Raw genomic sequence first — 72,089 nt, 5'->3', positions numbered from 1 at the left:
TAGACTGAAGTGTAACACAGGGTATGTTTGTACCAGGTTACATGCAGAGTCCAGCTGTTGTTGTGTCCAGTTGTTGCTCTGCTGTAAGGAGGTCCGCTCTTTGACTGTACCTCTGATCGAAACGGTGATTTAAAAAACAACCAAAGTCCAGAGACTAAATGAAGCAGAAAACTAGATTTTCAAACTCCTCTCACCAGCCATCTAATCAGTCAACATTTCTAGAGAAGTCGAATTTTATAAGTCTTGTCTCCGACTGGCAGTGAAAGTGCAAAATAAGTGGGTTAGCAATATTTTTGAAATTATAGGATATTATTTAGAACGAAAATATACTTTACTCTTATTGAAAGATTATGCAAAAAAGAGACATTATTCAGCTTATCCAAAATAATTCTGGGGTCTCTAGAGCCACCTAGGCTCATTTCGGCTGTAGCTGAATACCCTTCCTGACACCACTCGCTTCTTGAGATGAAAATCTCAATCCAGGATTAACCGGGATTCGAACCTCAGCATTCTGCTCCCCTGTTGAAAATGTATGTCTTATTATAAAATATAGGAATGAAAGTTTTAAAATGAAATAAACTTTCACCTTATTAGGTCGCTTTTTATACGTTTAGTGAACCCCGAAGAGATGTTAAGTACAGAAAAAATGGTTAAACGACCACCAGTAGGATCCGAACCCAGAACCCTCTCCAGTTTTGTGTAGGATGCCCTTCCGATTGAGCTATGGTTGCCTAGGTCAGACTCGTTCTTACCTTACCGTACCGGCATTTAAAAGAACTCTTGTGCGACTATATTTCGGTACCTCGCCGTCTCCGAAACCCGTAATCAAGTAATTAGTCTGATGCAATATTATTATTATTATTATTATTATTATTATTATTATTATTATTATTATTATTATTATTATTATTGTTACGGAGTTATCCGTGGAAGGCAGAGGTGAAAGAAGGTGCGGGCTGGAATGGCTCAAACTACAAGTCTTAAAGAAGAAATTAAAATTTAAATAAAGGTTATATTTTCAACAGATAAAAACATTTAACAATTTTCACTAGGTGAAATAATAAAGAAAATCAGGTACAATGCAACTTTACAACAGAAAGCACCAGATAAGGGGTCTTTACAAATTCTGGGCTACGAGCCCAAATCCGTCCATCCTTGAACTCTCAGCTCACAACCACAAAATACCAAAGGGCAGAACGCCCCTAATTACATGGAGCACTAGCTCCCAGCAATCAAAATGTCACACCTCCCTGAGGCAGCTTTCAAAATACCAAAAAGAGCTGACCCGCTCTCGATCTTTCAAGCCTGTTAAGAGGCCATAAACGGACTTTACACTAAACTGCCCTTAAGGCATACTTATAAATAAACAGGGGTAACCTGTACCCATTCTACCTGGGCCTGAGTGGACAAATACTAGGTTAAATAAAACGGCCCAAAACGCAAAAGGAATGGAGGCGTGAATTAGCACTCCTAAATACACATTTTAAAACCTAAGTGGCGCTAGGCCGATTACACAGGGGCTAATCCCAAGCTAGGGAGGTGACTCGTATGAGAAAACATTAACACATTAAGGAAGAGAAGAAACGGTTATGAAAACGTAGTCGCCTCAACTTCAAAATGAAGGGGAGCTCGAGAGGGTAAAGCACTCTCTATCCCCGAATTACAGTTCAAGTTATGTGAAGTTTTTACAAGGATTGAAAAGGCTTACATATTTAAAGATATAGGTTACATATTAAAGGTTTCGAACCTTCCCCGCGAGTTAAACTGCTGAGCTAGCAAGAAATAAAGATGTTAAAAGGCCATTACCTTGTTGAAGAGCTGCTGCCTGAAGAACGAGGCGCTTCCCGCCCCCTGCTACATATTCACACACTGAGAAAGATGTTATACGAGTGGCCCGGAGACAAGTAAATCAGCAGTTTTTATACCATCGTGGAAAGTTCGAGACCTTTCATGAATGATAACAACCCGCCCTCAAACTTTTATTGGCTACAGTACACAGTTACATACAAAATTGAAGAAGAAGGCCCCGATTGGCCGAAAATTAATTACAGAAGTTCCTGATTGGCTACCTTCAAAACAGGCGGAAAGAAAGGATTAATATTGCCAACCCACAAATGACAGAACAAAATTTAGTAAAGAGAAAACTTATGACTACAAAATTTCTCCAAGAAAGTTCATTCCTTCACACCAGAGCGCATATCATAGTTTTCGGTAGAGACATCTGTTAGAGAATGTCCACACTTCTTGATCAATAAAAAAAAAGCAAATCATAAACCCACAGTGACATCTTCTGATAAACAGTAGAGTTAGTTCAGTTGTTAAAGTTCAGGGTTTCTCCAGTAGAGAGGTAAGTTAAGGCGGAACATTCAAATATGCGGCGTATAGGTGTACCAACCGGTACAATAATAATAATAATAATAATAATAATAATAATAATAATAATAATAATAATAATAATAATAATAATAATAATAATAATAATTTTTATTATTATTATTATTATTATTATTATTATTATTATTATTATTCATTCGTTCGTCCGTTTGTAATCTGTTTACCCTCCAGGTTCGTTTTTTCCATCGTACTCAGCGAGGGATCCAACCTCTACCGCCTCAAGGGCAGTATCCTGGAGCTTCTGATTCTCTGTCGGGGGATACAACTTGGAAGGATGAACAGTACCTCGCCCAGGCGGCCTCACCTGCTATGCTGAACAGGGGCCTTGTGGGGGGGATGGGAAGATCGGAAGGGATAGAGAAGGAAGTGGGAAGGAAGCGGCCGTGGCCTTAAGTTAGGTACCATCCCGGCATTTGCCTGGAGAAGTGGGAAACCACGGAAAAACCACTTCCAGGATGGCTGAGGTGGGAATCGAACCCACCTCTACTCAGTTGACCTCCCGAGGCTGAGTGGACCCCGTTCCAGCCCTCGTACCACTTTTCAAATTTCGTGGCAGAGCCGGGAATCGAACCCGGGCCTCCGGGGGGGGGGGGCAGCTAATCACACTAACCACTACACCACAGAGGCGAACATTATTATTATTATTATTATTATTATTATTATTATTATTATTATTATTATTATTATTATTAATGTTAAGGAGCCTCCGTGGCTCAGACGGCAGCGCGTCGGCCTCTCACCGCCGGATACCGTGGTTTAAATCCCGGTCACCATGTGAGATTTGTGCTGGAAGCGGAGGAGGGACAGGTTTTTCTCCGGGTACTCCGGTTTTCCCTGTCATCTTTCATTCCAGAAACACTCTCCAATACCATTTCGTTGCATCTATCAGTCATTAATAATGACCTTGGGAGTGGCGACCCCATTGTAATACTAGCCTGTATATGTTTCATTCATTACATCCCAGACCCGGTCTAAGACTGGAAAACAGGTTGTAGGTTTTCATTTTCATTGAATGTTAACTGAAACCTAATGGAAAGCTTAATGAATTTTCAGGAAAGGTAGCAACTGTGGCGTTAATTAAGGCACGGCCCCGGCATTTGTCTGAAGTGAAAATAAGAAACCACGTAAAACGTTTTTCAGATCTGACGATGGTAACTCATAAAAGCAACTCGTGACTGTATGTCACCTCCCTGGTACACGAACCGTGCTGTTAGCTGGTTTAGTACTATTGGTGCATAACGACCGATGCAGTTTATTCTGGTGAATAATTTATATCTCCGCCTCTTGGGTATAGTGGTTAGTGTGATTAGCTTCCGTCCCCGAAGGCCCAAGCTCGATTTCCGGCTCTTTCACGACATTTGAAATGTGATACGAGGGCTGGAACGGGGTCCGTTCGGCCTCGGGTGGTCAACTGAGTAGAGGGGAGTTCGATTCCCCCTCAGTCATCCTTGAATGGATTTCCGTGGTTTCCCAGTTCTCCTCCAGCCAAATAGCGGTATGACACCTAACTTAAGGCCACGGTTGATTCCTTCTCTCTTCCTTATCTATTCCTTCCAATCTTCCCTACCCCCACAATGTCCCTGTTAAGCATACCAGATTTGGCCGCCTTGGTCAGGTACTGGTACTCTTTCCCAATTGTATCCTCCAGACCCAAAGTCTTACACTCCAGGACGCTGTCCTTGAGGTGATAGAGGTGGGATCCCTCGCTCAGTCCGAGGAAGATTCCAACCCTGGACGCTTAAGTGATTAAGAAAAGAAATAAGAAGGAGAAGTTATATGTTAGGAGAAAAGCACGGGATTTGAGTAAACCGCAGATTACCCGGGTGAACCTAGCACTATCCAAAACCGCTAAGAAACAACTTTACCCGGGCAACGTGTACAGTAGTTTAAAATAATTCAAGTACTTTACGCATATAAAATTCAAACTTTGTTTATGCGAATTCACTCCACATTTGGCGTTTATATCTTACACCATTCGGATTGGAGACAAATGCCGGAAAAATATTTGGTCTGTCTGCCGGTCTGTCTACCTGTTTGTACACTTATAAATGAGAAATTACTCAGCAGCTATAGTTAGCTCTGTCCGCAGAGTTTCCGACGCGCAATTGGGAGATTGCAGGTTCAGATTGTGCTAGTGTCAGGTTGGCTTTGACTTTTATTTTTTTCTATTAGTTTAACGTCGCACTAACACACTGAAGATTTTCGACGACTCAAGGATGGCGTAAATGATCGTACACTCCCAGTATTTGTCTGGTGTGAAAATGGGAAACGACGGGAAACCGTATTCAGGGCTGCAGAGGGAGGGATTCGAACCTACTATATAGCGAATGCAAGCTCATAACTGCGCGTAACTAACCGCTTGGCCGACTCGCTCGGCACTTAATATCTCTTCAGCATGTAGACTACTACATGTACTGAAAGTAACCTAATAAAATGAAAGTTTATTTTAAGTACAATGCGATAGTGAAAACTAAATATTTACTACTATTGCTATTTCAATCAACGAATTAAAGGATACTTTTGCAAGTGTATTTCGGGTGAAATACCTGCGCATATTTTTCTTTGAACATATGCAACCTGCTATGCCTTTGTTGGCGAGACCTACTGATTATAGTACACTATGTCTCCTGGTATAGCCGGCCCCGTGGTGTAGGGGTGGCGTGCCTGCCTCTTACCCGGAGGCCCCGGGTTCGATTCCCGGCCAGGTCAGGGACTTTTACCTGGACCTGAGGGCTGGTTCGAGGTCCACTCAGCCTACGTGATTAGAATTGAGGAGCTATTTGACGGTGAGATGGCGGCCCCGGTCTAGAAAGCCAAGAATAACGGCCGAGAGGATTTGTCGTGCTGACCACACGACACCTCGTAATCTGCAGGCCTTCGGGCTGAGCAGCGGTCGCTTGGTAGGCCAAGGCCCTTCAAGGGCTGTAGTGCCATGGGGTTTGGTTGGTTGGGTTTGGTATGTCTTCTGGCATGGGCTAGAACAACTTTGTTATTTTTATTTTTCTGTCTTACTCTCATCCTTGGCTTTGACTATATAAAAGTGAGGTATGAGTGATGCTAGTAATGCCATTCCTTATGCAGCCAGCCCTTGTCATAAATTATGTGAAAGTGTTGTTCATAGATGCGGTTGGTGCATGCATTTCAGTGGACTTGACAGACTGATATGTAATAGCAACTTCTGTCTCTACGAGGAAAGCAACGGGAACTATCTCACTCCTCTAGCGATACTCAGGCTATCTATGACTGCTGAAGGTGGAACTGTTGAGGATCAAAACAGACTTCGGGCTGACTACTCAACATGCATGCAACCCACTATGAATTAAATCATATTAGGCGACGTCTTGTAGCGATTTTATGTACATGTATATGTACAGGGTTCCTCGCAAAATGCAAAAAGCGTGCAAGAAGCAGTAAGTGAGGTCCATTTTAAAAACAATGTACCCTTTTACGTTCTCTAATCAGTATTATTATTTAATTCGTTTAGCCACCAGGGTTGGATTTTTCTCCGGATTCAGCGAGGGATCTCTCCTCTACCAACTCAAGGACAGTGTCCTGAAGCGTGAGACACTTGGTCGGGGATACAACTGGGGAGGAGCAACAGTACCTCGACCAGGCGGCCTCCCCTTCTACACTGCACACGGGCCTTGTGGGGGATGGGAAGATTGGAAAAATACAACCCTGGATGATAAACGGGTAAAGAAAAAAGAGATATACCGGGGTTCGCAGAGCAGCGAGGGCCCTAACCCTCTTGTAGTCGATAGTTTTTTCTTTTCATTTTGTACTACCGGGCGAGTTGGCCGTGCGGTTAGGGGGCGCGCAGCTGTGAGCTTGCATCCGGGAGATAGTGGGTTCGAACCCCACTGTCGGCAGCCTTGAAGATGGTTTTCCGTGGTTTCCCATTTTCACACCAGGCTGTACCTTAATTAAGGCTGCGGCCGCTTCCTTCCCACTCCTAGCCCATTCCTATCCCATCGTCGCCATAAGACCTACCTGTGTCGGTGCGACGTAAAGCAACTAGCAAAAAAAAAAAAAAAAAAAAATCATTTTGTACTCAGACACGCATCGTTTATGAACATTTGGCATTCCTGAAGTCTCAGATATCATTATAACAAAGTTATAATAAATAAAAGTGGCATAATAAATATTGCAATCTAACACCGACTATGAACATTATGCTGGACCCAGTCAATCAAGGGATAGTACAGTATATACTGCACTCGCTGGGAATGATGTGTAGCTTCTGATACGTTTCGAAAGGATTTAAAATTAGCTGCATGAAACGATGTCTTTTGAAAGGGACCTATTCGGGATGCCTCAGTGACGTTTGATGATGACGAAGAAGCTGTACATAATGCGAATGAGAACAATCGGCACACCAGGTAATGAGCCATAGCATATCTGAACATCAGCCAGCCGTCCGTACTGCGTGCATTGCGTCACAGTAAACTGTGTACGTCGAACGTCATATGCGATCATGATTACTATTTGTCTTAATTATTACGGCTCTGTAGGATTGAAAGAAAAAATCTGTTACTACCGAGTTTGAGCCTCCGAACACACGACAGAATATTGGCCCGTTCACGCCCTCGGCCACGGAGAAGTTAGCTGCAGTTGTTTATATACAATTCTCATTACGGTCTTATGCCTTCATTCATTATTGCTAGTTTGAAACAACAAATATAGCCTAAGTATTACAAGTCATGTACCTACAGGATAACTTATGTTTTCAGGTAAGATGATAAACTGCGCTTTGCATACATCAAAAAAAATAGGAGCGAGTAATTTCACGTGGTAACTTATATGATAGTAGTGTCCGCCTCTGGGGTGTAGTGTATAGTGTGATTAGCTGCCACCCTCGGAGGCCCGAATTCGATTCCCGGCTCTGCCACGAAATTCGAAAAGTGGTACAAGGGCTAGAACGGGGTCCACTCAGCTTCGGGAGGTCAACTGAGTAGATAGGGATTCGATTCCCTCCGCAGCCATTCTCGAAGTGGTTTTCCGTGGTGGGTCCCACTTCGCCTCCCGGCAAATACCGGGTTGGTACCTAACTTAAGACCACACACAGAAGCGAGAGGCTCTGAGAAGCTTACGTGGACGTCACCTCACGGTCGCTTCCTTCCCCGTTCCAATCTTTCCCATCCCCTAGACGGCCCCTGTTCAGCATAGCAGCTAAGGCCGCTTGATCCTCCTTCCCATTTGTATCACCGACCAAACGTCTCACACTCCAGGACACTGCCCTTGAGGGGGTAGAGGTGGGATCCCTGAGTCCGAGGGAAAAACCAATCCTGGATGGTGAACTGATTAAATAATAAGATGCTATTGGTTTCACGTTGCACAGCCTCGTACAGGTGTTATGGCGACGATAGGATAGGTCAGGCATAGCATTGGAAAATAAGTGATGGTGATCTTAATTAAAGTGCATCCCCAACCCCAGCGTGGTGTGGAAATGGGAAGCCGCGGAAAACCAAATTCAGGGCTGCCGACGGTGAGATTCACACACACCGTATCCTGAATCCAAGCTCACACCTACGTGACCAGAACCGTGTAACCTACTCGCACAGTAAATTTAAAAAAATGGAAGTTTATTTTGTTTAAATGTAAGAAATATCTTGCTAAATACAGTCATCAAAAACGTTTAGCCACTGATGTGAAATATTTAGGTTTCATTTATGGTTAGATAGTAAGTACGTTGTTTAAATCATGGCAACCCTGCCTTTTTCAGAGCTAGGAACATTCGATTCATGACTGGTAAACAAATCCCGTAAACTAGAGCTGAGGTGACGTCCATGCATGCTTGTCAATGTGTCTCGCTTCTATGCAAAAGGGGTGTGTGCGCCCGAAGCCCGGAATCGAGGGTGTCGACTCCATCGACTCCATCGACTCCGAACACCGGGGTCGCTTCGCATGAAGCCTCGTGACTCCAAGCTCATCGCGGAGCCGTGCACATAGCGAAGCGCGGAAATATATGACAACATAAATAATACGATGCATGTTTATGAAAATTTCCCCTGTGGAATGCAGTATCGTTAACGAAGATGGCGAGCGTAATGGTATAACTTAAATAAGACGAGTTAAGTCACAAAGTGTCGGCATAATAGATCGCGGGCATTTAATATAGGAGATCAGGAAAATGGTAAACAGATATCGATGGTAAATCATTATGAATTAAAGATGGCTTAAACCATGAAAGATATATATATATATTTGCTAGTTGCATTACGTCGCACCGACACAGATAGGTCTTATGGCGACGATGGTATAGGGAAGGGCTAGGAGTGGGAAGGTGTGAAAATGGAAAACCCCGGAAAACCATCTTCAGGGCTGCCGACAGTGGGGTTCGAACCCGGATGCAAGCTCACAGCTGCGCGTCCCTAAGCTCACGGCCAACTCGCCCGGCCATGAAAGATAAAACAAATCTAACATGGGTACGTGTATGTTTAGTCATCAGCCCGAAGGCTGGTTGGATCTTCAACAGCTCCACCATCAGCTGTCATGGATGGCCTAGGCATCACTGAAAAGGAGTACTAGGGAAATGAGGAGTGAGGTAGTTTCGCGTTGCTCTCCTCACCGAGCCAGAAGTTGCTATTACATATCAATCTGCCAAGGCCACTGAAATGCATGCACCAACCGACCTTATGAGCAACAGTTTCACACCATTCATACCAGGGACTGGCTGCATAAGGAATGGCATTACTAGCATTACTCATACCTCAGTCACTTTCATATTGTCAAAGCCAAGTATAAGACAGAGACAGATCAATGGAAGCCATGAAAAATAAGCAAACTTCGATAAAATAATTAAAATAAACACGGCGAATAAAGCCTTAATGAAATCCGCCAGTTGATGACTCACGTGTTGGTGGCTATACACTATTAAACTGCAACAATGAACACCATGAATTTCGTTCCATAAATGAAGTTACGTGAATGAGCCATACGAATGATACCCAAATTATCATTCGCGCATGATTCACATGGGATAGTACAGCACTTTCGGGCTATGAATGATACTGAATCTTCTTCTTCTTCTTCTTTTGCTTCTGCTTCCGCCGTTCCCCCCTCCCCCCCCCCCCCCGGGCGAGTTGGCCGTGCGCGTAGAGGCGCGCGGCTGTGAGCTTGCATCCGGGAGATAGTAGGTTCGAATCCCACTATCGGCAGCCCTGAAAATGGTTTTCCGTGGTTTCCCATTTTCACACCAGGCAAATGCCGGGGCTGTACCTTAATTAAGGCCACGGCCGCTTCCTTCCAACTCCTAGGCCTTTCCTATCCCATCGTCGCCATAAGACCTATCTGTGTCGGCGTGACGTAAAGCAAATAGCAAAAAAAAAAAAAAAAAAAGTACCCCCCCTCCTGGTGGGGTCACGAGTGCAGACCTGTGTCGCACACGAGGACTTGGCCGTGTTTTACGGCCGGATATTCTTCCTGACACCAACCTTATATTATGAACAATAATTGTGGACGTCAGAGGTAAACTATCATAAGAGCAAAAAAACGACGAATTGAGATTTGTACCATACGTGACTTGTTTTGGTCGTGTTTTCTTATAGGTACACTACTGTATTTGTATGTTTCGCAGGAATGAAGATAAGCTATGTGATACTATCGTGTGTGCAAGGAGAACAGCGATAAACAATGGATAAGTGATCATACAACAGTTCAGCCTTATCCCGTCCGCCACACTCCTTATCGTGTTGACGCTTAAGATAGTTTACCATGGTCAGAACTGTCGACTCGATCTGCCTTAAAGGTAGCAAAATATATGCCTCAGAAGCTTCTTTCTGCTCTTCTGTAAAATGAGTGAAATGTCACTTATGATTGGTCAAAATAATTGTCGTACTCACCGGTTGTTTTATGTAGTTCAAGTACACGTTGGCAATTATTTAAAATTATTCTGTCAAAATATGTATTATTATTATTATTATTATTATTATGCACAAAAATAAACACATGATGCCACAGCCCTGATGGGCCTTGGCTTATCAAGCTACCACTGCACAGCCCGAAGACCTGCAGATTACGAGGTGACGCGTGGTAGGCACGATGAATCATCTTGGCCGTTATCTTTGGTTTTCTAGACCGGGAACACTACCTCACAGTCAGATAGCTCCTCACTTGTAATCACATATGCTGAGTGAACCTCGAACCAGCCCTTAGATCCAGGTAAAAAGCCCTAACCTGGTTTGGAACCGAACCCGTGGCCTCCGGGTAAGAAGCAGGCTCGTTATCCCTAGAACGCAGGGCCGGCTATTATGACGCACATTAAATGGTAAAACATTTCTCGTAAAATTTTACTCTACGCACTCGCTGGTTTATGCCATTGAAGTTCATACTGGCGATTATTTAAAAGTATACTGTTGGATTATTATTATTATTATTATTATTATTATTATTATTATTATTATTATTATTATTATTATTATTATTATTATTATTATTACTGCCGGCTCCGCGGTGTAGGGGTAGCGTACCCGCTTCTTACCCGGAAATACCGGGTTCGATTTTCTGCCATGTCGGGGATTTTTATCTGGATCTGATAGCTGGTTCGAGGTCCACTCAGCCTACGTGATTACAATTGAGGAGCTATCTGACGGTGCGATAGCGGCCCCGGTCTAGGAAGCCAAGAATAACGGATTCGTCATGCTGACCACATGGCACCTCGTAATCCTTAGGCATTCGAGCTGAGCAGCGGGGGATGTTGCGCCGTGGGGTTTGGTTATTATTATTATTATTATTATTATTATTATTATTATTATTATTATTATTATTATTATTATTATTATTATTATTAGGAGCTTCCGTGGCTCAGATGGCAGCGCGTCGGCCTCTAACCGCTGGATACCGTGGTTCAAATCTCGGTCACTCCATGTGAGATTTGTGCTGGACAAAGCGGAGGTGGAACAGGTTTTTCTCCGGGTACTCCGGTTTTCCCTGTCATCTTTCATTCCAGCAACACTCTCCATACTCATTTCATAGCATCTATCACTCATTAATAAATCACTTTGGGAGTGGCGACCCCATCGTACTAATAGCCTATATCTGTTTCATTCGTTCCATTCCTGACCCGGTCAATGACTAGAGAGCACGTTGTAGGTTTTTTCATTATTATTATTATTATTATTATTATTATTATTATTATTATTATTATTATTATTATTATTATTATTATTATTATAGCCAAAGAGCTAAATTACAATAACGATGAAAATCCGAAAGAGCTTTTAATGCTTTCTGGCTAATAATGTTCTTCTACTTATCGCACCACAAGTTATCACAGGAGGAACGTAAAACCATAAATCCAAGAAGTTCCGAAAAGAGTTGATGGATGGCGTTAGTGCATCAAAGGAGTCGATCCTGGAGTCAAGTGTGCCGGTTCTAAAGACAGCAGTTTCGACTCTTCGCTAGTCCGTTTGCAACCCTTCTCTATTGTACACTGAAATGCCTCTTCATGCGCTGTCTATGTCAGATCGCACCAAAGCCATCACTTTGATACAACAGAACATGAAACAAGAAGTTGCCAACATTGTTCATGTGAATCGAAGTGTTGTCTCTAGGTTGGGGAAGAAGTTCTCATTCATCCAGTACGCGCGCAGCTACTACTCCACGCTATGAGCTTCAAGACGCCACAGAAGTTATTCAAGAAGACTCCTCTGATAACTCCCAGCAACGTGGAAAAAACTATGCCACTATCCAATCAGATACTCCAAACGCACTTTTGCACCATAAGCGTCCCTACTCGCGCCAAATCATCAGAGCAATCGCAAGAATGAAATTTCATCATGGTTATTTTCCTCAACACCTGCATAAAATCCAAGTTGCAGATCTTAACTACATATTCTTTGGATGAGCACACCACTTCGTTCGCACTAATTGTTTACTACAAATATTATTGTCTTTGGGATACCAGTTACCACCTATTATTTCGTCAATTCTCCACAAAGATGACCAATCTACCTTCTCTGAGTTGTATGCATTTCTTTCTGATATTGGATTGCGAATCTAAAACCTTCACCTAGCATCGACCTTACCCTACTAGAACTACACTGACTTAACAAATGTCATGGGATAGTCACCTAATAGCGTGTGGAGCCTCCTCTGGTCCTGCGAACTGCAGTGAGACGCCGTGGAAGTGAGTCGACAAATCCCTGGTAGTCCTCTGGACGCAGCTGACACCAAGTCGTTTGCAGAGCGACCGCCAATGCTGGTCTGTTCGTGGGTGCAGGATCCATGGCACGGAGCCTGCGTTCCAGGACATCCCAGATATGCTCGAAAGGGTTCATATCTGGGCTCCTGTGTGGCCATGGCAGTCGTTGGACCTCCGCTGCATGTTCCTGGAACCATTCCCGGGCGACGTTGGAGCAATGTGGCGGCGCGTTATCATCTTGAAACACCACAGAACCGTCTGGGCGCTGGAAGGCCAAAAATGGGTAGAGATGGACTCCGAGCAGCTCAACATACCGCGTACCATTCAAAGTCTCTTCCAGAACAACTGGGGGGCCCATTCCATACGTGGAAAATGCACCCCAGACCATAAACAGAGACACCAGCGCCCTGGACCACACCTTCGAGGCAGGCGGGATCCATCGCTTCAAGTGGTCTGCGCCATACACGGTGCCTCCCATCGGCATGGTGCAGTTGAAATCGCGATTCGTCCTACCATATCACGTTACGCCATTTTTCCTGTGTCCATCCCTGGTGACTGGCGACAAATGCGCGTTGTTGTGCCCGATGACGTTGGGTTAACAGTGGCACCCGTGTGCAGCGCCGGCTCCCATACCCCATAGAACCCATGTTCCTACTGATTGTCCACTTGAAGACGTGTCTAGCACGGCTTGTGTTGAATTGAGCCGTGTTTGTTGCACGGTTGCCCGTCTGTCACTACTGACAATTCGTCTCAGATGTCGCCGGTCATGGTCATCGAGGGTGGCTGGACGGCCGGTCGTTCGTCTGTTGTGGACGGTGACACCCGCATTCAACCATTCACGATACACCCTGGACACAGTTGATCGTGTGAAGCCGAATTCCCACACCACTTCCGAAATCGCACTTTCCATCCGTCGGGCAACGACCACCATACCCCGTTCGAACGGTATCAGCTCACGATGTCGTTCCATATTACACCTTTCACATGCACAGCCACTGCTCACAAGGTCCCCTATACAACTGCTGCTGGCACAGGGGGCGTGTGGTGCGCAGACAACACACCTGCTCATCAGTGCTCCGCTATCCCATGACATTGCTCAGTCAGTGTATACCACTCCTAACTCCTGTTCCATGGCCTACTCACGTGTACCACTGCAAGACATAAAGAGCCTTATGACGAGAAGACGAGTCCATCTCTCATGTATCCCAACAACAAATAAAAATAAATAGATTCCGATAAATCCCTTCCTTACATAATTCACTGGCGAAGTGGGCTTTGTCCCGAATGCCGAAAAAATCCTTCAAGACTCCTCCACTTCGACATCACAGGCTGACTCGCGTTCGATGGTCTATAACACATCAGTTTTGGACACGAGATGAACGGTACAGAATGTTGACTAATGAAGTGTGAATTGGTTTAGGCTGCACCCAGATGAGAACTTTCTGAGCATATGGAGGGCAGGAGAGCTATGTTACAAGGAATTATTCTCAGTAGAATGTCACCAACAACTTGGAGGTTCAGCACTATTCTGGGCAGGTATCATGTTCGGCCGGCGCACACCACTGGTTCACATTCAAGAGAACATGACGGCCGCAATGTACGAACACAAGATTCTCCGACCAATAGTAAGTGGTTTTACAGAGACTGTAGGAGATAGGTTTACTCGACAGAACGATAACGCTTGTCCACATCGTGCAGTAGCTGTGAATGAATATCTGCAGGGGCGTGAAATACGCAGAATGGACTGGCCAGGGTCTTCCCAGGATATAAACTGCATAAAGCATGCGTGGATCTTTCTTAAAAGAGAAATTTCCAATCACCACCGATTCAGGCCTAAAAGATGCTGCCATAGAGGGGTGGGGCCGTTTGCCTCAAGAAATGTTCGATGATTCGGTACTGTGCATGCCCCGCCGCATTTGAGTGCCTCAGAGTTCGTGGAGAACCAACACGTTGTTGACCCTTGTTACTGCATTGAAAAGTATATTTAATTTGTGATGTTCGAAATAACGGCGTTCATTTATTTGTTTGGTTTAGTCACATACTGAGTGCTTTTCTTTTAATAGTGTGTCCAAAATTACCGATAAGAGTGCGTTTAATATTCTGAGTTTCACGTTAAATAATATGATATCGGTTACACCTCAACACAACAGAATCTGATATATGCTTAACATTTTTTGATGAGTTATTGATATCTTATGGTCTCAGCTACGGCGTGTCGGCATTTCAATTTTACACCATTTAATCTGCCCGCGCGTTAATTTCAACGCTCCAGTTTACCGAATGGCAGAGTAATCTACATCTCTGTTTGACGTTGTATCACAGATTTAATTAATTTTGTCGGGTAAACAATGAATATGTCACCAGAGATCTTTTACATGGCGTGTTGACTGGACTTTATTCCACCCTCCAAAAATGCCACTAACTCTGCCAGGTTTGTACCTTGATCTTGGGATCCGGAGGCCGACAGTTTACGACAGTTCTACAGAGGGAGCTTGTTAAACAGAAACAATTGGTTTACGTGAAAGCTGTACTGTTATGACTTCTTCTTCTTTTTCTTCTTCCTGGCCTTTCCAAGGGTACCTGGGGTCGACACTTAATATGGATTCAGCCTATTTTTATAACCGGATACCTTTCCTGACGCCAATCCTATGTGGAGCGATGCATTCACTTGTGCGTGTTTCTGTGATACGCTGTGTGTAGATGACGATGTGTAGTGAGACAAACACTAACACCCATTCCCTCTATCAAATATATTCACTTTACGTAGTTAAAATCCCGGACTCGGCCGGGAATCGAACCGGAGGACCTCCGAACTGAAGCTGACCACTAACCAAGGAACCGGTCCTCTATTTTTATAACCGATATGTACAAAATTTAACAGAAGGAACTGAAAATAAGAATCTCCTTCACGTGACTCTGTGTCTTTTCACTTAATACAAACTTTTAAGGGTTGGTAATCCCGTTGTTCACTCCTTTAAAGAAATTACCACAAAGGTGAACATTGTTGATAACATCAGATCCTTTGTCACATCGTTAGTTGTGTTTATGCTGGCAATTCTCTTCTTCTGACCTTGTACAATGGAGCTTGGCGCAGAATGTCAGCTGAAAGTCCGGAGGAGATGATGTAACATGAACTTGTTATAAATTTAAACTATTCGTGGCATTTTAAGGGGAGACGTACACCTTTATGTGCCAAACATTGCAGTTTAGAATTGATTTATTTTTTCTTTATAGAATTGCCATAACGTCAATTACCTTCCTCTTTAACCTGGTGAAAGAGACATAGCAGTCTGTACTAGATTCAGCCGCTAGTTATTTACGTCAAACAAAGCGTGTTGGACGTGCGCGAGCGCGCAGCTGTGAGCTTGCATTCGGGAGATAGTGGGTTCGAACCACGCTGTCGGCAGCCGTGAAGATGGTTTTCCGTGGTTTCCTATTTTCACACCAGGCAAATGCTGTGACTGTACCTTAATTAAGGCCACGGCCGCTTCCTTCCTACTCCTAACCCTTTCTTATCCCATCGTCGCCATATATTTACGTCAAATATCTATGGTAATATCTGTAACTGGATATAATAAATAAGTTGAAATTTTTACATTGTTTCATTCATTTTCATTTCCAAAATTGTTATCAAATATCGACATTTTATTGTGTAGAACTCAGTGATGGGAGGAGTAAGAGATGTTTGGTTTACAATGTCGTTTTTTATTAGAGGTCAGCATTGCAGGCTTAAATTTGCGAAGCACCCGTAGCTGTCTCATTTGTTCTGATGATGTAGTTTTGGCCTTATCCGATCCTTTATTGAGTCTACTTTCTTCTTGTATAGGTTTTGTGTAGCATTTTACCCGCTTATTAGTCATATATATGGAAACAAGTCCTAACATGAACTCAGATATTTTCTGATGGAATATTTTACACATTCTAAAATAAAAGAGATTCCTTAAGTCATTTGAGCAAAATAATTAAATCAATTATTGTAGTAGTTATAGCGAAAAAATTGGATACAATATTTAATGTGTATATGTGATAAAAAGGATATACCGATAATTGTTAGACTTGTTTAAATTCGGGAATTCATGATGGTAATGAATGTAGGTATGTTAAGTGTAAAGTATATCCAATTTCGTTTAAGAAGCATTCGTGATTGCTGAGCTAAAAAAGAATAAGAATTTTAACAAAATTAAAGCTAACGAAAAGTATACCCTCCTATTAAGCGATAAAATATATTATCATCAAGCAGCAGTTACCAGTTTTAATATGAGGTGATACTTTTTTTTTTTTTGCTACGGGCTTTACGTCGCACCGAGACAGATAGGTCTTATGGCGACGATAGGACAGGAAAGGCCTAGAAGTTGGAAGGAAGCGGCCGTGACCTTAATTAAGGCGTAGCCCCAGCATTTGCCTGGTGTGAAAATGGGAAACCACGGAAAACCATATTCAGGGCTGCCGACAGTGGGATTCGAACCCACGATCTCCCGGATGCAAGCTCACAGCCGCGCGCCTCTACGCGCACGGCCAACTCGCCCGGTTGAGGTGATACTGATCCCAGTTGTGGACAGAGAGTAATCACCAGGAAACACTTAATGTTCTTTCATATAAAATTAACGAGGAATCCATCTCACTTCGAGGTAAGGAAAGGACAATAATTATTATGATATCACTGAATGAGTCTATCTATCTATCTATCTATCTATCTATCTATCTATCTATCTATCTATCTATCTATCTATCTATCTATCTATCTATCTATCTATCTATCTATCTATCTATCTATCTATCTAAATGTTAACTAGGAAGGGAATGCGAATGACAGAAAGTATGACCAACAAATGGTGAATAGGTTATTATGCCAAGGACAGCTAAATCAGAAAGTGATAGAACCAACTAGAGGGGAAAATATTCTAGACGTGGTGCTGATAAAACCAGATGATCTCTATAGGGAAAGTGAAGTGACAGATGGTTTACTGTAAGTGATCATGAGATTGCCTTTGTCAGAGTTAAAAATAAATGTGTTGGAAAGGAATGTTTTAAAAGTAGGACTATTAGACAATACCGTATGGCTGAGAAGAGGGGAATGGGGAAATTTTTAAAAAGCAATTATGGTCGATGAAAAATGATAAATAATAATATAAACAGTGTATGGGATGGGTTTAAAGCAATATTGTTGAGGAGTGTAACAACAGATATGTACCTTTAAAAGTGGTAAGAAATAGTAAGGGCCACTTATATTATAACATGGAAATAAAGAGATTAAGAAGGAAGTTCAGATTAGAAACAAATAGAGTTAGGAATGGTTGCGGGAGTAAGGAGAGAATGAAGGAGCTCACTAGGAAACTGAATTCAGCGAAGAAAGTCACCTAAGGATAACATGATGGCAAACATAATTGGGAACTACATGAATGTTAGCGAGCAATGGAAGAACATGTATAGATACTTTAAGGCTGAAACACGTTCCAGGAAGGACATTCCTGGGATCATTAATGAACAAGGGGAGTGTATATGCGAGGACTTATAGAAGGAAGAAGTATTCGGTCAGCAATATGTAAAGGTAGTTATATATAAAGATAATATCCTCATAGAGGAGACGACTAATAATGGCGAAATACTGAAATTTTCCTATGATAACAAAGACATTTATAAAAAGATACAGAAGTTGAAGGCTAGGAATTCAGCTGGGATTGATAAAAGGTCTGGGGATATATCTTAAAGGCTATAGGTTGGGATATAGTGCCATATCTGAAATACTTATTTTATTACTTTTTGCATGAAGTAGCCATACCAAATGAATGGAGAGTTGCAATAGTAGCCCTAGTGTACAAGGGAAAGAGTGAAAAACATAAAGCGGATAATTACAGGCCAGTCAGCTTGACGTGTGTAGTTTGTAAACTTTGGTAAAGTATCCTTTCTGATTATATTAGACATGTTTGCGAAATGACTAACTGGTATGATAGAAGCCAGTTCGGGTTTAGGACAGGTTATTCCAGTGAAGCTCAACTTGTAGTATTTCAGCAAGGTAAAGCAGATATTTTAGACTCAGGAGGTCAAATGAACTGTATCGCTATTGATCTATCCAAGGCTTTTGATAGGGTAGATCATGGGAGATTACTGACGAAAATGAGGGCAATTGGACTAGACAAAAGAGTGGTTGAATTTGCGGCTACATTTCTAGAAAATAGAACTCAACAGAATTAGATCAGGTGAAGCGTTATCTGATCCTGTGATGATTAAGAGGGGGGATCCCGCAGGGCAATTTTATTGGATTTTTATGTTTCCTTGAGGAAAGTAATGGGAAATTACCTCACTCCTCATTTCCCTAGTATGCCTTTTCAGCGATGCCTAGGTCATCTATGATAGCTGATGGCGGAGCTGTTGAGGATACAACCAGCCTTAGGGCTGAATACCCAACATAACATATGCTATCTTATATACAGGGTTATTCTAAAATACTTTTACAAACTTTGGAGACGGATCACTTAAATCAAAACAAGAAAAAGGTCGTGTAATCATATGTCCCAAAATTCTACGTTTTCGATGTATTCAAGTTAAAAATGTTTTTAATGAAAGAACGTTCTAAAGTGACACATTAATCTATTTTTAATTGCATGTATGATCGACCATCATTCCTTAAGACACGAAAGAGGCAAGATGAATGCGATATTTATCGACTTTCGAAAGCTTTTGATTCAATGAAGAGGAAGATGATGCTGGAGAAACTGGATTCTTTCTTAGGACAGCAGCACTACTTAACAAGGCTAATAAGGAATATCTTGACTAAGAACTTTGTACGAATAGACGACAACAGAATGGAATCTAATACTACTGAGCAAACAATTGGGGTACTACAAGGGGATCCATTAATCCCCCTGCTGTTTAATATAGCGACCATTGATGTGACCCAAATTATTGAGGATTAAGACGTTTCTATTTTTATGTACGCTGACGACATGGTACTGCTATCCAAATCACTTGAGAGGTTACAGGAAACTTTTAATAGACTGGCAAACTGGGCCGACGAAAATGAAATTAGACTGAATGAAAACAAAACAGTGTTCATGACCTTCAGAAGAGGGGGCAGATTACCGGCCAATCATTATGTAGAATACAAAGGAATAAGAATACAATCAGTAAATAGCTTTAAGTATTTAGGAGTAATATTCCAAACACAGGGAACTGTGTTTAAGAAGCATATACAAGATAAAATTGACACAGCAACGGTGGCAATGAATGACATAAGGCAAATTGGAAAACTGTCGCTTGATGCAGGAATGGCATTATTCAAGCTAAAAATGACACCAATATTGACATATGCATTAGAAAATATATGGGATCACCTGACCAAGAAGGATCTAATGAAAATGGAAAAAGTGAAGGCAGTGTTTTTAAAGAAGTTACTCAACCTCTCAAAATATACATCCTCCCATCTGGTACATGTGTTAGGCAATCAACCATTTTCTACAGAACTAGCAAATGTACCCGTGCTTCGCTACGGTATTCTACATTGTATACGGATATCGACGTAAAGAGTGTGCGTGCAGTAAATGAGATTGTTTTAAAATTGCATGTCTCTTAGCCTTATCCGAGAAATAGCATGGGGAGGTCCCCATACGTTGTTTCCAATGTAAAGTGAGGGTTGCGGAGTTGTGATGATAACGGCAGGCTCACGTGCCTACAGCCATTCACAATCGAGTTGGCAAGTTTACATTATAATTGCAGGCCCCATTGCCTACTGTGCGGTCACAATCGATTTGGGAAGTTTTAGTTACAATGGCAGACCCATTTCCTACTTTCAGACAGATTACAGTTGAGGAGTTTTTATTATAATAACAGGCAACTTCCCTACCACCAGTCAAAATTGAGTTGTGCAGTTATCATTAGAATGACAGGTCCTTTTTACTGCTGCCAGCCATCTTACTGCCAGTCACACAGAATTAGTGAGCTTTCATGAAAATAGCAGGCCAATATGCCTAATGCTAGTCAAATTTTAGATTGGAACATTTGTTTATAATGGCGGACACCCTGGCCTAGAGCCAAACACGATAGGGCAGGGGACTTTCGAACAAAACTGCATGATCCCTTGCCTTCTGCAAGACAAATCGAGAATTGAATTATTCATTAAAATGGTAGGCCCTCCTTACTAATGTCGGTTACACAGGAGTTGGAGAAGGACCCCATTCCTACTGCCAGCAGTCAAAGTCGGTGTAGGGAGTACTGATTACAATAGCAGACACACCCTTTCACGATCGCTACAAATCGACATCAATGAATATATATAGATGGACATACGAAAGTATATGCATGTTTATAATATTGCAGACCTTCATTTACAGATTAACTGCTGCTAAACGGTACGTCATATTGACAAAGGATTGTACCGTAAGGCGCAGTATTTAGCGATCTAAATGGCTGGTCCTATGATATTTTCTCGCATCTCATCTATGCATGGGTCAGATTGAGTCAGAAACGTTGAATAGGTTGAAATTTGTGTAAGATTATCTTACATTGCATTACTTTTCGGGTAATTATGTGACATAGCATTTGGCTATCTGTACGAAAACTTCACCAAAATAGTCCGTTTACAGGCACACACAGTCGTTACGATTTTATATAGATAGATAAAGAATCTGCTCCACGTACACCATATTTTGGCTACGTCCGCTGGACTTAACCTGCAAAACCAACCGTTCATGATATCTCACTTATTAATCCTCCTGTCGAAAAGTTCACATGAGAACAAAAGTTTTAGAAATGGGTTTCCATTAAGGATTGTAGATTTCGATTAATTTCGGATGTGCATATTTTGATGAAGTACAAAATCATGGTACCGGTTTCGGATAAATCCCCAGTAAATTTAGGTATTCAGAAATAACATTGGCCGTAAAACCTACACAAGGACAGGTGAATTCTAAATATCAAGTTTAGTAGAAATATATTCAGTAGTTTTCAAGTTATAAAAACTCATACAATCAAACCGACAGACACCAAAGTTAAGAAATATACAGATGGTCATTATTACAACTGAAAAGGATAACTGTACGGAAATTCCGCCAAAATAGCCAATGTATAGACAGACGGTCGTTGCGATTATATTTATATAGATAACAGATAAGCATTGGCACGTTTGAAAGTGCAAACCTTCATTTCGAGATTTACTGCTCCTAAACGGTACATCATACCAACAAACGGTTTGCACGCTCAGACGTCCCTTTTATCGCTCTATATGATTGGTGTTAAAACATTTTCTCGTATCTCACATATTTATGGGTTCGATTGAGTTACGACATTTGAATGGGGTGAAATTTTGGTACATTTTCATCATTTTACATTATTTTTCACATACTTATGTGAAAGCTAGAATAATGAAATTGGGTTCGCATATAGCCATTGGTCGTGTCAATGTGCGTGCCAAATTCGATGACTCTACCTCTCCTGTAAGTGTGTCAAGCTAAGTAATACACGTGTAAAAAGCACAAAATTTACGAACCATCGAAATATATAGCCAAATCTACCCTATAAGGGAGATAGATAGAGAGAGAGAGAGAGAGAGAGAGACGACAAAATATCACAGGACCAAAGTTGTAGATCACTCGAAATTGAACGGAGATCGTGCCATCCGTTTTGTGATAGGACTTACCGTTTAGCCGCGAAATACCTCGAAACGAAGGTCTGCACCGTCATTAAATTGCCTATATTTCGATATTATTCGGCATAAAAAGTGAAATATTTAAAGATCTTGGAAGTTTTCCGTAGGTTACCGGCTAAAACGTATAAATTCGCTTAATTTCAATTTTTTCAGCTCGTGTGGCAGATTGTGAGGCAATCTTGATTTCGAGCGGGGGAGGGGGCGGGGGTAAAATTTAGGACTTCCAGGAAACTATAGCTAAAAAATATGCAGGTTGTCATTATTATCCCTTAAACGGAAATCTGTATGAAAATTTCGCCAAAATAGTCAATGCACAGACACACGGTCGTTACGATATGATTTATCTAGATAGATAAGGAATCTGCTCCACCACGTATAACACCTTTTGGGCTATGTCCGCTAGACTTAGCCTGAATACCGAACTTTCATGAAATCTCCCTTATTAATCCTCCAGTTGAAAAATGCATATGAGAAAAAGAAATTAGAATTGGATTTCCAAACAGTGTGATCGATTTCCAGTCAGGTTAGTCTTGTACTTTATATGTTGTGGGAGAGTAAACATCACAATTTCGGTCCCCTATAAAACCCCAGTCCATTCCGAGAATTTGAAATGGTATAAACCTTAAAACCTACCCTTGGAGTGGTGGATGCTAAATATAAAGTTTGGTTCAAATATCTCAGTAGTTTTCAAGTTATAAGAAATACTCTTTACGCGCACCCGCTCTTGCGTTAAGTCCGGTGGGACTTGTACCGAAAAACAGTCCGTTAATGTTACCTCCGTTATTAATCCTGGTATCGAAATGAGGCACATGAGGAAAAAAGGTTTAGAAATTAATTTCCATTAAGGCAGGTAGATTTCCATTAAGTTTGGTTGTGTATATTTTGAGGGAGTGCAAAATCACGGTTTCGGTTTCGTATAAACTCCCAATTAGTTCAGGGTTTTAGAAACAATATTTGCATTAAAACCTACCCAAGGGCAGGTGGATTCTAAATATGAAGTTTGGTGGAAATATATCCAGTAGTTTTCAAGTTATAGAAGGACAGACAAACAGACAAACAAACAAACATACACCAAAGCTAAAAATGATGCAGATGGTCATTATTACACCTGAAACGGATAACTGTGCGGAAATTTCGCCAAAATAATCAATGTACAGACACACGGTCGTTACGATTTTATTTATATAGAAGATATTTGAGAAGTCAACGGATGTTGCCTACCACTGTAGCATACGATAAACTACTGTGCGAACTTCACGACAAAAAGAAGGATATCCGGAGAGACTTTTTCTGTACAGATGACATGACGATCTGCGAGTGAATGAACTCTTCTTCTTCTTATTATTATTATTTCTTCTTCTTCTTCTTCTTCTTCTTCTTCTTCTTATTGCTATTTGCTTTACGTCGCACCGACACAGATAGGTCTTATGGCGACGATGGGACAGGGATGGCCTAGGAATGGAAAGGAAGCGGCCGTGGCCTTAATTAAAGTACAGCCCCAGCATTTGCCTGGTGCGAAAATGGGAAACCACGGAAAACCATCTTCAGGGCTGCCGACAGTGGGGTTCGAACCCGTTATCTCCCGATTACTGGATACTGGCCGCACTTAAGCGACTGCAGCTATCGAGCTCGGTAACTCTAATTATGAACTCCGCCACATGATTACACGAATGGCGGTGCAAGGCTTTCATTTTAAAGTCTGCAGAGAGAAGACGTACCATCAGCCGAACTCAAACTGCGTGTGTATACTTTGTGAGAAGCTTTGTGACAGATACCACGTTTTAATCTGCAGTGAACGTAAGACGTCTATAACGACATTTTGTTACTGCACATTATTCTCATTATTCTCATTATTAAATGAATCTGTTTTTGACATGACATTGTTAGCTTGATAGGAAATGTTCAAGAAATAAACTCATATCAAATGCTCGAAATGTCCTCCTTTTGCGTCCATCCATCCATCCATCCATCCATCCATCCATCCATCCATCCATCCATCCATCCATCCATCCATCCATCCATCCATCCATCCATCCATCGAATCGTGAACTGTTGCATCCTTTCAAATACTCCTTTTTTATTTTTAGAATTTGCTTTATGTCGTTCCCACACAGATAGGTCTTATGGCGACGATGGGATAGGAAAGGCCTTGGAGTGGGAAGGAAGCGGCCGTGGCCTTAATTAAGGTAAAGCCCCACCATTTGCCTGGTGTGAAAACGGAAAATCACGGAAAACCATCTTCAGGGCTGCCGACAGTGGGGTTCGAACCCACTATCTCCCAGATGGTAAATACTCCTTGACAGTGTCGAATGGTTTCGCAAGTTTCCGTGACACGTTGATGAAGAGCTTCCTCATCGGTGTTGTCTTCTGCATAAACCAATTGTTTAAGGTGTCCCCAGAGATAAAAATCCAAAGGTCGGAGGTTGCTGGGAACGTGCAGGCCATGGAACTGGTCCCCCTCTACATATCCATCTGTCATGGTAGATACCAGCCAAGCATCTGGAACAATGAGACTAAAATGTGTTGGAACCACATCATACACAAACAACCTGTTTCTTCTTAGTTGGAACTGAAAAGCCGTTGTAAGTAGACATAAACTTCCATTAATAAATCAATGAATTCATAATGCGAAAAGAAAACGAAGTAGTTTGGGATCTAAGTTTATAAAATCTTTTTTTTTTTTCTTATTTCGGTGAAAGGAACCCGTCCCCAAAGTTTGTATAAAACTATTTTAGAATCACCCTGTATATAAATGATATAAGTAAACATCTGGAATCAAAGATAAGAAATAACTTACCAAGGGAGATATGCAATAAATTTCCAATTTCTTTGCAATCATTTAAGAAAAGGTTTGAAAAACAACAGATAGGGAATCTGCCACCTGGGCGACTGCCCTAAATGAAGATCAGTAGTGACTGAAGACTGATGATTGTTTTAAAGATATCTTCGGATGATGTTGTAGGGTAGTAAATGAGTTGCAGGGTTGTGAGCGACAGCATGGGGACTTGAACAATGCAGTGATATGGACAGCAGATTATGGTTGAATGTAAATGGGATGTAAAGTCAAGTTGTAAGTTTCACCAAGAGGAAAATTCCTCTCAGTTTCAATTACTGTGTTGATGTTCCTCATAGGGAACAATGCAAGTGCCTAGGTGTTGATATAAGGAATTATCTTCATTGGGGTAATCATATTAACGAGGTTGTTAAGAAAGGTTACAGATCTCTTCACATGGTTATGAGAGTATTTGGGGGTTGTAGTAAGGGTGTAAAGAAGAGGGCGAAGAAGTCTCTGATAAGACCGCAGTTAGAGAATGACTCCAGTGTATGGGACGTCATCAGGACTACTTGATACGAGATCTGAAAAAATTCAAAGGAAAGCAGCATGATTTGTTATGGGTGATGTCCAACAAAGGGGTAGTGTTATTAAAATGCTGCAATTTTTGGGCTGGGAAGACTTGGGAGTAAGGAGACGAGATGCTCGACTATGTGGTATGTTTCGAGCTGCCAGTGGTGAGTTGCCGTGGAATGACGTAAGTAGAAGCTTCTGTGGAGATTTTAAAAGTAGGGAAGATTATAATATCAAGAGGAGACATTTGGGCAAATATTTATTTATAGGGCGAGGAGTAAGGAATTGGAATAAATTATCAAAGGAAATGTTCGATAAATTTCCAAGTTCGTTGAAAATATTTAAGACAAAGCTGGGTAAACAATGATAAATAAATGTACGTAGTAAATATGAGGTAATCAGTTGATAGGGAATCTGCCACCTGGGTGATCGCCTTAAGTGCAGATCATTGATGATTCATCTACATGTTTTCACTCCCCAGATGAAGCGTGAGGCAGGCTACCTAATAGGTAATGCCCACGTTCTGACCAAGATATAAGCTAGGATGGTGGAAGGAGTTAGGTAAGGTATGTACTCTATTTGGAATTTGGTGTTAGAAGGGAATGATCGCTTGGGTAAGGGATTTTTGTGAGAGGTGATAATGCGACGAGATAGCAAATGCGAAGTCGTAAATGTTTGATCGATCAATCTCTGAAATTCTGAATGTTTGGCCAGTCTCTGGGGACGCATCCTATAGCTAACGAATTATTTATTTATTGTTTATTATTCCTGCGGTGTAGGGGCAGTATGCCTGCATCTTACCCGAAAGCCCGGTTAGATTCCCGGCCAGATCAGGGATTTTTACCTGGACCTGAGGGCTGGTTCGGGGTCCACTCAGCCTACGTGGTTACAATTGAAGAGCTGTCTGATAGTGAGATAGCGGTCCCCATCTAGAAAGCCAAGAATAACGACCGAGAGGATTCGTTGTGCCAACCACACGACACCTCGTTATCGGCCGGCCTTCGGGCTGAGCAGTGGTCGCTTGGTGAGATAGCGCCATGGGGTTTGGATTATTATTATTATTATTATTATTATTATTATTATTATTATTATTATTATTATTATTATTTCCTGCTCCATGGCTAAATGACTAGCGTGCTGGCCTTTGATGTCCCAGGGGCCCCTGGTTCGATTTCCGGCAGGGTCGGGAATTTTAACCATCATTTGTTAATTTCGCCGGCACGGGGGCTGGGTATATGAGTCGTCTTCATCATTCCATCCTCATCAAAACGCGCAGGTCGCCTAAGGGAGTCAAATCGAAATACCTGCACCTGGCGAGCCGAACATGTCCTCGGACACTAAAAGCTATACGCCATTTCATCATCATCATCATCATTATTATTATTATTATTATTATTATTATTATTATTATTATTATTGATATATTTTTGGGCTCGATGGTGTATTTGTAATTAGTGTCATTAGTTTCCCGACACCATTGTAACCATGACAACCAGTGTTCGTCCATATGCACTGGGTCATTAGCGTCATCTTCTCACTGAACACTTTCTTCCTGTAAACAAGAGCTTGAGAAAAAGAAATTCTTGAACTGGCGGGAAAACTAAACCAGAGCTCTGGAATAAGAGAGGCACGCTATCTCAACACCACAGGGGTGAATAATAATAATAATAATAATAATAATAATAATAATAATAATAATAATAATAATAATAATTTTATTATTAATCCGTTTGGCTCCGAGACTGATTGGTCAGTATAGAGATTTTCGGTTCAGAGGGCCCCATGTTCGGTTCCCGAGCGGGCTGAGGATATTAACAACGTGTGAAACTCGGAGACTGGGTATTTTTATTCGTCTTAATATACATCTCGTCATCTACATACAACATACCACACTACCATCCACCCCCTAAATAAGCAATAGTGAATACAACCCTAGATGAAAGGCACCCGATCGTAAAACTGGGTCAAAACAAGATAAGCACCGACCGAGAGATTTTTTTTGCTAGTGGCTTTACGTCGCACCGACACAGATAGGTCTTATGGCGACGAAGCGATAGGAAAGGGCTGGGAGTGGGAAGGAAGCGGCCGTGGCCTTAATTAAGGTACAGCCCCAGCATTTGCCTGGTGTGAAAATGGGAAACCACGGAAAACCATTTTCAGGGCTGCCGACAGTGGGGTTCGAACCTACTATCTCCCGAATATTGGATACTGGCCGCACTTAAGCGACTGCAGCTATCGAGCTCGGTAGAAAAAACCATCTTCAGGGCTGCCAACAGTGAGATTCGAACCCACTACCTCCCGGATGTAAGCTCACAGCCGCGCGCCCCTAACCGCATGGCCAACTCGCCCGGTCCGAGAAAAATTGGGACATAGGCTAGGGAGATTATTATTACCTACATAAATTAACTACTAATGACCGTGTGTCTGTACATTGACTTTTTGGCGAAATTTTCGTTCAGTTATCCGTTTCAGCTGTAAGAATCTACATACATTTTTAGCTTTGGTGTCTGTTTGTCTGAGTTCTTATAACTTGAAAACTACTGGACGTATTTCTACCGAACTTCACATTTAGAATCCACCGGTCCTTGGGTAGCTTTTAGGGCCAATATTATTTCTAAATCCCTGAAGTGGCTGGGAGTTTATACGAAATCGAAATCATGATTTTACCCTCCCGCAAAATATACATGAGAAACGTTAATGGTAATCTATGAACCTTAATGGAAATCATTTTCTAAAAAAAAAAAAAACGTTTTTCTTATGTGCACCTTTTCGATAGGAGGATAACGAGGGAGATATCATTAACGGGCCGTTTGACAGGCTGTCATGTCATTTCAAGGTGGGTTAAAGGGTGTAACCAAGGAGCCATTTTACTCTTTTCGGTAGAACAGATAATTTTTTTTTTTTTTTGCTAGGGGCTTTACGTCGCACCGACACAGATAGGTCTTATGGCGACGATGGGATAGGAAAGGCCTAGGAGTTGGAAGGAAGCGGCCGTGGCCTTAATTAAGGTACAGCCCCAGCATTTGCCTGGTGTGAAAATGGGAAACCACGGAAAACCATCTTCAGGGCTGCCGATAGTGGGATTCGAACCTACTATCTCCCGGATGCAAGCTCACAGCCGCGCGCCTCTACGCGCACGGCCAACTCGCCCGGTAGAACAGATAATAAGAGAGGTTATCATCAACGATTGGTTTCATGAGTCTTCACCCATAGCGCCACTCCTAGTTTCAGGTGAACAACAGTAGGCTATATAACCGAGAAGTAGGAAGAATTTCGCACAACTTCGGAACCAGGAATTGGATCGTTCAATAAACTCTGCGATCGTCTCCACTTTGTTCTGCTTTATCGTACCTCACGTTACTGCCACGTGCTTTTGTAGAAAAATACCAGTTTAATGAAAATGAAAACCTACAACCTGTTTTCCAGTCTTTGACCGGGTCAGGGATGTAATGAATGAATTAGATATAGGCTGTTATTACGATGGGGTCGCCACTCCCAAAGAGATTTATATTAATGAGTGATAGATGCTATGAAATGAGAATGGAGAGTGTTGCTGGAATGAAAGATGACAGGGAAAACCGGAGTACCCGGAGAAAAACCTGTCCCGCCTCCGCTTTGTCCAGCACAAATCTCACATGGAGTGACCGGGATTTGAACCACGGTATCCAGCGGTGAGAGGCCGACGCGCTGCCGTCTGAGCCAAGGAGGCTCCACCAGTTTAATATGCCGTATTAAATGTTTGAATACAGGCATGTAACATATAAATTCGCGAAGTAATCGTGAAATCGATTACAAGTTCCATTGATGAATGGGTACATATGATTATTATTATTATTATTATTATTATTATTATTATTATTATTATTATTATTATTATTATTATTATTATTATTATTATTATTTCTTCGGTAGGATCTTCTAAGTACCACGTGACAATTTTAATACTTCATCCTTTGTTATTCCTTATTATTCCTCCAAAAGTTCTTCATCTGCTCACTGCTTCTTTTTCCTCCCCTCGGACCTTTCTGAGCATGTTTTCTTTCCTTCCCGACCTTGGAATCCTTCCATTTTTAACAGTTTATTTCTAAAAATATATATCTCTCTCTGATGCTGCTGTTTCTCTTATATTGTTTCTTTCCATACCTTTCTTGACTTCATGAATCCAGGTTTTTGTTGACTTATTATTCCATCATGGGCTATCACTTTAGCCAGGCCGAAATGTTAAGAAAATTGTCATGGAATTCCATTCAATTTCTCATATGATTGTATAGTCTGATAGCTATGGATGAGACTGTACTTTTACTTTCATGATATTCTGACCAGTAAGCGATTTTAAATGACATTTTGGGATAATTGACTACCTTTTCCACCTCCCGACAGAGTAAGTTCTTCGTGATGACCGCTGATATATTTCCAAGTCCGTGGGGGGTCGTTATCCGATGTTATGATCATACTGCCAAGTACAAATTCTAGATTCACGTCATACCACCTCCGCAGAAAAACATGCAACTATCCAGTAGTGACGCAAAACAATCTCGGTTACACTTTGAATGATTAAATCGAAAGACAAAAGTGCAGTGATTTTATCATCGGATGAGTGTTCAAATAAAAATAATAGGCTCGCCAAGTCGTAAGTAGAGTGTGACAGGATGCTCCTCGACATGTAAGTGCGAGAGAGATAGTGATGAGGAAGGTGAAGCTAGGAGGAGGAGGGCGTGGTGGCGGGACGGACGCGTGTGGGTAGACTTGGAGGGGAACAGAATGGAACGTCGGGGTGCGAAATGAAGAACTTTTAGTCTTTGCGTCTCTTCACAAGACTCAAGAAGCCGGCAGTGCAGTGCTATAGTTCAGCAGCTCCACTCGGGCGTGCCATCCAGTCTAAGGTACACAGTGACTGTTAGTATGAAATAAGATACTGTGATAAGTGATGCTGATAGAGTTTGTGTGCTTAAATGCACCGATTAATTGAGCTGACGATAAGTACGCAAACGGCAGCGTGTGGTCAATTGAATTGTTGTTCCGAAACGTGTTGTTGATTGTTTGCTATCATTAATCGCTGTGAAGGATCGATTCCGATTGGCGTTTGTCCGCTGTACATCAAAAGTGAGGTTAGGTAAGGATCAGGGCGGATCGTCCGCTCCACACTAAATTTAGCCATGCCTACTGCCAGAAGTTCGTCGTGTCGTACCAGGGCTAAATTGAGACGCCAAGCAAAAAATATACATATGCGTACACGCTAGCGATTAGCATGCAACTAATATTCTGAAGAGTGAATCGAAGCGTACAATTTGACAACGTGTTAAAAGTGATAGAATTTGAATTGCATTTATCTCTACTGGTACGTACGGAATATATAGAAACGTAACATTACATTTCTGTAACGGAATATAAATGTAAGTACAACTATGGTCAGCATAGCAGCCTTCAATTGAGAGGTCCCCGGTTCGATTCCCGACAGGGCCGGAGATTTTAACTGGTTAAACTCTAGCTCAGGGGCTGGGGTTTATATTTATCTCAATACATATCTCTATTAGCATACAGCACATCACACAGAAAGACACGGCACACAAAGACCAAAGACACAATAGCGAATACCTACATTCCTACATAGGAAAGATATCCACCCATAAAACTGGGCTTACTCTACATAAATGCCGAGTCCAGTTAGCTGGGAAAGGGCCAGGAAGAAGAATAATATAAGGCGTAGATGTAACTTTGTTAGTACATGTACAAAATTTGTTCAAATAATCCGGTGTTGAGGGCACGTAAAGTGCCATCGCTACTGACTTTCCAACAAGGTGACCGAGATTTGTATCCTGGCCAAGGTTACGTGAAATTTTTGAAGTGAAATTGGATATCCCCGTGACAATGATTTCAATATCAAAACTTTCGTAAAAATGCTAGCTTGCTTACATTTTAACTAAATCAAGACCGAAAAGAATTATACGAATTTGTATCATCGTCCATTGTATACATTAAACTGTATAATGAATGATTGGACCAACAAAGGAACTCTTTGGTTTGGAACAGACATATTTTAGTGAAACTTGAGTGAGTGATCAACTAACATACACTACATTTAATGGTAATAAACAATTTGTCATAAAATCAACAGTAGTGTTATGATTAATTGCTGAAAAATACCTGCGCAACTCGGAGCCGTTGGCTCATGATGACCTTGCGGATGTACTGTAGAAATGTACCGAACATTGTACTTTAAAATTACCGAAAATGAGTTTTTATAAACATGAAAACAATTCCACAAACCTATTTTACTAAAATGTAGGCCTACAGTGTATGGCAATATCAAAATATTAAGAATCGTTCTGGATCGTTTGTAATGGAAGATTATGTAGTATGATTTGGTCACGCTGTCTCCTACCTGGGGGATAATAATAATAATAATAATAATAATAATAATAATAATAATAATAATAATAATAATAGTAATAATAATAATAATAATAATAACTTTTTACGTCCCACTAACTACTTTTACGGTTTTCGGAGACGCCGAGGTAACGGAAGTTTGTCCCGCAGGAGTTCTTGTACGTACCAGTAAATCTACCGACACGTATTTGAGTACCTTCAAATGCCATCAGATTGAGCCAGTTTCGAACCTGCCAAGTTGGGTTCAGAAGGCCAGCGCTCTACCGTCTGAGGTATTCAGCCTGACTTCACTCAGAAGCTCCGGGTTCGATTCCCGGCCAGGTCAGGGATTTTTCCTGGATCTGAGGGCTGGTTCGAGGTCCACATAGTCTGCGTGATTAAAATTGAAGAAATATTTTACTGTGAGAAAGTGGCCTCGGTAAGAATAAGGGCCGAGCGGATTCGTCGTGCCGACTCCAGTGCACCTCATAATCGGCCGGCCATCGGACAGAGCAGCAGTCGCTCAGTAGGCCATGGCCGTTCGAGTCTGTTGTGGTATGGGGTTTGGTTTAGTACAAACAAGGACAGTGGCGGATTTCTGATCAAAATAACCCTCTTTTTCACATTATGGACAGCCTATATAACAACAGCAGACGTGCAGCGTATTGTCTTAAATGACTATCCTACAAAGTTTGGTTGCGACTGATACTATTTCTAAGAACGTGAATGTTCTTTAAAGGTAGAATGACTATTGTCATTCAGTTTATAATGTCTTAATTTATCATCCCATCACATTTCACTGCAGTCGGTCTCGTTTATGCTCAAGGGTTCCCTTGTAAGAGGCAAACTGTAATTTTATCTAACTTAACTAATAATTAGGATATCGAAGTGTACCGATACATAAAGGTACTTTTAATAATGAAAATAGACATGAATTAATAAGGCATATCCAGGAAACTTAAGAACCTAAAACTTGGTACCAAAGAATCTTATAACCCCAAGGTCCCCCCCCCCCCCAAAAAAAAAAAAAAAAAACGAAAATTCTCAGATCTTCCCTGAGGGAGCCGATATCGGGATGCTGATTAGCCTTTCTGAGCTCAAGTTGAAGGTTTCGATCCCGGTACAGTCCGGTGGTGGTTGAAGATGCTCAGATACGTCAGTCGCATGTCGGTAGATTTACCTGTCATTTATGGTACAAAAACTCCTGTGGGACATAATTTCGGCCCCTCAGATTCTTTTAAAACCTTAAACGCAATTAGTGGAACGTAAAACCAATAGCATTGAGGGTTTCGAAAGCCCAAGAAAACTATGGGTCATCGTATAAGGAAACGTTTTCTAAAAGTACACACTCATTTCTATCATCAAACTAGGATAAAGAGTTAAGGGGAAATGTTCAGATATTCAGAAGCGTTGGATATATAACCCGGTCCGAATAGCGAGCCTACGTATTATCGGAAAGCCCCAGTTCGATTCCTGGCCAGATCAGTGATTTATACAAGGATTTGAGAGCTGATTCGACGTCCACTCGGCCTACGCGAGAACAATTCAAGAGCTATTGGTGTCGGGATAGCGGCCCCGGTCTAGAAAGCCAAGAATAACGGCCGAGAGGATTCGTGTCACCTCGAAATCTGCAGGCCTCAGTCGCTTGGTAAATTCATCAGGCCTGTAGCGCCATGGGTTTGTATTTCAGGATATAATAATTGATCATCACCGATCGAGTTGGCTGTGCGGTTAGGATTGCGCTGCTGTGAGCTTGAACTCGGCAGATAGTGGATTCGAATCCCACTGTCGGCTGTTTTGAATATGGTTATCCGTGGTTTCCCACCTTCACACCAAGCAAATGTTGGGGCTCCACCCTGATTAAGGGCACATCCGCTGTCTTCCCAAACCTAGCCCTTTCCATTTCCGTCGCCGGAAATCTTCGACGTGTTAGTGCGTCGTTATACAAGAGGAAAAATAAATTAAATAAATAAATAAATAAATAAATAAATAAATAAATAAATAAATAAATAACAGAGCAAAGATAAAGGGAATACTGGGCTAAGAAGACAGCTCACCAGTTTTAGGAACCTCGTGGTCCAAAGGACCTCAACGAAACAAGAATAAATAGATAAATAAATGGACCAATAAATGCAGTTCAATTAGATCCCCTAGGCATTTCAAGATGACTGCTTTTCTGCGTGTCCTTGTACCTCATTGCATCTCTCAAATTCTTTTTATTAACCGGATTTTAATATCAAATATGTTTACAGTATCCAGTTTAGAGGAACGGCAATAATTCTAATAATAATTGCAAGCAAATATTGGAGAGGCATGTGGTCAGTACAACGACTCTCAGACCAATGGCTTCACAGTCAAGACTGTGCTTGCTTTTCCTCACATCAGACATTCTTAATTATACAAAAGAGCTCATCTTTTCAAACCTTTTTCTTTGAGTACCATTGAGTAAGTGCGCTGAGGTCACAAATGCCACCAGTCAGGGAAAAATACACCAAAATTAAGGCAAGTAAAATATTTCGTTTACTGATTTATAACAAGTAATTAACCACTTGTGCGCCTCTGTGGTTTAGTGGTTAGCGTGATTAGCTGCCACCCCCGGAGGTCCGGGTTCGATTCCCGGCTCTGCCACGAAATTTGAAAAGTGGTACGAGGACTGGAACGCGGTCCACTCAGCCTCGGGAGGTCAACTGAGTAGAGGTGGGTTCGATTCCCACCTCAGCCATCCTAGAAGTGGTTTTCCGTGGTTTCCCACTTCTCCTCCAGGCAAAATGCCGGGATGGTACCTAACTTAAGGCCACGGCCGCTTCCTTCCCTCTTCCTTTCCTGTCCCATCCAATCTTCCCATCCCTCCACAAGGCCCCTGTTCAGCATAGCAGGTGAGGCCGCCTGGGTGAGGTACTGGTCATCCTCTCCAGTTGTATCCCCACACCCAGAGTCTGAAGCTCCAGAACACTGCCCTTGAGGTGGTAGAGGAGGGATCCCTCGCTGAGTCCGAGGGAAAAACCGACCCTGGAGGGAAAACAGATTAAGAAGAAGAAGAATAACCACTTTATGTAAAAATAAAATAAAGCTTGGACGTTTTTAAAATATCCGCAAGATGAGAGTTTTTAAAAAGAAAAACGTATTAAATAAGAAGAAAGAGTTTCGGTATAATATGAAAGCTATTCTCTCAAGCCCCGGGCCCACGGTCTAAGGGTAGCGTGACTGTGTCGTACCTGGATGCCCCATACAATCCTGAAAAGGTTAGACATTTTTATCTGGATCTGTGGGCTGGTTCGAGATCCACACAGTCTACGTGGTTACACTTGAGGAGCTATCTGACGGCGCGATAGCCGATCCTGTCTAGAAAGCTAAGAACAACGGCAGAGAGGATTCGCTGCATTGACCACGAGATACTTCGTAAATTTCAGGCTTTTGAGCTGAGTAGCCGTTGCTTGGAAGGCCAAGGCTAACTAGGGTTGTTGTTCTACGAGGTTTCTCTCTCAAATGTAAACATTTATATAAAACAAATGTGGTTATTCTACTTACGCGAACGTTCGCTATTATAATAAAAATAAATTGAAAACATTCCCACGAGGAAAACTGGTATGGTAGAAAATCTCATTCTTTTGCAATTTGCTTTAGGTCACACCGATACGGATAGGTTTTATGGCGACGAAAGTATAGGAAAGGCCTAGGAGTGGGAAGGAAGCGGCCGTGGCCTTAATTAAGGTACAGTCCCAGCATTTGCCTGGTGTGAAAATAGGAAACCACGGAAAACCATCTTCAGGGCTGCCGACAGTGGGGTTCGGACCCACTATCTCCCGGATGCAAGAAAGCTGCGCGGAGATCTCAAAGTGAGGAGGATGGGCGATGAAAATATACTTATCTCTAGGTTACATTGATTCAATAATGTATGTTTCTAAATTAAAAAATCGGTTTCTGTTACTCCATATCAGTTCACTTATACAGACATGCTGTCATGCATATTTTGAGGATAAGTTAGTTGCATATTCAGTGAATTTGTAAAAGTAGAATAAATTTTAACATTTCTTTTATGAATTTTCTGGCGTAATACCTGCCAATTTTTCGCATACCACATATTGAAAATCTCTTACAAGAGGATAGGTGATCGGTCTTCCAATACTCCAGTTAGAAAAAAAATACTTGGACAAGCCAAGAATCGAAACATGGGCGTCTGACTAACAGACAAGGATATTACTGTACCTCTTATTTTCAACTGTGCGTCATAGATTCAAATCTCAGTTAGTACATATGGATTTTGTTCTGAACAAAGTACAAGTGGGATAAATATCCAATTCATCATCATATCGGAAGTGCTAAATAGGCCACGCTCATATAACTGGGGGGTTATCTCCTGCCCTGACACCTGCTCTAAACCGGATTACGTCAATTTATTTTCAACATTTTTAGGACCAGCTCTGTCTAATTTCGCATTCTCCAGAACAAAACAAAGAGCATTAATCGAAATTTCATATATTTATGCGTTCTAATTAAGATGATAGGTGGGGGAATCTTCAAATTGCAAATATGCATTAACAGTAGGCTAAAATATCTGTGTATGGAAAACCAGTTGAAGCAGGAAAGAAGAGCAATTTATTGTAGTAACAAGAAAGCGATATATTTAGTGAATTCAACATTTTGCATACGGTATAGTTGCATCTAGGAAAACTACAACGTGATAACACTTCAGCTTAGAACTATGACCAGAAATGTTTTGTCATCTAAGGTTCAGTATTGCATGAACTGTATCAGAGCATTTTTGTTCTAACTTTTATGTGATACATGTGCTGCGGGTCAGTATTTTCCCCCTCAACATTGTCACAGCGGTATTTCGAGGCGTAACGACGGTATATTATAAGTTCCAGTTCATTAAAGGTAAAATAAAAAGACAGACTGTAATGAGAAATGGAGACATATAGTTGCAGCTACAATTTGTTCGCATCTTGTCATTCAGATTCTAGAAAATATTCTTACAGAAAATAAAGGATTATTATTTTTTAAATCATATTTATATGTAGTAATATTGTGTCGAGCTCTTTTCTTTAATATGCGTAATACTTTCGTGTGACATTGCTGATATCCTGATAAATTCTTTTGTCCAAAATATGATCAGTCAACCGAGTGACTTAGACGCGCGATTAGGGTGCTTGCATTCGGGAGACAGTAGATTCGAATCCACCATCGGCAGCCCAGAAGATGGTTTTCCGTGGTTTCTCAGTTCTCATTTTCACACCAGGTAAATCCCTGGGGTGTACATTAATTAAAGGCCATAGCTGCCGCCTTCCAATCCTAGCACTTTTCTGTCCTTACGTCGCCGAAATCCTTCGATGTGTTAGTGAGACGTTAAACGATTAGCAAAAAAAGTTATCAGTCACCTTTATTTCTATTAAGAGGCTTCATTGTGGTATGCTAATAATTAATTAATTAATTCAAACTACAGTAGAACCTAATTGAGGCTCTAGGTTGTCCGAATTAATGCAAGTTCGGATTGAACAAAATAACTTATGAAAAGAACGAATACAATATTTTAAAGTTAAGAAATACAAAGATTATTTAGTAGACAAGATATAATGAAATACAGTATTAGGCCCTACAAAATACAGAAAAACTAGTGCTGTACATAATTAGGAGATGGCAACCAAGGCACACCTTCATTGACCGCATTTGACACGCTTTCTGGTTTGAAGAAACTGCTGATCTTTTGTTGTCTTCCTTTGACATTCATTTTTTAATAATAAACTCACGCAGATGCCTCAAGTATTCGTAATATGCAGACATGTTTTCATCGTTTTTATCTTCAACGTATTTAATGACAATGTTTAGATGGTATTTAATTTTACTAGGCTTAGGGTTAATAATATCACTTGCTTCATCCTGGTCATATTCTCTTCACCGTTTCAGAGCTGTCTGCAGCGATCACACTTTCAACGATCTCCTCCTCTGCGTAGTTTACAATATAGCGCTCGCAACTCGGCTATATACTGTAATTGAATATATGTATTGTCCGGATTAAGCGAAATCCGAACTAATGGGGTTCGGATGAATGAGGTTCTACTGTATTGCCATATTGACATTTTCTTAAAATGAGCGCTGCCCTTATTCTAGGAGAAAAATCAAATGGGAGTTAAGAATCTTTACAACAATCCAGATATATACATGCCAACATATGTGTGCATATGGCTTACAACATGGTAATGGTATGTAAAAAGTAGAGACGGAAACATTAACGGTTAATTCCTATCATGTGAAGTGTTTGTAATATTATGACAATACCAATCTCTATGTTGCAGTCGATTAGTCGTTGTCCTACTGTTCCCAAGAAAGTAGGGCTGATCCCAGTTAATGTCGGTGGTGATTTAGGAACTTCGAATGTGTTAACGTCGCGTCGTTGGCTTCCGGCACGTTTAAAAACTTCTGGAGGACAAAATTCTGCCACATAACAGGTAGCCTGTATCAGTTGAAGGAATGTTAAACAACAACAATATTATTATTATTATTATTATTATTATTATTATTATTATTATTATTATTATTATTATTATTAATAAAATTGTAGGTCCCTCTGTGGGTTGGTGATAGAGTATCGGCCTACAGATCCCAAGATCGCAGGTTCAAACCCAGCTGAGGTAGCTGGACTTTTGAAGGGTGGAAGCAACTACGCTTGACACTCCATGTCGTACAATGTCGGCGTGTAGAGGACATTTGCTGACACATTTGGTATTTATCCGACAAAATTGATTAAAACTCAGCCATAGATCGCCCAACAGAGATCTGGTTTACTCTGCCATCTGGAAGACGGATGGTCGAAATTAACGCGCAGGCAGTCTTAATGCGTCATATTAAAATGCCTGCTAAAGGTAGCTGCGGATACAGATAGTTATTATTATTATTATTATTATTATTATTATTATTATTATTATTATTATTATTATTATTATTACTTGTGCCGCGGAGGAATTTAAAAAATCAACTAAGTTATTATCTTTTGTTGGGCCAAATGTCAGGTCGTACAAACACTGCATCAGTATGTAGCCAGCTATTGTTCAAATCCAAATCAATTCAGTATTTTACTGTCAGTTTCATACGTTTCTTCTGTTGTAAAGATTTTAAATAACCTTGTCCTTAATTTATAATGATCTTTTAGTCGTGTTTTAGGGACTCGTAATACGTAATTTTAACACATAAGACAGCAACCACCACCACCACCACCACAATGTAACGTATTATTGGTGAAGTACACCGCTGATCAGAAATTTATGAATACCATACGGTTTAAAGAAATTCTATTTCCCCAGTACTTACTCCATAAATTCTTAACAACTAGCAATAAATAAAAAATAAATAAATAAATAAATAAAAATAATAATATCGTGCGACCTCCGGAGAGGCCTGGTGTAGGTCTTTCGAGTTGACGCCTTATAGGCGATCTGAGTATATGTGGAGTTCTGTCTATGATGAATTATAATGCTAAAAACGACAAACACACTCAGCCTCAGAGCAATCGGAATTAACCAATGAAGGTTAACATTCCCGACGCCTTGGACCAAAGGCCAGCACCTTAACCATTTATTCATGGAGTCGAAATATAAACAATTCATAATAATGTCATTGTCTTAACGTCCCACTAACTACTTTTACGGTTTTCGGAGACGCCGAGGTGCCGGAATTTAGTCCCGCAGGAATTCTTTCACATGCCAGTAAATCTACCAACACGAGGTTGACGTATTTGAGCAACTTCAAATACCACTGGACTGAGCCAGGATCGAACCTGCCAAGTTGGGGTCAGAAGGCCAGCGCCTCAACCCTCTGAGCCACTCAGCTCGACTATAAACAATTAGATGCATCCGTTAAGATACTTTGTATCGAGCTTCTAGGTGACATTTCATAGTATTTGAATGTGTTTTGACCCATAGAGGATTAGATAGATAGATAGATAGATAGATAGATAGATAGATAGATAGATAGATAGATAGATAGATAGATAGATAGATAGATAGATAGATAGATAGATAGATAGATAGGTAGATAGATAGATAGATAGCTCTTTGACACACTCTTTTCCCCTAAACGAACTTCGAGATTCTTGCTGTCGTGCTCTGTTGACAACCGAGGCTAAGGTCAATGACACAGACATGAGATTCTGTGCTATCTTCAGAGTAAAATTAGAACCACTCCTGGAGAGAAGATGACTCTGATATTTCGCTCAGTGACCGAATGTTTCACAGGAGAAAAACGAGGGAAACTTGTCCATTTAAGCTAAGCTTTTAACTATATAAAACACGCGAAGAAAAAGCGGTATAAAATTGTATTTATAATCTCAGAGAGAGTCATCTATTTCCACTTCTGGCAGAATATTTTGCTGGACATACATGCAAAGACCTCAGCACAAAATACTTCACTTCTTTAAAACTGGCCATATTTTTTAGTGGTTTTCTATTTATAAATTCATAACTATTCAATACCTGGCCACAGTCCTCCGGATCTCAAGATCGTGGGTTCAAAACTGGCAGAGATAGCTGGGATTTTTGAAGGGTGGAAAAATGTCCATTCGACACTCCATGTTGTTCGATGTCAGCATGTAAATGATACCCGACAAAATTAATTTAAAAACTCAGCTACACCCAACAGAGGTCCGGTTTACTCTGCCGTCTGGTAGATTAAAATGGAACGTCGAAATTGCCGTACAGGCAGCCTAGATGGCATCACATTAAATGCCTACAAATGGTAGCAGAAGTCTTGTGATTATTTATTATCGTATTACCTGGCAAAAATCATGCGAAATATAAACAATTAGATGCATCCGTTATGATACTTTTCTTTCCGAGTGTCTAGGTGACATTTCAAAGTATTCCAATGTGTTCGTAAAGTTTTTACCCACAGGGGATTGTTAGCTGTTTTTCGAATATCAGATAGTGAGGTTCTTCCAAGGTCGGCGGATGTAGAGTATGGCGAACGGTGGCCACGGCTGGTCCGCGGCCCGACATTCTGACCAACCAACCGAGCAGGGTAGGCTTCAATTTACTGGTGGCCGCAGCTCTACCTTGGCTCTACAACTCTGCATTCGGGAGATGGAGAGGGGTTTTTCCCACCGTTGGCTGTCCTGAGAATTGTTTTCCCGTGGTTTTCCATTCTCCTGCACTAGGGCGAATGCCGGGACAGTTCCTAGTATAGGCCACGCCGCCGACCCCCCCCCCCCCCACCTTCCCTAAACTTCATCTTGACCGCTCCTAATCTCGTTGGCCTGAAGGAAGGTACCACCGTCTAAGAGTAAACGCTGTCGAAAAATAGTACTGAAGAAGGCCTAAGTAAGGTGTTAATTAAATTATGACGTCTGATTTGAATGTTCAGATTTCGCTGTTTATTTTCATTACACTCCGGCGGCCCCTTCGTGTTTATAACTGCCAGTCATTGGCCTTTAATGCTGACACTGGATTCAACGTGGTGACTGCACGTAAAATTTTTACTGCGTAAAGCGGAAGTCGGACAGGCTTTCACCAGTATCTCCGGTTTTCTCATGTCTCTTTCATTCCAGAGATGCTCCATTTATTCTTTAATTATCCCCTCGCATGTACGTGGCAAGTACGTTCAGAACCAGCAGAGATTATTCTTATTTCCATTTTATGTGGGGTCTGCCTTCTTGCATTTCGCCCGGTCTTCAGCGTCTGCAGAATGAACACCTGCACCCTTCCTCAGACAGTACATCCACCGATTTTAGGTCGGAATTGAGGCTGCTAACCACCTGGGCTGAGTGTAAGTGCTCACTTAGCAATGGATTCTGCGTCAGCTCAACCCACGTGACCATATCTCCTCAATCTTGCCTCTCTCATTTTGCTGGGAATTGGGGCAACTCAGTGTTCCTGACCTCTTAGTCCTTAGTGTAGTCTACTCGCGTTACTCTCAGCGTCCAACTAAGCATGTGCATCTCTGTTGCGAGCAAGATCTGCTCAAGTCTCTTTGTCGCCGGCAAACATTCCACCCCATACATATTGATCTAGGAAAACGTGGGTACGGAGCGGATAATACATGAGTTCATGGAGGATCCGGTCAAATGTCTTTTCTAAATCTAGAAAGGTCATATGGAACGTTCTTCTCTTCTCTATGTGCCTTTCGGCCAGCAACCGGATAGCATGGAGAGCATCTGTTGTTCTGCAGCCTTTAACGAAGCCACATTGGTTTGATTAGACAGTAATGATTCTTCTGGTCGTGTGTCTATTACTCGCTCAAAGATTTTCATGGTGTGGCAGAAGACACCAATTGTATGGTAGCGGGAGCAGGCTGTAACACCACCGTTGTCTTTCCAGATCGGCACGGCAATATTCGTCTTCCAGTTGGTTGGTAAGCTGTGTTATTGCCTTCAATTCACTCGTTGAAGAATGTTGTTTGTGATTCAGTCCCATATTAGCCCCCATCTCCTTCCAATCTTTTATAGGGATACCACAGAGTCCAGCTGCTTTGCTGTCTTTCATTGTGCGGATGGTAGCTACAACCTCGGCAGGTGTGGTGGGTGGAACTGCACTCTGCAGTGGTTTGGCTGTGCGGATAGTTGAATGTACGAACTCCTCATTTAACATTAAAGTGTTCATGCCAGCGCCTAAACGCTCGCTTGGCTTCGAAGAAGCTGTCCATGTTCGTCCTTGGTGTGGATACATGACCAATACCTTCAGTGGCACGATGACGAGATCTGGTGATCCTATTATAGTATTGGCTCCTCAGAGCTGATCTAATCGTTCATATATGTCACAAAAGTATTTGTACTTGGCGGTTGCTACTGTTCGTTCCCTATTTGAATTCCATATAGCCGACCAGCCGATCTAGGAAACCATGAACCTCATAATCTGCAGGCCTTCAGGCTGAGTAGCAGTCGCTTGGTAGACGGTAGACCATGGCCCTTCGGGATGTTAAGCCAGATGGGTATCAGTTCTTGTTGGCGATCTCCTTGAACTTCACCACGCGCTGGACTTCGTAATTCCACCACCAGACGTCTTATCCACGGAATGCATACCTAGTTTCGTTACTCCTACTATTTCTTTCACAATCGATCGATACCACGCGTATCCTTTACATGGCCGTCATTATTCAGGAGGGCCAGCGGTGTCCATTAACACTTTTGCTTAATCATGAAACTTCCACCACTTGATGCATTCTATGGTGGCGACAGATCGGACAGGTGGGCGAAATTCATTCTATGCTGAGGAGCGATATTGACTGATGATATCATTTTACAGCCCATTACTAGCCGCAGATCGTTCCTCTTCACCATCCAGTAATCGATTTCTAACTTGTATCGACCACTGCTATATGGTGCTTTTGCCACATCGCATTCCCAACCGTCTTCACCAGCTTCGTTACGCACGCCAAACCCGAATCCACCATGCACTTATTCGTAACCAGGGGCGATGACCTAGATGTTATTCTCCTTAAAACAACAAACATCTTCTTTTGGGACCACTCCTTGAGTAGCCAATATGGCTGTTGATGTATTCACTAATTAATAGATGTCCGTTAGCGTCAATAAAGTGGTTGTATGTCTCCTGTTCTGTCCAGATTCCATCTAGTTTCTCTACTGAACATCCTGTGTGGTGCATAATAAGAGAGAGAGTGTACTATTGTTGACCCGGTGACAACTGGGATGCCAATCAAGCGATTGGATGTACGGTCTACGTAGGTGATGTTATCTCACACTCTCCGTGACGCCAATTGCCATGCCATTTTGGCAGGACGTTGTGCCATAGAATAAGAGCTTGCATCCTTCACCAACGGCACATGCTTTCGCACCTTTCCATATTGTCTCCTGGATACAGACAATATTTACCCGTCATAACTTGAGTGGTTCGGCTAACTCGCGGCTAAATACAGTCATTATCCCAATGTTGATCGCCTCAAAATCGGGTAATTTGGCCTCGTTTCTTTAATCTTCTTCGGCCTGGGGAAGATAGCCCTCGTACGTTTCTCACATCGATCGGACGGCGTGAGATTTTTGAAGCCTACCAAAACAAAAAAAACAAAAGAAACAATCGTCGGTACTCCATTTCATACAATTTCGGCAAGTTAAGGTAGTCTGGTGGCACAATTGGTTATTACTAGACAAAATTCAATAAAAACTCAAAAATAGGCCACCCAATAGAGTTTCGGTTCACCATTGCCATCTGGCAGAGTAAAACGTTATATTGAAATTGACATGCAGGTAGCCTAGATGGCATCACCTCAGTATACTGGCAACTCGTGGCTGAGGCCATTCATTTTTTTTATTTGACTTAAAATTTGCCACTAGGGCTAATACCTCTATTTGCAAATAAAGCATGCTGATTGGTAATTATCTGATTTAACTTTTTGGTGTCTAGAACTCCACCTCCTGCCAAATTTTCATAACCACTAGAGCTAACGGTCAAAGTCCCCCCCCCCTAATAGCTGCTCCCTGGATGCGCCCCTGCTGTCCGGCGCCAATTCTGCATGACGTGTCCGAGATGCACCGGGATTTTTGCAAAGAATACGCGAATCGCTGTTGGATGGATGTGAATTATGCCACCAAGTTGGAGGGGGACATTTTGAACATCTGCCCTGAGAACCAAAAGCAGACATTGTGTTACATTTACGCTGCAACACCTGGGAGGTTGGCAGCCGATCTGAGATCGTTAAGCGCCTTTAATTTACGAAGCGAAGTTTTCCTGCAGGTATAGTATAGGATACAGCATAGTTGTCCTTGAACTTAGATACCAAGTTTCGAGACATTCTAGTACACAGTTCTTCCATAATTCTTAACAAACAAATAAATAGATGAAAATTGAACTAAACCTATTCTTCGAATTCTGAGTTCCTAATTCGACATAGAAATAAAGTATGAGGCAAAAATACAGACAAATTTGTTTAAAAATATATAACACAAAATACAATAAATAAACCTCATGGCGCTACAGCCCTGGTACACCTTGGCCTACCAAGTGACCACTACGCAGCCTGAAGGCCTGTACATTACGCGGTGACACGTGGTCAGCTCGACGAACGACTCTTGCACATTATTCTTGGTTATCTAGACCAGGCTCGCTATTTTACCGTCAGTTAACTCTGTCTTTTTATATTTTTTACGCGGGTTAACTGGACCTCGAACCAACTTTCAGATCCAGGTAAAAAAACCTCACCGGGCGAGTTGGCGTGCAGTTAGGGACCCGCAGTTGTGAGCTTGCATCCGGGAGATAGTGGGTTCGAATCCTACCTCCGGCAGACCTGAAGATGATTTTCCGTAGTTTCCCATTTTCACACCAGAGCTGTACCTTAATTAAGGACACGGCCGCTTCCTTCCAACTCCTAGCTCTTTCCTATACCATCGACGCTATAAGAGCTATCTGTGTCGGTGCGACGTAAAGCCACTAGCAAAAAAAAAAAACAACCTTCACCTGGCTCCGAGCCTGCGGGTAAAAGGCAGCCTCGTCATCTCTAAATGAAGGGGATGGCTATATAAATAACAACCACATAAAATGTAGAAAAGACTTGAAGGCCACGTATTGTGCGTTACAAGAGTGCTTGAGTGGCTGGCACGTACGACTTTCACCGCCATGCCTTAATTAACAAAAATGTGAGTAAAGAGCCAGGTACATTCCGTGTGACTTCAATGAGAGGAATGCATCCCTGACTTACATAATACTTTAAATGACCCGCTGTGCTATTCCTGACCAGCTAACACAATTAAACGAATTGTGGAAGACGCTTTATACCGGATAATAGTGCGTTGAGCAGACAAGGTATTACAGACTACGGAAAAGTACCACCGACAGATTACTGATCAGCTAAAGGCATACAGAAGGGGAAAGCTAATAATAATAATAATAATAATAATAATAATAATAATAATAATAATAATAATAATAATAATAATAATAATAATGTTATTGGCTTTACGTCCTACCAACGACTTTTTTGGTTTCCGGAGACGCCGAGGTGCCGGAAATTAGTCGCGCAGGAGTTTGTGACTTTTTCTTTGACAGGTCGTTCTTGAAATGGTATTGAACAATTTGTGTTATCTAAACATGCAAAGAGGACCCAGAAGCAATTATAAGTAATATAAAATACATTAAGGATATTAATATGCAGTAAAATCAGTGTTAAATATGCACGTAGGGGGTTTTGAATCTCAAATACTAACATAGGGGATTTTGAAACTCATAATCATAAATACTACTGGATATGGAGCATTTTGAAACTAACTCACTTTACTTCAGCTCATTACATTAAAGCCAATGAGCATTTGCTGAGTAGATCCCACTGACTTGTTGGATAATTATTGAGTGAATGTAGGAATGAGATGAGATGAATGAATGAATGGATTTTGTAGTAACGTCATGTAAGCGTACTTTACTTTGTGTATTTTAAAATTAAGGATTTTATTATTATTATTATTATTATTATTATTATTATTATTATTATTATTATTATTATTTAGAATTATAAATTATATACTCTTGTATACTCTTCTAATATATCAGTGTAAGATGGGGTCTTGAGCCCTAACTTCACCAACAATAAAAACATTATCTATCTATCTATCTATCTATCTATCTATCTATCTATCTATCTATCTATCTATCTATCCACCAAGCGAGTGCCTGCGCGACTTGTGTCACGTAGCTGTCACCTTACATTCGGGAGATAGTGGGTTCGAACTCCACTGTCGTCAGTCCTGAAGATGGATTTCCGTGGTTTACCATTTTCACACCAGACAAATGCTGGGGCTGTACCTTAATGAAGGCCACGGCAGCTTCCTTTCCTCTCCTAGCCATTTCCTACCCCATCGTCGCCATAAGATCTATCTGTGTTGGTGCGAGTTGAAGCAAATACTGCCAAAAATATATACTCCGTCTCTTCCTGCAGGGAGTCGCGAGCAAGAATTCTTGATCCTACGTATCAGAATGAATGTACTTTTGCAAGGTCTTCACTATCGATACGGATCATGCTTACCTTATTAGGTGGTTTAAGGATGATTTTCTATCCTTTTGATTTTCACGCGAAGTTCAGTCTCGTCAACACACCTTTTCAGTTCTCTACTTGCTCTTAACGAATATTGTTTTGTTTTTTAGTTTCCCTTGCAACCATGGTATTATCTGTATACAACCGATTCCAAAGCGTCGGACTCTCGTTTGCATTCTGGTACGGTTAGTCACCTCGACAACGCACTATTGTCAACAAATGAAGGCTTTTGTATAAAAGGAACCAATTAACATTTCGAACATTTTTATATAACTTATATACTCACTTGTAAGCGCATGAAAGTCGCTCAAGTTTTTAATTAAATAGGCTGTGCTGACTTCTGTGCATTTGATCCCACTGGAGCCCGGTTGACTAATTTTGTTCTGTAGTAGTTAACATCCCGCCTCTGTGGTGTAGTGGTTTGTGATTAGCTGCTACCTTCGGAGACTTGGGTTCGATTCCCGGCTCAGCCACAAAATTTGAAAAGTGGTACGTGGAACGGGGTCCACTCAGCCTCCGGAGGTCAACTGAGTAGAGGGGGTTCTATTCCCTCCTCAGCCATAGTAGAAGTGTTTTCCTACTTCTTCTCCAGGCAAATGCCGGGATAGTACCTAACTTAAGGCCACGGATGCTTTCTTCCCTCTTCCTTGTCTATCACTTCCGATCTTCCCACCCCCTACAAGGCTCCTGTTCAGGATAGCAAGTGAGGCCGCCGGTGCGAGGTACTGGTCCTCCTCCCCAGTAGTATATTTACGACCCAAAGATCCAGTATACTGTAGAGGTAGAGGTAAGATCCATCGCTAAGTCCGAGGGAAAAACCAACACTCGAGGATAAACGGATTAAGAAAGAAAGAAGAAAAGAAAGAAAGTAGTTAACATGTCTTCGATATATGAATTCTGTGGGAGAAATACTGCGAAATAAAAGTCCGAATTTTTTCTTAATGTGAACATTACTGAGGGAAAAACAACACCATATAGCAAAGCTGTCAGGGAAAAGCTCAGAAAGTAAGAGTTTAAAAAATGGTCCTTCCTTCCTATAAAAAGGTAAATGAATTGCCCGTTTTGCATAGTACCTTCAAGGAAAGAAATTGTTTACAGAAGAAAATAGGTCTCTCAACACCAGAGAAGACTCAGCGCATCAAAATGATGGCAGACATAGCTCCAGTAAAAAGCTTGTATTGTAGAAGCCGGGAGAGCAACCGCTGCAGGAGTGTCTTCGGTGAGATGAAAATTTGGGCATGTTGTCAGCTACTCCCCATTCTGCTCATTGCTTAGGAATACTCGCTTTCACAAAATTCACGGCCTTATTGCAAAAACCTTTCGCGATAACGGGTGGGAGGTAAACGAGGAAGTGAATTGCTTAGCTGAAAATGGAAGCACAAGAAGAGTAGATATTTTAGCCATCGATAAACAGAGAGATCGTTCAGTAATATTAGACCCAGCAGTACGGCTGGAATCAAGCGAACAAAAACCACATGATTCACAAATTGCACGTTTTGCATAGTACCCTCAAGAAAATAAATGGTTTGTAGAAAAAATAGGTCTTTCAACGTCAGAGAGAACTCAAAGCATCAAAATGATGGCCAGACGTAGCTCCAGTAAAAAGCTTTTATTGTAGAAGCCAGGAGAAAAAATGACGCGGAATCGTTCGGCATTATTTGCTGTGCCCGTATTTTAACCGAAAACCATGCTACCAGCGATAATTGGGTCCAGAGTTCAATTCTGGATTACTAGAAGGAATAAATGACAATACTGTACAGCATTATTATCGGTGTTAATTCTATAAAACATGCAATATGTATTAATATATCCTGAATATGACCTAATACAGTAAAACTTGCCTTTAGCGGAGCCATTATGAATCGGGATGTTCCCGGTCTCGTGAATTATGGTTTAATATTCATGTAAGTTTATCTGTAATACCAATATAAATGGTCCGTTATTGGACATTACAAATTTTCCAGCTAACTCATTCCTGGCTGCCAGCGTTTCGCCCCCGTGTGCGAGGCTGGGCTCATCAGTTGGTACCTAGCACACCTACCAAGACACATGGCTAGTGCATACCGTGGAGGCCACTGCATAGGCTAACTGGAGTCACCGGCAGTGCCAATGCACTATGAGAGACTTTGTCTCATTACCAAAAATTGATGCCTGCTTGGCCATCAGATGGTATAGATGTTGATTCCCATAAGGAATCTGAAATATTTGTTCCGAATGAGTACATTTATAATACCAATATAAATGGTCCGTTATTGGATATTATCTGTGTTTAGCAGAACCTGGCTGACGCGGAAACGGGAGGACCTTTTGTGAATATAACGGAAAAATATGTAAATTTCCTTCCCAACCCTTTTTAGTACATGTGTATTCCAAATGGATCTAAGATGGCCGAGATACCACGTGCTACAACAAATTCTCGAACAATGTAATAATGGTAATGTGATTGCAGAAGATAACATGGCCATTGATCTAGAAGTTGAGACAGAACCGATGTTAGAAAACATCGAAAAATTCGTCACCCATCACCTGCAAGAAAAGGAAACAGAAATTGATGGAGACGAAGACGATGAAGAAGATGGTTCATGTAACGTGCTGTATCAGCAGTAGGGACATACAGTCTATTTCGCTAACGAAAAATGATGCGGAATTGTTCGACATTATTTGCTGTGCCCGTATTTTAATTGATAAACATGCTACCAGCGATAATTGTGTCCAGCGTTCAATTCTGGATTACTAGAAGGAATAAATACTGTGCAGCATTATTATTGGTGTTATTTCTACAAAACATGCAATGTGTATTAAGTAGGCATATATACTGTTCTACTGTGCAGTGTGAGGAAATTCAAAGCAAGAACAGATTTGTGTTAAGAGTTGATGAACTAGTGTATATAAGTGTGTGATTAGAGTCATTATTGTATCTACTAAGGTATAAAATAATATAAATGTACTGTTGAATTATCTAACGGAGGTATGCACTTATGATTTTTATGTTACTTTTTAACCACCTTTAAGAAACGGAATCCTATATACAGCGGAAAATAATCCGGTCCCATGGGTTTCCGCTGATGACAGGTTTTACTGTGCGTTGAAAGTTTATTTCGAGTACAATCCGGCCATGAAAATCAAATAATCAATGCTGTTTTATTGCTTGTTGTTAAAATACATATATGGATTATTTGAACAAAAATACATTTTACAATATTCGTTTTACGTCGCACCGACACAGATAGGTCTTATGGCGACGATGGGATAGGAAAGGCCTAGGAGTGGGAAGGAAGCGACCGCGGCCTTAATTAAGGTACAGCCCCAGCATTTGCCTGGTGAGAAAATGGAGAAACCACCTAAAACCATCTTCAGGGCTGCCGAAAGTGGGGTTAGAACCCACTATCTTCCGGATGCAAGCTCACAGCTGCGCGGCCCTAAACGCACGGCCAAATTTTCCGGTAACAAATTAAATATGCTGTGCGAAGTGATCTGTTTGCCACTTTATCTTTGGCAGCTAATTAAAAATGTGTATGCAGTAACATTTCAACACTTATTCCAATATAGTTAAACCGGAGTTACTATGCCAATACTGACGTCGATCATTTGAAATGTAGCTCAGTGGAGTCGAATCAAATTTATCGGAAGGCATTGCTGAGAAGAGCAGATGTATACACACTGAAACTGTATTTTTTTTCTGAATGGTATGCACTCGTTAGTTCAACATGTCGAAGAGGACGTATACAGCACGATATAACAAATGTTTTGCTTTGTTTTGTTATTTATTATTTATTTATGTCTGGCCTTCTTGCCATGCGTACAATCTGTCATCGATAGGATTTACGGTATTCCCAGAAGGCATAATATAATTACAGGTAATTGCTTGCGATCTGTTAAATATCCTATTGATTTACACTATGATTAAATATATTCCTTGTTCCTGTGAATCTGTTTACATTGGCCAAACAAGTAGGAAGATAGCAACGAGGGTTAAGGAACTTCGCAGTCACTTATGTTTTCGCCAGCGAGGGTAGTCTGATGTGGGAGAGAATGACGTATGTTACATAATGACCATCAAACCATTTTTGATAAAGTATCTGGAGGTTGTAACGAGACGTAGAATCACTCGTGAGGCAAGTAGAAATTGCTAAACACCCGAATAATTTTAACAAAGAGGATGGCTGTATGGTTTACTGAGCATATTATGGCTACCCTCCATAATTAAGTCTTAACATTTTTCTCTTTGAAAATGGAGGCCCTGGAATAAATTATATTTATAACAAGGCCTTCCTATCTTGAGTCCACTCACTATGGAGTGACAAATTGCCATGAATGGTTTTCATTCTATATTGTCATTACTCTGAAGACGATCTTGGTTGCAAGATTGAAACGCATCAGCATATAATAATTATAACACGAACTATTATCCCCAAAACAATATAACATATTATTATTATTATTATTATTATTATTATTATTATTATTATTATTATTATTATTATTATTATTATTATTATTATTATTATTATTATTATTATGGTTGTACTTGGACTGTTGCAATTTATGCAAGGTATTTTATGTGAGCAACATACGTTTACGTACAGTATACAGTTTTCAAATTATTCGGATTTGTAACTGCAACATGAAAATTTGTGCAATATTAACATGTTAATATTTGAATTTTTAAAAAACATTTAAGCTCTTTAGGCTTTTCAATCGTGAAATTACCAGCGTTTCGCCCCAGTGTACCAGTGAGCTCATCAGTTGGATTGCTGCATATTTCCAAGACGCTGGCGGCTAGTGCGCTGTTGAGACACCTCTGCAAGCCTGATATTTAAATTTATGCTATTGTTAAAAGTCATTTTTACAAAAAAAAAAGTTCGTTATCATATTTTTTCATATCCTTGATTTGAATTGTACCTGTACCTATCTCTTTACTTTTGGCACACTCTGTACTCATTAAGTCATTACATTACCAGTTAATTCCACGGTATACCGAGCGAGTTGGACACACATTTTACGGGTTGTTTAAGTTTAAACTTACATTCGGATGACACCCCCTCCCTCCCACTTTCGACAACCCTGAAGGTAATACAGGATGAAGCGAAATTCCTGCACTTGGGCATCGCAGCGCGACTCCTCACATGCCAGCAATAAAAAAATGTCTCTCACAAACTTTCGTCCTGCGAGTATATCCGGCAGAAAAAGGACGTTGAAGAGTGGCAATCTGGCAACACTGTAACCACATGTACGGTAACTACCTCTGTCAGCACATTTTAATCGTGCTGTACAGTTGGTGCAGTGGATAGAGTCGAGGCGTATGTTTTTTTTATTTCGTGAATGTAGTTCAGGTGGTATGGTATCTGGCAACTTAATCGTCAACAGCGATTGCAGCGGGTCTTCTAGAAACAATTTGCACTTACACATTACGATCCTAGAAATGGACGAACAATCGTTTTCATTGGTGAGCTTTGAAAGACGCCCTTTCCACGTCGTGTGCGTGAATTTATTCGCATCACTTCATCTACTAGATGCGAAACCTGTTTTCTTTGTACCCTCCTCCAATGGTCCCATAGATTAGTCTTCTTCTTCTTCTTCTTCTTCTTCTTCTAAATCTGTTTACCCTCCAGAATCGGTTTTTCCCTCGGACTGAGCGAGCGATCCCACCTCTACCGCCTGAAGGGTAGTGTCCTGGAGCTTCAGACTCTGGGTCGGGGGATACAACTGGGGAGGATGACCAGTACCTCGCCCAGGCGGCCTCACCTGCTATGCTGAACAGGGGCCTTGTGGAGGGATGGGAAGATTGGAAGGGATAGGCAAGGAAGAGGGAAGGAAGCGGCCGTGGCCTTAAGTTAGGTACCATCCCGGCATTTTGCCTGGAGGAGAAGTGGGAAACCACGGAAAACCACTTCGAGGATGGCTGAGGTGGGAATCGAACCCGCCTCTACTCAGTTTACCTCCCGAGGCTGAGTGGACCCCGTTCCAGCCCTCATACCACTTTTCAAATTACGTGGCAGAGCCGGGAATCGAACCCGGGCCTCCGGGGGTGGCAGCTAATCACGTTAACCACTACACCACAGAGGCGGACCCATAGATTAGTACCAAGTATTATTCTTGCCTCGTCCAGGTCCATTACATTTCGTCAGGGCCTTACGCTAACAGTAGGCCTAGCAACATTCGTTCGTTCGTAATCTGTTTACACTCCAGGGTCGGTTTTTCCCTCGGGCTCAGCGAGGGATCCCACCTCTACCGCCTCAAGGGCAGTGTCCTGGAGCTTCAGACTTGGGTCAGGGGATAAAACTGGGGAGGATGACCAGTACCTCGCCCAGGCGGCCTCACCTGCTATGCTGAACAGGGGCCTTATGGGGGTAGAGGAAGTTTGGAAGGGATAAACAAGGAAGAGGGAAGGAAGCGGCCGTGGCCTTAAGTTAGGTACCATCCCGGCATTTGCCTGGAGGAGAAGTGGGAAACCACGGGAAAAACTTCCAGGATGGTTGAGGAAGGAATCGAACCCCCCTCTACTCAGTTGACCTCCCGAGGCTGAGTTGGACCCCGTTCCAGCCCTCATACCACTTTTCAAATTTCGTGGCAGAGCCGGGAATCCAACCCGGACCTCTGGGGGTGGCAGCTAATCACACTGATCACTACACCACAGAGGTGGACGCCTAGCAACGTGCTTTGCGAATAATGTCCAAACTCGGTTACAATTTGTATGTGTACCATGGTCCTACTAATTATGCCTTTCAACATTGCATCTGGTAACCGCATGCTGTTTAGTACGTATCTCAATGCATTATTATTATTATTATTATTATTATTATTATTATTATTATTATTATTATTATTATTATTATTATTATTATTATTATTATTATTATTATTATTATTATTATTATATTGATGGGACTGTGGAAACATCGCCTCTATTACTGTTCGGGAAACAGTGTAATTCGCAACCGACCATTTCACAAGTAGCGGTGTCGGGATGAATCATGCAGAACAATATCTGTCAGGGGGGTAATTCGCATTAGGTGGAACAGCTACATCTATGCGCGCATAAAAATTACATGTAGTTTGTAAATGACAAGTAGACGTAGTGTTATTGTACTGTGGCTATCATCTTTAGCGTCTCGAAAGTGATGTTTTTTGTGTAGTTATTCTGTCCTATGACAGGTCATTTATTTCAACTGTCTATTTCTTATTTGTCTAATCACGTATTTGTTGTGTTCAGCGTTGATGTAATGTCCGATGGCAATTAGCAAATAAAATAATGCGCTTCAACCCAGGATCGAACCCTCGACCTCCTGCATGCTAACCAAAAACTCTACCCACTGCACCAACTGTACCGCACGACTACGGTGTATTAACAGAGGTAGTTACCATACATGTGGTTACAGTGTTGCCAGATTGCCACTCTTCAACATCCTTTTTCTGTCGGATATACTCCCAGGACGAACTTTTGTGAAAGACATTTTTTTTTTATTGCTGGAATGTGAGGAGTCGCGCTGCGACGCCCGAGTGCGCGAATTTCGCTTCACCTTGTATAATAATGGCGTATGGCCTCCGGAGAGGTCTGGTGCAGGTCTTTTTCTAGTACACGGCCTACTAGGCGACCTGCATGTCTGTGAAGATGAGGACCCTACCTAGGATGATTTCTAATATTGAATACGCCCCACACACCCAGGCCCCGAGTCATTGGAATTAACCAATTAAGGTTAAAATCCCCGACCCGGCCGGAAATCGAACCCGGGACCCTCTGAACCGAAGACCAGTCCGCTGACCATTCAGCCAACGAGTCGGACACCCTGAAAGTAATTTCCGGGGAATGGAAAAATCAACTTGAATGACTTTGATGATTATATAAAGGAATAAAAAGTGATGCCAAAATATAACAGTATTCTTTATCTTCAATTACCATAGTCCGTTCCAAAAATAAAATTATGAAACATTCTTCTTGATCCATCCTCTTAAAAAACAGCAAATCCCGTTTAATGACGATCATCATCATCATCATCATCATCATCATCTGTTTACCCTCCAGGGTCGGCTTTTCCCTCGGACACAGCGAGGGATCCCACGTCTACCGCCTCAAGGGCAGTGTCCTGGAGCTTCAGACTCTTGATCGGGGATACAACTGGGGAGAATGACCAGTACCTCGCCCAGGCGCCCTCACCTGCTATGCTGAACAGGGGCCTTATGGAGGGATGGGAAGATTGGAAGGGATAGGCAAGGAAGAGGGGAGGAAGCGGCCGTGGCCTAATGTTAGGTACCATCCCGGCATTCGCCTGGAGGAGAAGTGGGAAACCACGGAAAACCACTTCCAGGATGGCTGAGTGGGAATCGAACCCACCTCTACTCCCGAGGCTAAGTGGACCCCGTTCCAGCCCTCATACCACTTTTCAAATTTCGTGGCAGAGCCGGGAATCGAACCCGGACCTCCGGGGGTGGCAGCTAATCACGCTAACCACTACACCACAGAGGTGGACTTAATGACGATGCTTCTATAATATTATTGATTCGTTATGTCCAACTATGGAGCGTGTTTGAACTTATTAGAACATTTTTTCCCCCCTTCTTTTCTTCCCAGTATCTCTTCATCCTCTCGCTGTTTTCCTTTTTTACATTGTTCAGTCCATTCTGTATTTAGTCGGGTGGGCTTTACAGAAAGTTTGTGTTTGTGAATTAAGGTTCTGAATTTTATTCTATCTTGAATGGTTTCTTCATTAAGGCCAATTTCATTTAGGTCTTCACTCATTTCTTTTAGCCAATTGTTGTGATTTTTCATTGATAAGGCTAAGTTTAAAATTTTCTTTGTGAGCCTGTTATTATCCATTCTATGTCATCATCATCATCATCATCATCTGTTTACCCTCCAGGTTCGGTTTTTCCCTCAGACTTAGCGAGGGACCCCACCTCTACCGCCTCAAGGGCAGTGTCCTGGAGCTTCAGACTCTTGGTCGGGGGATTCAACTGGGGAGTATGACCAGTACCTCGCCCAGGCGGCCTCACCTGCTATGCTGAACAGGGGCCTTATGGAGGGATGGGAAGATTGGAAGGGATAGGCAAGGAAGAGGGAAGGAAGCGGCCGTGGCCTTAAATTAGGTACCATCCCGGCATTCACCTGGAGGAGAAGTGGGAAACCACGGAAAACCACTTCGAGGATGGCTGAGGTGGGAATCGAACCCACCTCTACTCAGTTGACCTCCCGAGGCTGAGTGGACCCCGTTCCAGCCCTCGTACCACTTTTCAAATTTCGTGGCAGAGCCGGGAATCGAACTCGGGCCTCCGGGGGTGGCAGCTAATCACGCTAACCACTACACCACAGAGCCGGACCCATTCTATGTAAGTGACCATAAAATTGCAATCGCCGTTTCCTGATTGTATCTGTGATTTTTGAATTAATGCTATTGTTAAAAATCATTTTTATAAAACATTATTTTCGTTAACATATATTTTTTCAAATCCTTGATTTCTTAGAGTATTGATTTTGAATTGCACTTGTACCTATGTCTTTACTTTTGGGACACTCTGTACTCATTAAATCATTACATTACCAGTTAATTCCACGTTATACCGAGCGAGCCGTAGCCGTGTTGAAACACCGGATCCCGTGAGATCTCCGAAGTTAAGCAACATTGGGCGTGGTCAAGATTTGGATGGTTTGCCACGCGCTGTTGGTGGGAGGTGAGGGAATGGAGGAGCGAAAAGGAACTGGCCACCCTGCCGTACGTAAACTCCGGCTCAGGCACACCTCTGCGGAGGTTCGGACCTGCCTTTGGGCGGAATACACCTTTACTTACCTTGATAGATTTCATGTGATTTCTTTTCATCCAAATTCTATTTTCGCATTTTGGCCCTAATATTTTTCTGGCGATTTTTCTTTCCTGTTTTTCGATAATCTTTATTCGAGATTTGCCACCAAATATAATAGTATCATATGCATAAAGTGCTTCTCTTTTAAATACTGTGTTATGATGTCGTAATTTTGCCTTTTTGATATAGCATTGTGTCTGTTCTAAGTGTTTTGTATGTTCTTTGAAGTTTTGCGATTCTTTCTTTGTTAGTTCGCTGATTTAACCCTGCTTCTATATTAATATTACATTGTTATTTATACCGAACTGTTCTTTGTTCACAGGTTCACAAGGAATCGTAACGACAGCCACCATGTCTTCAAGACTCAGCCGCCCACGGCGTACGAAAGTGTATGATTGCAATTACAGTATGGGCGAACGCTACTATAGGCCCGTAGTGGATGACCTGGACCGCAAGTACTCGACCCGCGGACACATCGCAGAAGCTGCTGCAGCCGCTGATGCCAGCATTAATAGTCTCCGATCTGCAATGTCCGAAAACGAGAGTTCACTGAACACGTCCCTACGTCGGAGTGCGGCTCGTGCAATGGAAGACAATGAGGAGGAAATTGTCCGCAGGAGACCTGCATCTTCTCTCATGGAGGACTACGACTCCATATTTGACAGTCGTGTCAACAGTGACAGCATGAGCAGAAGTCGTGCCCTAATCAAGGCCTCGATGGACGAATCTGAGGATGACACAATCCAACATAACCTAAAGCGCCTTCGCGCGGCAAGAGCTGCCCGTCAGGCTATTGAAGATGAAGTAGACACAACAATTACATCCAAATCACTTCGCCGCAATCTATCCGATAACTTCTCTGAGAAAGTTCTGGGCACTGTCGGGCTCAAACACTCCGATATCGCCAAGGCTCGTGTTGATTTAGCGGATGATGCTATCAACAGAAGAGTTTTGAAGGTCATACAAACAACGACGACAACAGGGCAGACTGAGGAGAACCCCTCATGGACAAGATGGTGCAAGATGTCGGATGCCCCAGGTGATGATTACGATGAACAATCATTTACACGAGCACGAAGGGCTGCCCGTGCACGTATGGCTGATCTAGAAGCCGAAGTGGGAAATGATCGAGCAGCTGATGCTGCAGCTGAGAGAGCCCGCAAGACACGGGCGCGACTAGCGGACATTGAAGATGAGATGGAAGCCCTAGCGATACGAGGTGCTCAGAGGGAGAAGCGGGCTGCCGACCTTAAGGCTTTTATTCAAGAAAACGAGACTGGGACTGATGTAAGCAACAATACTTCAGCGAAAAGCTCAATGCGCGTCAAGAAATTTTCCAGTAGCCTACAATCCGAAAAGAAGACTGTGACTTTCTAAAAACTGACCAGTTCCTTTTGGAATGTGAGGCATGTGATCTGCCATAAAATATGTAATCGAACCGAATATAGTCCATTTTTCGGAGTATTTTATTTTACAAATAGTCTCTCGACATGTGTCTTCCTGTCTATTCTTCTTTCACTTGGACTTCCAGAAATATACACTGAAAAACGGCGTGAACAAAAGACTTATTCCAGAGATATCAGCACTTCCGTGCAAGGAAGTTTCGTGATATCATAGCATACATTTATAATATAAACACAATCTACTAATGGAATATGGTTCGTAGTATGCATGTTTTTGTACACAGCTGTTGATATCATAAAACACATTTTTATAAATTAATTTACAATCTGTCTCAATAAAATAGTGAGGGATTAATAAACAGATACTTCTAAGAAAATAGATACAGTTTTGTGCGCTAGTTTTCGGTTTGTAAAATAAAAATAATAAATGCTGTTACCTGTTAGTTACTGTAAACATGATTGAATGCTTACCACAGCTAATAATAAAACTAACAAGAAAGTCACACTGGGGTGGACTACTTCTGTCGATATTTTATTGACGACAATATTTCAGTAGGTCTGGTGCTTTTGAGAAAGTGAGACTTCAGTTTATGTTACTAAATTTTATGTAGTTTAAGGCTTTTTATACACAAAATCTTCTCGTTTTCGTTTTTTGGTTCACCTTATAGCTCTCTGTACCAATTTCCATGCAAAATTTACCATCAGTAATCAAAAACGTTTTTATTTTTAGACTGGCATTTTAGTGAAGAGGTGCGAACTGCAGTTAGAACAGTGGTCGTGGAATATGGAGCACAGCACTGATCTGTAACTCACATGGTTGCACTGAATACTTTCTTGGTCAAAGAATAAACAAATAATCAAGCCATCCTTTAACCTATTTCATAACTTAATTGGATGACACCCTTTTTTCAGAATTCTTCAGAGTCACTATTCTCTAAGATGAACCAAAAATGATCATATTTAATTAAAAACCTGAACGAGTTACAGGCCCAAAATCATTAAATAATTCTATGATTTTCAAAATTAACGTGTGTTTTTTTCTAAATGATCATATTTAATTAAAAACCTGAACGAGTTACAGGCCCAAAATCATTAAATAATTCTATGATTTTCAAAATTAACGTGTTTTTTTTTTCTAAAATCTATATAAATGTATCCGTTAACCACATGGTGTTCATTCTCGCAAAGAAAATCTCTGCTTTCAACGATATGAAACAATTGTTCAGTTTTATATCAATTGAAGATTTTAAATGTTTTGAAAAATATGGAAACTCAGTTTGGAAAAGCTGGTAAAAGTCAATTGCATCACACCGTGAAAAATGTTCAGTAATAATATACCAGGCGACCCGCGAGCGCCGTACTTTCTACTTGCAAGTGCCCCGCATGCTACAAAGTGCTGTATTTTGGATGCTGTGAAACAAATACGAGGGGCGTACTACAGGCTATTGTTTTACACTTTAATTTTTGTACGTCCGGGTATGGTTCACATTTCACTTTTGAAGGTGGTGATGTATAACTAGTGTCTTGTTTCACCGTTTGGTAGCAGCACACGCACAGGAGCCAACGAATGCACTCGTCATAGCTATTTCATAACAACACTGACAGCGTAGGGTCAGACAACGCGGAAAGCACAACCGTCAGGGACAGCGCTATACGACTTGGTTCCTATGGAAAGAAGGCGTGACCACTGCAGAAATTCATCGGCGCTTGGTGGCACACACGTCACCACTTTCAAAAGTGAAATGTGAACCGTACCCAAACGTACATTTTTTTTTTTTTTTTTTTTTGCTATTTGCTTTACGTCGCACCGACATAGATACCTCTTATGGCGACTATGGGAAAGGAAAGGCCTAGGAATTGGAAGGAAGCGCCCGTGGCCTTAATTAGGGTACAGCTCCAGCATTTGCCTGGTGTGAAAGTGGGAAACCACGGAAAACCATCTTTAGGGCTGTCGACAGTGGAGTTCGAACTCACTATCTCCCGGATGCGAGCTCAGAGCTGCACGCTCCTAACCGCACGCCCAACTCGCCCAGTCGTACTAAAAATAAAGTGTAAAGCAATATAGTACACCCTTCGTAGGAGTCATTTTACACGTTCTTTAATGGGGTGCATTTTTAAATATGCCAAAGATGCGGAAAAGAAAATTAAATGACATTAATTTATACACGTGTAGACATTGCGCTCTATAAAATGTTCCTTTATGAAACAAAAACGAACAGTCTTCGGCGAAGTACGTGTATAGAAGGCAGGCGTCTGTTTAGAAAGTCCTGGGCATACCACCTGCGAGCTTCGGCTGCATTCCGACCAGATTTTCCATGGATGAAAATAATGTCTGTGTATTCCTTGTTGTTGAGCACACTAGTCATTGCCGGTATGTAGACAGCAAATATAGTGCTGCTGAAACATACACTAGACTAGTACTATGCGGTCGAAAACGAGATTTACTATTGCAAGGGGATGCATTGGACGAGTAGCGCTGAGGAATATACTGCGAGCGACCTTCCAGTTGTTATCTCTTCATATTCTGGCGTAACCTGCCTGATGGCAGTAGTGCTCCTGTGAAAATTAGTTAGTAGATATCCTCTTTATCAGTTTTTCATGCGGGGTATTTATAGGTAGAAAGTACGGCGCTCGAAATCCGCTGTACCCTACAGGGCACATCAACACTGCAGGATCATACCTACCTGCTCACCTGCTCTTGCATACGGGCACCAGCTCAGCTGCAGTCGGCAGAAATGGTCGATAGTTGGGTTCTTGTGACGAGAGGATCATGGGGCTAGTACAATTACATTAAACTACGAAATGAGGAACACTTTCGCTGCGATCAGAATTTTTGAGCATAAGTTTGTATTCACAACACAAGTTATTTACAAGGATTGCACCTGTAGTGCCAAAATAAATGCCCCAAAGGCTCACGTCTACAATTCAAAAGAAAACATAATCTGGGTTATGACGTTGTGCTGAAGTTTGTCGATCTGTGAACCAGGAAACGAAACGGATGTATCCCCAACATGGAAAACATCATCACTATGCCTGCGACATAAAATGACATGATGGTAGAATCAAGAATACCCGCAGACATTACCGACACTATGAAAGTTTCCTCCCATATCGGGATATTTATATACACAAAAATAGCAGCACAATAAGTGATAAAAATAATCTTAGATAACCTACTCTAGCGCCCTCAATGACATATTTATACGGACGTGAACCCACGTCCACCAGGCAGAACTTTGTGTCAACAGGGCAATCATAACAGTAGCATAGTGCCGAGATCACATTAGTAAAATACGCAACCCCAAGAATGCGAATCAAACAAGAAAGGAAAAGGAGGTAAAATGGTTAAAATAAATGACGCACTGTGTTTGCAAAAGGCTTCTCTGCAAAAGGAGAATGACCTACCTCCAGAGCGATTTAAAAATGGCCGAGCTCACCCCAATACAGAGCAGGCGAACATTTACCCGCAGTCAGGTCTGGAGCCTCCCCCTACATCAGAAAAATCTTGTAAACAAACTACCGCTAGACGTCTTACCCTACATTCTTTCACAAAGGGACTTTCAAGCTTCTACTCATAGCAGCAAATGGCCACAAAATAAGTGAGGAAAGACACATCTCACATACGCACCTGACTTCATTTAACCACCCACACGGGTGGCAGTTAAATCACATGAAGTGTTCTACCATGCTATCACATCAAACCATCACCGTCAATATGCGGCGTGTCAACAGTAACCTTGGGGGTCAGAGGTTCAAACCCAACGTTTGGCAGAGTAGCACAGAGTCGAATAGCGTTAAAACCTGCGCCTCCGCTATAGTTTACGCCCGTCTAAGGCATGTAAATAGAGCCCCTTAACTAAATAAATACCATCAGCATGCATGCCTTACATTACGCAGGTATGTCTGCCCTTCCCCTGGAATATAATGGGAATTACACATAGTGATCCTAATCCTACAAGGAAAATGTATTTAACGACCGACCCAAAGGAAAATATCCGGTCTATCGTACTCAAACAATACGTATCAACTAGGCACACTACCTCCTGCCGTGTTAACAAAATTACATCATTGTCTGCTTTACCTAGAAAAAAATCTCTCTACCCTTACCCTTGAGATATATCCAAACTATCTTAATATGCAGCCTGATGGGCCACAATCAAATCCTATGTTAATATTTACAAGCTTAATTCTACTATCTCTGCGTGACACCCCAACTCTATCATATGTCTAGTATCTCATGGTCCACTTATCTCATCATGATGATCTCCTCCTCTCTCCCTCCGGGTAGGCTATCATGATTTAGCCCATTGTAGTCGAGGTCTCGGCCAGGGTCGATTCTTGGAGTCCGGTCTTCCCTCCCCGCTGGTCCATGGTGCTGTCTTCTTCTTGAGGGATGCCTCGTTCAAGGTAGCGTCTTCGAAGCCACGTTCTGAAGTTCTTGCACCTCACTTCCCTCGGAATATCTCGACTTCTTACTACAATGAAATATTCACTTTAAACACAACGCAACATTCTGGACATTTATTTAGGTTGAGCTAGCACACAGCGCTAACACTTTGCAATATACACTCCTCGTCCTCCATTCTCGTATAACTGCATACTCGCTAACTTGTGCACTATGCCACAAATTATTTTCTGCTCTAGAGACTATCCACTCGGTTATTGTGTTTTTATGCCCGCTTAATTTGGATTCAACAGTCTATCAGAGGATAGATATAGACCTCCTTAGCCTATTGTCCACACTTCCTCGGCACCTCGGGAGCTTCGCCCCTACCGCTATTTATCAGAGTCTATAAGTACGGCGTTCTTTGTTGCTGATACAATTAACCACACGCGATCTCACTGATAGGTATCTGAACATCGCGCCACCTATAAATCCACCACCTGTAACTCTGTAAGTCACCGATCCACTGGATCAAAGTTATCGCACAGCAATAATTACACACTGTCTTTGTTCTGAACAAAAGGTTTCTGGCGCAATCTAGGCAGACGTGCGACGCGTACTGGCAGCAATATGATCGTCGACTGGATGATCTCCCCCCATATCACTCAACTTTTATATGAGGCAACACACCAAAGGACGCCAGGGAAAGCCCCGAGAAACAACTTGAGTCTGGAATGTGGCCACTACAGAGCTTCCCACGGTGGTTCTGCTTGCTACTTATTTATTGATCTAATTCTATGTTAATAAACCTAGAGGTATCTATAGCTTCGTAAAATTCTGGCCATCATTTCCATCTTGTTATTTTCCTGAGAAACCTTCAATTACGGGAATTACGACTCAATTTCCGTAATGTGGTGGGCCTGTCTGCTCCCGCTAAAAATATCTGTTAAGATGGCAGGTCTCTCCCCCAGACACAATCCCATCTCTCTTTCTTTCTTCCTCACATATTCTTTCTTCGTCACACATGACCACGCCTTGCCTCGGGAAATCACCTTCTCGATTCCCGCGCCCCATATAGCATCACGCCCTCACAAGCGGCGTCCTACTGCAAAATTTTTACTGCGTTAAATATCCATTCTCGCGGTTAAATATAATGGTACACCGCCTGGTACATTTGGATCAAATTTCAAGAAAATTCCTCCAATACTTGTAGAGATTTCTTTTCTGAAATGCGTAGTTGCTCAAACAAATGAGCGCATGGTATTGCATACTCCTCGCAATTTAATACTTTATCAGACTTAATTTTAATTATTATCTACTGTATACTAATATATAACGAGAGACTCTGAGTTTGTTTCTATGTAACGTGTAACTACTGGTCTGATTTTGTAATTTCCTTCAATATTCGAAAGTTTATATCATTCCGGGTAACATTGTGAAGGAATATCAAGGAGTTCTTGCGAGAACCGTGATTAAAGGGAAAAATTGGCAACAATCACAAGACGGGAAATTTGAATGTTTGTCCGTCTGTGTGTTTTCACGTAAAAAGTATTTGATTAATGGAGCTCAAATTTGGTGAGCTTACAGCTGATACCATTGGTTAACTCACAGGCTACTTACTATCACACTATATTTTTAAGTGGGCTATGTAGGGAAAGAATGTGTGGCGAAAGTCAGAGGAAAATGGACCCTTAAAATTGAATATGCTACCTAAACGGTAGTGGAGCGCATCGAGCTTACTTGAAATTCGATTTTCCAGAAAAACGTGTATATTTATTTTCTTCCTATCTCTAATAGTTTTCGAGAAAAAAATGTTTTGCTGTGTTTTAGCACATGCTTTATACTTGGTATCCTTGTCTTGGTTTCTTTAACGTAAAACTATTACACAGACCGTGCTCATATTCGTCAAAGAACATCTGGAACCTTTGGTTAATATACAGGCTACTTCCTATTACAGTGTATCTTAAGACGGGCATACAGGAAAATGAAATGTGAAGCAAGTATTATGAAAATGTACACTTGGGACCCTTAAAAATTAATATCCTACCTAAACGGTTTGTCGTATTGAATAATGGAGTCAGCAAGTGCACTCAAAATTCAATTTCTAAGAAAATAATGTAACCATTTCCTTCGTAATTCTAACAGTATTCCAGAAAAGATGCTTCTCCATTGTTTTATTATCACACTATTTCTTAAGCAGGCCATGTAGCGAAATGTGAAGCAGATTACAAGAAACCGTCCGGCTAAGAACCTTAAAGGTGAATATGCTGCCTGAACGGTTAGTCCTATTAAACATTGTGACAGAGCAAGTGAACTTATAATTTGATTTGCCAGAAAGAAGCTTAAATTATTTTTCTTCGTAACTCTAATAATTTCCAATAAAATAATGTAGAAATACTAATGTTATTGGCTTTACGTCCCACTAACTACTTTTACGAGTTTCAAAGACGCCGAGGTGCCGGAATTTAGTCCCGCAGGATTTCTTTTACGTTCCAGTAAATCTACCGACACGAAGTTCACGTATTTGAGCACCTTCAAATACCACCGGACTGAGCCAGGATCGAACCTGCCAAGTTAGGGTCAGAAGGCCAGCGCCTCAACTGTCTGAACCACTCAGCCTGGGATAAAATAATGCGTTTCAGGGTTTAGGCGTATACTTTTGAATGTTGAAGTGTGATATCCTTAGTTTGAACGATTAAAATAAGCCACAAAACGGCGGAATTTTCAGCATTTAATTCGAGAAATATTACACACATTCGTGTGTAGTTCACTTCGCCCACTCACCCTCTCGCCCTTTCTTTACTTTTCGCAGTAACCATGTATAAACCATATTCAACTGACTCCGCTTCAATTGAGGACCGTACACTACCACCGCATGCGGCTATATCTTATTTTAAATGTATCTTATTGGCGAGGAACATGAATAGATTAAACAAATAACAAAATAAAAACAGAAATACACTCAACCCCAGCTATCACAGCAGGTTCACTGCAAGATACTGCACTAATACAGAGATCGGTTTACCTCTCGTTCAAACACAGCCTTCCTGATCCTTAATATAGTTATTATAAACAATTTTAGCGATATGTCTTGGAAACATACTGTTCTTTAGGGGACCGTTTTACACGAGATCTATACGCCGGAATTACCCTATATATATTCCAACAATAAAAAAATACTATTAACCGTTAATAATTTTTCCTTTGAATTTGCACTTTCACATATACGTATTAAAATTCGCTTTATGCGTTAAACTTGCTATCATGTTGGTTTACTTTCCAGTGGCAGATCTTTTAATACTTTCGGAAAACCACAGAGACATTATTTCTGGGTATACAAAAAGGCAGGTGGAGAGTGAGTGTCTGCAATTATAAGGAAATCTGCCCAACTCGATTGTGACGGGCAGTAAGGAATGCGTCCTGCAATTACAATGAAAACTCCCTAACCCGGTCTTCAAATGAGAAACGACGTACGGCGACCTCACCGCTGTGTTTCTGTGGTAAAGCTAAGAGCTATGCAATTTAACAGAATCTTACTCATAACGTGTACACTACGTCACCTAGAATTCTGTATGCAATGTAGAATTCCGTAGTGAAGCACGGGTACATGAGCTACTCAAAATAAAAGTCACCTCTCATGTAGATAAAAACCCTGTGGATACTCACAACAGATATTATATCTATACGTTCACTTGTTTCTGAGGAAATTTAAACTACAAAGAATTTATACAATACCATGTGCTCATTCTTCTTTTCAGCGACTGTACTTTCCCTAGTGTAAGAAACCGTTTTAATTACAAATTGTTTTTCAGTACGATTCTCACCAATAGAAAGAGCAGGATGGAATCACGCAAAGTATTCTAATTATTATTAAGACAAGGTAAGATGTTTCGTAATAGAATACGTGGTGCAGAATCAGTTCAAGGACACGAATATGTTAAAGAACGCACAGCTGTGACGAACAAACCAGTCTAAGTACATTGCCATCTTTTATTTTATTTTTGACCTTACGTCGTGGGTAGACTCGAAACCCGGACAAGTCAATAAACGCAATAATAATTACACACTACTGTACGTTAGTTAAACAGACTCGCAAACACTCAAATGTGATGATCAGCTTATTTGGAATATTTCCTTATTGTACACTAAACTTTGCTGTGCAAGAAATGAGATGTTACTGTTCGATAGCTGCTCTGTTGGGTGCGTATAGCGTGGACGTTTGAATCATTAACCACCTGTTTGTTCTCTTTGTGTTATGAAATGAAATGTGAAATGACATGTTAACAACCTGCTTCACACACGCGTTGTTGCGTTTACTCTTCTCCAATCAGAGTCATTAAGTAATGTAGAACTCAGGATGCGTTATACAATGTTATCTTCAGGAACATTGTTCTGCACTTGCCTTATAGCGTGTTTTCAGAGCCTCCACATTTTGGATCAAATACACAAGAAAAACTATAGGCATGTGCCGAAGACATGTGACAGAGAGAACCATTGCAACCGCTCTGCATTAGACATATGATCAGTGAAGACTTGTTTACGGACACCCAAGGTCGCTAGAGCGGCGCTGATACCGTATTGTCTTTTATCGTATAGGTTAACGCTATAAACGACGCGACTGTACAATGGTAGCTATTTATACAACTTGTGTATAAATAGGACCCTTTCTTGCACGAGTGGAAAGATCTAAGCACAAGTCGCCAGCCAAGTATTTAAATTACACGACTGCGAACAAGTTCGCGCGCACAAGTAGCATACATAATTTTTGTCTATTACCGTAATAAAGTGCCTTTGCTGGCAGGATCTAGTGTTTACAGTGCACTATGTCTTCTGGTATGGGCTAGAGCAATTTTGTTACTGTCATTGATCTGTCTCTGTCTTATCTTTGGCTTTGACAATATGAAAGTGACTGAGGTATGAACAATGCTAGTAATGCCATTCCTTGTGCAGCCAGTCCCTGTTATGAATGGTGTGAAAACGTTGCTCATAGGGTCGGTTGGTGCATGCATTTCAGTGGGCTTGGCAGACTGATATGTAATAGTAACTTCTGGCTCAGTGAGGAAAGCAACGGGAAACTACCTCACTCCTCATTTCCCTATTATGCCTCTTCAGTGATGCCTAGGCCATCTATGACAGCTGATGGCAGAGCTGTTGAGGATCCAACCAGCCTTAGGGCTGCTAGTTGCTTTACGTCGCACCGACGCAGATAGGTCTTATGGCGACGATGGGACAGGGAAGGGCTAGGAGTGGGAAGGAAGCGGTCGTGGCCTTAATTAAGGTGCAGCCCCAGCATTTGCCTGGTGTGAAAATGGGAAACCACGGAAAACCATTTTCAGGGCTGCCGACAGTGGGGTTCCTTAGGGTTGAAGACTGAACATACATACATACATACCGTAATAAAACTATCAACTGTATGTAACTATATGTAAAGAAACATATTAAAAGAAGTAAGGTTATGTATAACATATTAGAATTGTTGAGATGTCTTCATTTATGTTGTTGTACTACGTATGTACTTTTTGGTATTATGAATCATATCTGCGTGTCTTTTGAAGCATATGGAGAAGTAGGTCATGAACTGTCTTGGGGAACAGAATAGTTATTTACGTTGCCAGGCCGAAAGTGAAGCTTTACGTACGAGTTGAGATGTTAATGGCTGAGTTGTGAAGGCTGTGATGTATTACAGTAGGCCATGAAGTGTGCCTTAATGTTACTCTGTCGCACATGTGCAGTAAAATAACTTTATTTCAAAGCGTTCAGAAAGCGCCTACTTTTCAAACGCAAAACGCACATTTGTTGTTGCTGTATATAAAAGATATTATAACGTCTTGTTTCACATGGTGATGTGTACAGCTAAAATAGCAATTGTTAAAGCTTAGTGTTGACTGAACATCGCATGTACAGTACGGCATAGTCACTTTGTGTAATTGACTGAATTTCGGTCGGAAGACGCGCTTCGGCTGTATGCGAATGTGAATACTAGAGTTTCGACAATGATCATCAGCAGCTAAGTAGAAACTTTCTTTTATTACTTCCGAGCAAACTGGTGTACTAAACCTACTTAAATACTATCGAAACAAAACATTTTACTACTACTACTACTACTACTACTACTACTACTACTACTACTACTACTACTACTACTACTACTACTACTACTACTACTAATAATAATAATAATAATAATAATGCTATTGTTTTTACCTCCCACTACCTACTTTTGACGATTTTGGGAGACACCGAGGTGCCGGAAGTTTGTCCCACAGGTGTTCTTTTACGTGCCGCTAAATCTACCGAAACGAAGCTGATGTATTTAAGCACCTTCGTGTGTAATAATATAACAGCTGAAATAATCCTGTGATGATGATTATGATGATCTGGGAGTGGAGGAAGATGTGGTGTCACATTAACGAATATGATTCGATTATAATGTAATCAATAGGAACTCTACTACATTAAAATTTTCTTACTTACCTCAAGTATTTATGGAATCGCTGGAGCCATTAGAATAACTGCAATAAAGATAGAAGAAACAAAAACAGGCAAGACAAAAAATACATACATACATACATACATACATACATACATACATACATACATACATACATACATACATACATACATACATACATACATTATCATTATAGACTGTTATGCCTTTCAGCATTCAGTCTGCAAACCTCTGAGAATTTACTAAACGTCGCCACAATCCTCGATTTGCAACTAGTGTTGTGGCCTCATTTAGTTCTATACCTCTTATCTTTAAATCGTTAGAAACCGAGTCTAACCATCGTCGTCTTGGTCTCCCTCTACTTCTCTTACCCTCCATAACAGAGTCCATTATTCTCCTAGGTAACCTATCCTCCTCCATTCGCCTCACATGACCCCACCACCGAAGCCGGTTTATGCGCACAGCTTCATACATCGAGTTCATTCCTAAATTAGCCTTTATCTCCTCATTTCGAATACCCTCCTGCCATTGTTCCCACCTGTTTGTACCAGCAATAATTCTTGCTACTTTCATGTCTGTTACTTCTAACTTACGAATAAGATATCCTGAGTCCACCCAGCTTTCGCTCCCGTAAAGCGAAGTTGGTCTGAAAACAGACCGATGTAAAGATAGTTTCGTCTGGGAGCTGACTTCCTTCTTACAGAATACTGCTGATCGCAACTGCGAGCTCACTGCATTAGCTTTACTACACCTTGATTCAATCTCACTTACTATATTACCATCCTGGGAGAACACACAACCTAAGTACTTGAAATTATCGACCTGTTCTAGCTTTGTATCACCAATCTGACATTCAATTCTGTTGAATTTCTTACCTACTGACATCAATTTAGTCTTCGAGAGGCTAATTTTCATACCATACTCATTGCACCTATTTTCAAGTTCCAAGACTGCAGGCTTTCGGCACAGTCTGCCATTAAGACCAAGTCGTCAGCATAGGCCAAACTGCTTACTACATTTCCACCTAACTGAATCCCTCCCTGCCATTTTATACCTTTCAGCATATGATCCATGTAAACTATGAACAGCAAAGGTGAAAGATTACAGCCTTGTTTAACTCCTGTAAGTACCCTGAACCAAGAACTCATTCTACCATCAATTCTCACTGAAGCCCAATTGTCAACATAAATGCCTTTGATTGATTTTAATAATCTACCTTTAATTCCATAGTCCCCCAGTATGGCGAATATCTTTTCCCTCGGTACCCTGTCATATGCTTTCTCTAGATCTACGAAACATAAACACAACTGCCTATTCCTCTCGTAGCATTTTTCAATTACCTGGCGCATACTGAAAATCTGATCCTGACAGCCTCTCTGTGGTCTGAAACCACTTCCTCTCAACTTCCTCTCAACGACTGATCGCACCCTCCCTTCCAAGATGCCAGTGAATACTTTGCCTGGTATACTAATCAATGAGATACCTCGATAGTTGTTGCAATCCTTCCTGTTTCCTTGCTTGTAGATAGGTGCAATTACTGCTTTTGGTCTCACGTAACATTACGTTGCAAGGGAATGTAGAAACCCAATAGTTGCTATCAATTTAGAGATGGATATCCATCATTCCACATTGTCTAAAGAGAAAGCGAATTGCGCAAATTGTCAGGCTGATATTTCAGCAACTAACTCAAGATGTCCACTCTCAAGATACCTACTTCGTAGAAATTCAAAAAGAACATTGATTCTTCTTCTTCTTCTTCTTCTTCTTCTTCTTCTTCTTCTTCTTCTTCTTCTTCTATGTGCCCTGCCCATTCTCCCGGACGTTGGCGATCAATGTGGAGAGTGTTTTTCTGTCTTCAGCAACACGGTACAGTTCTTCGGTACTTTTTATGCCTGTCCAGTCTTTAATATTCTCAAGGCATGTTGTTTTCCTTCTGCCTACTGCTCGGCGCCCTTCAATTTTGCCTTTCAAAATTAGATGTAAAACTGCGCATTTTCACCACGCAAAACATGCCCTAGGTATGCAATTTTTCTGCATTTGATGGTGGTTACCAGTTTTTTTTTGCATTTTGCTCTCTGTAGTACTTGTTCAGGCATGGTCAATCCACGAGACTCTAAGCATTCTTCTATGAAGCCAAAGTTCTAAGGCTTCCATTCTTTTGATGGTTATTTATTACTAGTTGCTTTACGCCACACGGACAAAGATAGGTCTTATGGCGATGACGGGATAGAAAAGGGCTAGGAGTGGGAAGGAAGCGGCCGTGGCCTTAATTAAGGTACAGCTCCGGCATTTATCTGGTGTGAAAATACGAAATCACGGAAAACCATCTTCAGGGCTGCCAACAGTGGGGTTCAATGTTCAAACTATCTCCCGAACGCAAGCTCACAGCGACGCTGACCGCACGACCATTTGTTCGGTAAAGAAAATTGATAACTAACCACCCACCACGTAAACAAAGTCATATCAACCTCATTATAAATTAACATACCAAACCCACATAAGTTAAAAAACAACAACAACAACAACAACGTACAATTAATACTTTTCTCCAAATGCCGCCACTAAACGTATTGTCTTACGACTAAGGAAGTAAAGTCTTGCCTATAAACACAATACAGACTTATTGTCAAGAAGTAAAATCTAATTCTAAACAAGCTATTATCAAAAAAGTCAAAGTCAGTCACCTCCATACAGGCCATGAAGGCCCTTGGAGGAGTGGAAGGTAAAGGCTTCCACCATTGTTAACCTCGGCACGTGATGGGGTAGAGTGGTTAGCTCTACGCCCGGCCGCCTTTGCCCCCAAGAATTAACCTGGTACTCATTTTTGGTGTAGGCTGAGTGAACCTCAGGACCATATGCACCTCCGGAAGTGGAAATCTCGTTTCTTAAATTTTACGACTTCCTGACGGGGATTCAAGCCCACGTCCTTACGGGCGAACCGAACACGCCTTTACCGCCTCGGCCAGGCAGCCCCTAAGCTATTATCAACCAAATATAAATCGAATAATATAAAATTTTAATCACATCAAACAAGTCATGGAAACGGTTTGAGATAATAATGAAATATAACACAAGATAGAAATAATGATAACAAAAACCAGACCAGAATAAATCATTTTTAAACAGTACAAGTAATGCGGCATACGCAGAATAAAGCAAAATCAAGGCAATTACATGAGGGTCGATATAGGTCAGCAGGCGAGAC

At 41.5% G+C, this 72,089-nt stretch overlaps 1 protein-coding gene across 2 annotated transcripts; it reads left to right on the top strand.

Moving 5' to 3' along the window:
- The first annotated feature begins 30,248 nt into the window (after positions 1–30,248).
- Positions 30,249–58,492, top strand: LOC136871980 (myosin heavy chain, non-muscle). Of its 2 annotated transcripts, none has more exons than XM_067145754.2 (2): positions 30,249–30,404; positions 56,969–58,492. In XM_067145754.2, the coding sequence occupies exon 2, from the start codon at positions 56,998–57,000 to the stop codon at positions 58,021–58,023; it is 1,026 nt and encodes a 341-aa protein (XP_067001855.1). In that variant the 5' UTR covers positions 30,249–30,404; positions 56,969–56,997; the 3' UTR covers positions 58,024–58,492. The 2 variants fall into 2 exon arrangements, with proteins under 2 accessions (XP_067001855.1, XP_067001856.1); XM_067145755.2 differs by having other exon boundaries at positions 30,285–30,417.
- Positions 58,493–72,089: the final 13,597 nt, after the last annotated feature.

The sequence above is a fragment of the Anabrus simplex genome, chromosome 4 (assembly GCF_040414725.1).
Source record: "Anabrus simplex isolate iqAnaSimp1 chromosome 4, ASM4041472v1, whole genome shotgun sequence".
NCBI lineage: Eukaryota > Metazoa > Arthropoda > Insecta > Orthoptera > Tettigoniidae > Anabrus > Anabrus simplex.
The sequence above is the reverse complement of the archived record's forward strand: the minus strand, read 5'-3'. Positions and strand labels throughout refer to the sequence as shown.

Bases quoted from the DNA above. Each gene is read 5' to 3' on its own strand.
- LOC136871980 (XM_067145754.2), top strand. From the start codon at position 56,998: ATGTCTTCAAGACTCAGCCGCCCACGGCGTACGAAAGTGTATGATTGC.